Source organism: Camelus ferus, chromosome 4, assembly GCF_009834535.1.
Source record: "Camelus ferus isolate YT-003-E chromosome 4, BCGSAC_Cfer_1.0, whole genome shotgun sequence".
NCBI classification, from domain to species: domain Eukaryota; kingdom Metazoa; phylum Chordata; class Mammalia; order Artiodactyla; family Camelidae; genus Camelus; species Camelus ferus.
The window spans coordinates 37,898,153-37,970,241 of NC_045699.1; positions in this window are offsets into that span (position 1 = coordinate 37,898,153).

Here is a 72,089-nt window from a genome sequence, read left to right on the forward strand (position 1 = left end):
GGAGACTTTTATGGGTCCCTAAACAATCCCAATCTTCTTTTCTAGAAATAACTACTTTCTTGAATTTTGGCTCTATTCACATATATTTTTATTCTTATTATATATATATGGATGTAACCTTAAGCAATAAATGTTTTTTGAGTTTTATCCATGTTGCCACATTGGCTCTACCTTTTTTCATTTTCACTGCTGAATAATGTTACACTATATTACTATACCTTAACATATTGATCCATTATCCTGTTTTTGGACACTTAGATAATTTCTCATTTTTGCTTTTACAAATAATGTTTCAATAAACATTCACGTATAACTGATTGAGCAAATGTGCAAGAGCATCTCAGGATATATACCTAATAACTTACTGCTGAATCACAGGCATACACCTATTCAGCTTTACTAGGGATATCCCTTGGGATCCTAGCAAGAATCAAACAGCACATTCAAACTGAAAATTTAAGGAGAATTGAATAAAAACTATTTAATATACATTGTCAAGATTTAGAAATATAAGAAATAGTGCAGTACTCTGGGATCGGCTACAGCAGAAAGACATTACCACTCTTAAGGCTCAAATTATAGGAGGAGGAAGTCGTTACAAGAATCTAGAAAATGTGACTCCACAGAGAGCTCTCTGACAGGATCTGTGGTTTAAGGGATAGAGTACAATAAATACATGTGAAAGGGACAAGAAAATAAATACCATGAACTCACTTCTCTCTCATCCTCCAATCTCCAGTTGAACTCAACTGGAAGCCAAAGGACCAGGGAGACTTTTGATGTAAGGTCAACCTCTTAGGGCAAAAAGCTGAGCAAAGAAAGATAAAGAGTGAATCTGGAGAGATGACCAGAAAGTATTTATCATACTATGTCCAGCAAAATTGGTTTACAAGGTAACTGCATTATTTTGTATTCCCATCAGTAGTATATGAGATTCCACATCCTTATCAATGCTTTTACTTTTACTTTTAGACATTTTACTTTGCTAATCTGATAGCGAAATGATACACCATTTAAATATGCATTGCCCGTATGTCTTTGGAGGTGAATCTCTTTTCTTATGTTTATTAGCTATTAGTATTTCCTCTTCTGTAAGTTTCTTCCTCAAATCTTTACCCCTTTTTTCTTAAATTAACTGTCCTTTTTAAAAACATGCCTCCAATGACTTCTTCCAGGTTTTTCTTTACTTCAGTTTGAATTAACAGTAGTCCATTTCTTGCTCTCTCAAATGCACTTGGTTCAACCTCTGGCATTCCCCAGTGTTAACTGCATAACTTCCACATACTATCCATTCTTTCCTGGTCCTCATGGCAGAATCCAAGCACTATTGTTAATTAGCTAAAGTGATACCATTGACATTAGTGATGCGTTCCATCTGTGTCCCAATTTAATTCTACAAAAATGAGAACTAATATGTTTCTTATCATATGTATATTCTCCCCAAAAAAGCATCTTTCCATTAAGGAAATAAGAATCTATTTGAAGGGAGAAGGAAGAGGAGGGGGCATTAAAGGAGGGAAGAAGGAGGAGGAAGAGGGGAAGGAGGAGGAACACAGGAGCAGAAAGAGGAGGAAAAATTGAGAACTTTGAACACTTCCACTGAGATGGAAGTGCATACTTTTTACCACAGTGCTCTATTGGCACTCGCTGAATAGAGATTGGTTATCTTTCTTGAGATATTTATATTTAAATAATCAAATAGATAAGCTCTAAACATTGAGTGAGGCTTAATACCCTGGTTGAGGAGTTCTCAAATAGCAGTATGAGAAGTGACTTTAGCTTCATTAAACATATTCCTGTTTGTTCTACAGTTGAGCAGTGATTCTCAGGGTGTTAAATAATAACTGAAATAATTGAAGAAAGTTTGAAAAAAAAACTGCCTATGTTCCAGTTTGAAGCATTTGAAGTAAATATATATTGTTCTTAAAAAACTGATCATAGGAGAAACTAATCGAAAATTTGAATAACATTAAAAGATGACAAGTTCTAAAATTAATCTTGACTTTGTCCCCTTTGAATGTTGGATCCTGTGTTAATGGAGAGCTGCCAGCTCACTAGGAAAAATTATAATAATTCATAAAGTTTACTTGTAACTTAGTGACTTATTATTTTCCGATATATGGTTTTCTTTTTAACATGATCATTTTCTCACAATGAACCTTCTTTAGCAGAAAAACATGTTAAGTGTTTCAGACTATTTTCTTTTATTTTAAGATTTTTTAACATTTTTTATCAGTTTATAGTCATTTCGCAATGTTGTGTCAAATTTCAGTGTAGAGCACAATTTTTCAGTTATACATGAACATATGTATAATTCATTGTCACATTTTTTTCTCTGTGAGCTACCATAAGATCTTGTATATATTTCCCTGTGCTATACAGTATAATCTTGTTTATCTATTCTACATTTTGAAATCCCAGTCTGTCCCTTCCCACTCCCTGCCCCCTTAGCAACCACAAGTTTGTATTCTATGTCTATGAGTCTATTTCTGTTTTGTATTTCTGTTTTGTTTTGTTTTGTTTTTTAGATTCCACATATGAGTGATCTCATATAGTATTTTTCTTTCTCTTTCTGGCTTACTTCACTTAGAATGACATACTCCAGCAACATCCATGTTGCTGCAAATGGCATTATGTTGTCGGTTTTTAGGACTGAATAGTATTCCATTATATAAATATACCGCTTCTTCTTTATCCAGTCATCTGTTGATGGACTTTTAGGCTGTTTCCATGTCTTGGCTATTGTAAATAGTGCTGCTATGAACGTTGGGGTGCAGGTGTCTTGTTGAAGTAGGGTTCCTTCTGGATATATGCCCAGGAGCGGGATTCCTGGGTCCTATGGTAAGTCTATTCCTAGTCTTTTGAGGAATCTCCATACTGTTTTCCCCAGTGGCTGCACCAAACTGCATTCCCACCAGCAGTGTAGGAGGGTTCCCTTTTCCCCACAGCCTCTCCAGCATTTGTCATTTGTGGATTTTTGAATGATGGCCATTCTGACTGGTGTGAGGTGATACCTCATTGTAGTCTTGATTTGCATTTCTCTGATAATTAGTGATATTGAGCATTTTTTCATGTGCCTATTGATCATTTGTATGTCTTCCTTGGAGAATTGCTTGTTTAGGTCTTCTGCCCATTTTTGGATTGGGTAGTTTGTTTTTTTCTTATTAAGTCATATAAGCTGCTTATATATTCTGGAGATCAAGCCTTCATTGGTTTCATTTGCAAAAATTTTCTCCCATTCCGTAGGTTGTCTTTTTGTTTTACTTATGGTTTCCTTTGCTGTGCAGAAGCTTGTAAGTTTAATTAGGTCCCATTTGTTTATTCTTGCTTTTATTTCTATTGCTTGGGTAATCTGCCCTAGGAGAATATTTTTGAGATGTATGTGAGATAATGTCTTGCCTATATTTTCTTCTAGGAGGTTTATTGTATCTTGTCTTATGTTTAAGTCTTTGATCAATTTAGAGTTTATTTTTGTGTATGGTGTAAGGGAGTGTTCTAGCTTCATTGATTTACATGCTGCTGTCCAGTTTTCCCAACACCATTTGCTGAAGAGACTGTCTTTATTCCATTGTATATTCTTGCCTCCTTTGTTGAAGATTAGTTGACCAAAAGTTTTTGGGTTCATTTCTGGGCTCTCTATTCTGTTCCATTGGTCTATATGTCTGTTTTTGTACCAATACCATGCTGTCTCGATGACTGTAGCTCTATAGTATTGTCTGAAGTCTGGGAGAGTTATTCCTCCAGCCTCTTTCTTTTTCTTACTCAGTAATGCTTTGGCAATTCTAGGTCTTTTGTGGTTGCATGTAAATTTCATTATGATTTGTTCTAGTTCTGTGAAATATGTCCTGGGTAATTTGATGGGGATTGCATTAAATCTGTAGATTGCCTTGGGCAGTGTGACCATTTTAACAATATTGATTCTTCCAATCCAAGAGCATGGGCTATCTTTCCATTTTTTAAAGTCTTCTTAATTTCCTTCATCAGTGGTTTATAGTTTTCTGTATACAATTCTTTCACCTCCTTGGTTAGATTTATTCCTAGATATTTTATTACTTTTGCTATTTTAAAGGGGATTGTTTCTCTACTTTCTTTTTCTATTGATTCATCATTAGTGTAAAGAAATGCAACTGATTTTTGAACGTTAATCTTGTAACCTACTACCTTGCTGAATTCTTCGATCATTTCTAGTAGTTTTTGTGTGGACTTTTTAGGGTCTTCTATATATAATAACATGTCGTCAGCATATAGTGACACTTTTACCTCTTCTTTTCCAATTTGGATCCCTTTTATTTCTCTCTCTTGCCTGATTGCTGTGGCCAGGACTTCCAAGACTATGTTGAATAGGAGTGGTGATAGTGGGCATCCTTGTCTTGTCCCAGATTTTAGTGGGAAGCTTTTGTGTTTTTCACCGTTGAGTTCTATGCTTGCTGTAGGTTTGTCATATATAGCTTTTATGATGTTGAGATATGTTCCCTCTATACCACTTTGGTGAGAGTTTTTATCATAAATGGGTGTTGATTTTATCAAATGCTTTTTCTGCATCTATTGAGATGATCATGTGGTTTTTGTCCTTTCTCTTGTTGATGTGATGTATTACATTGATTGATTTGCGTATGTTGAACTACCCTTGTGTCCCTGGGATGAACCCCACTTGGTCATGATGTATAATCTTTTTTATGTGCTGTTAGATTCTATTTGCTAATATTTTGGTAAGGATTTTTGCATCTATGTTCATCAGTGATATTGACCTATAATTCTCTTTTTTGGTGGTGTCTTTGCCTGGTTTTGGTATCAGGGTGATGGTGGCTTCATAGAATGAGTTTGGGAGTATTCAATCTCCTTTTCAATCTTCTGGAAGAGTTTGAGAAGGACTGGTATGAGTTCTTCTTGTATGTTTGGTAGAATTCCCTGGTGAAGCCATCCTGTCCTGGACTTTTATTTGTAGGGAGGTTTTTTATTGCTAATTCGATTTCATTTCTAGTGATCGGTTTGTTCAAGTGGTCAGTTTCTTCTTGGTTAAGTGTTGGTAGACTGTATGTTTCCAGAAATTTGTCCATCTCCTCTAGGTTATCTGTTTTGGTTCCATATAGTTTTTCATAATATTGTCATATGATATTCTGTATTTCTATTTTATTTGTTGCAATTAGACTATTTTAAAAGAGCTATTTGTCTGTGGCCTTGAGAGCATCACTATGTTATGTATTTTAAATATCAATATCAATAATTAAAGCCAGAGTGAAATATTTTATCAAGAAATCCAGTGATATAGCTGTGATAAAAACAAAGGCTGTGAAAATAATACAGCTAATGCAGCTAAAACATCCTTAGAGGGAAACTTACATCTTTCATTGCTTATAGAAGAAAAGAATGATACAAAGTCTATGTTTATATGTATGTTTATATCTTAAGAATAAAAACAAAGGATTAAATCCAAAACAAATAGAATAAAACTGGAGAAAATAAGAACAAATCAGTGAAATAGTAAATGGATAATATAGAAGATCTATATGCTCAATAGTTGGTTCCTTGAAGGGATGAATAAAATTGATAAAATCATCAAGAAAAAGAGAAACAGCCAGATTTCTAGTATGAACATTGAATAGAAGGTTATAACTACAGATTCTACAGACCTTTAAAAGACTATAAAAGGATATTGTGAACCTTTATGCTGATAAATTCATCAATTTAAATGAAAAAGATAAATACCTTGAAAAATGAAATTTACCAAAACTGACACAGTAAGAACTAGATTATCAGAATAGATCTATATGGATCAGATAAACTGAATTTGTAACTTAAAAACTTCACACAAGCTCAGGTGGCTTTTTTGGTGAATTCTGTCAAATATTTGGAGAAGAAATAATGCGAATCTTACACAGTTTTCTTTCAGAAAGTAGAAGAGGAGAAAACACCAACTCATTTTATAAGGGCCACATAATTTCTGATACAAAAGACAAAGATATTATCAGAAAAGAAAATTACAGACCACTATCCCTTCATAAATATAGGCCCCAAAATTCTTCATTAAATATTGACAAATCAAATCCAGAAATATATTAAAAAGGATAATACATAATGGCAAAGCAGAGTTTATCCTAGAAATGCAGGATTGGTTTAACATTTGAAAATCAATAAATGTAATTAATTATAATCACAGATAAAAGGTGAAAAATCATATAAATATAGATGCTGAAAAAGCATTTGATAAAATTCAACACCTATTTATGATTTTTAAGAAAGCTCTAAGCAAACTAGAGATAGAAGAAAACTTAAAGTTGATAGAAGATAGCTATATAGAACCAATAGCCAGTGTCATATTAATGGTTAAATATTGAAAGATTTCTCTTTATGATCTAGAATAATACAGGAATGCTTTCTTTTACAACTTCTCAACATTGTACTGGAGGTCCAAGCAGTTACAATAAGAAAGTACAATAAGTACATAGTGTTAAAATTAAAAACAAAGAAGTAAAAGTTTTAATTTAAAAATAGATAAACAAGATTACACTGTATAGCACAGGGAAATATACACAAAATGTTACGATAACTCACAGAGAAAAAAATGTGACAATGAGTGTATATATGTCCATGAATGACTGAAAAATTGTGCTGAACACTGGAATTTGACACAACATTGTAAAATGATTATAAATCAATAAAAAATGTTAAATGTATATATATATATACTTTAACTATAGCTTTAAATATTTTAGAACTTGCTCTCCAATAAATTATCTTACTACATTTTTGTTAAGCAATATTTGTTCATCAGTATATACTAAGAACAGTTTAAATGAATAAATGTATAAATTAAAAAAAAAAGATAGCATGATCATCTATGTAGAAAATTATGAAAATTATAAAAAACTACTACAACTAATAGTTTTAGTAAAGTCACAGGATACAAAGTTAGTAGGAAAATTAAGTTGCATTTGTATATGCTTACAATGAACAGTTGGAAAATGAAATTAAAATTATAATATTTATAATAATACAATTACACCAAAATGTAAAATATGTAAGGATAAATTTTATAAAGATATGAAATATCTCTGCAAAATAAAATATTACTGAGAGAAATTTTGAAAGCTGGGGAGTGTTAAAATATATCATATTTACGGACCTGCAAGAATCAATGTGTCAGGATGTCAGTTGTCACCAAATTCATCTATAGGTTCAGTGTACTCTGGAGCAAAATCCCATCATGAATTATTTTTTGTAGAAATTGACAAGCTTATTCTGAAGGTTATTTGGAAATGCAAAAGACCTAGAATAGCCAAATCTATCTTGGAAAAGAATGATTGATATTAGAGGGATACTTCAAGATTTACTCTAAAGCTAGGATAAATTAAGGTTTACCCTGGGAATATGATTTTGGCAAAAGAGTAGAAAAACACATAAATAGAAAATAATCGAATCCAGTAATAAAGCCACATGTTGGTCAAATGACATTCACCAAGGGAGCGAAAGAAATTCAGTGGGGAAATGAAAGTCTTCCAAGAAATAATTTTGGAAAACCTAGATATTCAAATCCACATATTTTGATCTCACACTGAATACAAAAGATATTTCAAGATGTATCTTGAATATAAATGTAAAACTGAATCTATAGAGCTTTGAGAGAAAAATACTGACTTCCTGTGTGATGTTGACATTAGAGTAGCCAAAGCTTTCTTAGAGAAAGAACAGAAAATGCTAATCATAAAGAAAAAAAATGATGAAGGTGAATTCATCAAAATTAAAAATTTCTACTCATCAAAAGGAAATATTGAGAAAATATACAAACTATGCAATGGGAGAAAATATGTATGTTCCATATATCTCATTTGAACCTAGAACATGCAAAGAACTCCTACAACTCATTAATTAAAAGAAAAGCAGCCCCTTCCCACACATACACAAAAAAATGGAAAAATGGCTTAAATAGACACCTTATAAAATAAGATATGTGAGTAGACAGTACACATATGAAAAGTGGTCAACATCCTTTGTCACTATGGAAATTCAAATTAATGATAGGACACTCTAGTACCACTAGAAAGCTAAAAAGAAAAGACAACACTAAATGTTGTTAAAGTTGTGGAACAACAAAACTCACATATTTTTGGTGAGATGGTAAAACAGTAAACTTGCTTTGGATATCTAGCACTTTCTTAGAAAGTTATACATCTACCTTATGAACCAGTAATTCCACTCTAGATATTTATCTAGACAAATGAAAACATATATTTACAAAAAGCCTTGCACAAAAATATTCACAGTAACTTCTTTTTGTTATAATAACCAAAAGCTGGAACCAGCCTGGTTCCCATCAATAGAATTGACAATTAGTGCATATTCATACAACAGAAAACTGCTAAGCAATAAAAACGCCCATGCTATTTATATATGTAACTACATAGATAAGTAGCATAAAACATTTTTCTTAATGAAAAAAACCTCATATAAAGCGGTACATACATTACGGTTCCGTCCATATGAAGAGCTGAACAGGCAAAACTAAACTATGATTGTAAGAGTTGTCAAAAACAAGACAACAGGCCCAAAATGGAGTTGACTATGCTAAGGCCTACATCACTAAACCAAGACCTAGCTTACCTAGACTTTTGGCTCTCAACTTAGAGTTTTGACTCTCCAAGAAATAGAATCTTAAACCAGTCAATCAGTAATTGCCTGATCAGCACAAGTTAGGCTATCTGTTGGAGAGACCTTGCCAGCTCCTAAAGGAAGGTGACCTTGCAGTAATCAACCTGCTTTTCTGTATGGTATAACTTCCTTGTTTCACTTATTTTTGCCGTCAGAAGTCTTTTTTTGTATAGCTTCCCTGAGCTCCTTTCTATCTGTTAGATTGGATGCTGTCAAATTCATGAGCCATTGAATAAAGCCAATAATATCTTTAAAATTTACTCAGTTGAATTTTGTTTTTTAACAGTTTGGTGGCAGTGATGGGACCCAATGGAGACATCTGATGGCTTCAAAGACAATGAGAAATACAAGCATTGGTACATGCGAAACCTGAGTTCCCTTTCTGATCATTTCCGAAGGCCATGGGTAAGTTCCTCTCACATTGGAGCTCTGCTCTCTTTGCATTGAGCTCCCAGTATAATTGGCTTGTTCCAGTTTAGGGTTATTGGGTCAGTCTAGACTGACACGAGACTATAACAGTATGCCAGTCCCTGGTTACTCCACAGTCCCGCCTAGGACTTAGAAGGTCAGCTTGAGCTGGCAGACAATTCCGCCTAGAACTTGAATCCATAGCTCTTGGTTCAGTCTACAGTCCCCATTTGTTGGTGTTTCCAGTTAAGTCTGTTTACTTTTTGAACTGCTGGTAGTGTACACCTAAGACTTTCTCTTGGCCACTACAGAGTACTGTCTCTCTAATTGCTCCTCATGTCCACAGTTCTGTTTCCTTGCTTATTGTTGGTTTCTGTTATTGTGTACCTGAAGTAAAGGAATAATAGATCTATTGTTCATGAGAACCTTAGAAGCCAAAGCCACAAAGTTGGTGGGCAGGAGTCAAACACTTAAAAGCTGTTATAGTACTTGTCATCTAACTCTTAAGACCTGTGTGTGTACTAGGATAACTTAATCAAGAAAGAGTTAGAATGACACTAGTCACCCACTCGGCTCAAGAAAATTTCTGTGCAATATGGTGCACTATCAAAAAACCACAAAAATCCCCAATCTAGTAGTCTATCCCTCTTATATACTAATTTGGTTCCAAGAGACCTAAGGCTTAGCTAAAGAAATGGGATCCTCAGGTTTCAAAGAATTGAGCATGCCACCTTCCAGTGAAACTGCTTATTTTATATCTAGGAACTATGGTCCCAGAAGCTGTAGATATCCACAAGAATGGAAAAATCTTACCAAGACAACCTAGAATTACACTGGCCATTAGAGATAACATTTCAATTAGAAGAGATTGTTTATTTAAGAAGTGCACTTGAATGCAAGGGCTCACAAATCAAACAAACAAAATGGAATACCTGTTTTAATTAACATGCAGAAGCCTCCAAAAGACTTCAAGTTACCAAGTCTTCCATTGAAAGATTCATTGCAAAAGGCTAATGAAAATGGAACACAAAAGACATACTGAAAGACTAAGACTGACGTGGCTTTTACTACTCCCCTCTGTCCTCCTTTACCTGAGTATTCAGCATCTACTAATCCTCTATCTGAAATGCCTTTCCACCCCGAAGCAACTACAAAGCCATAAATAAAACTCTGCCCAATTAGTGACCTTAGAGGTGCCCCCATATTTACCCTCAAAGGGGCACCTCCATGTGGATCCCTTTCAGGGTATTCTCCAGTAAACTACTACCAATTATTCTCTTAAAGAGAAAAAGAAAAATACCATATGATGTAACTCATATGTGGAATCTAAAAAAAAAAAGGAAAAGAAAAAAGAGGGCACTAATGAACTCATCTACAAAACAGAAACAGACTCACAGGCATAGTAAACAATCTTATGGTTACTGGAGGGGGAAGGGATATTTGGGAGTTTGAGATTTGCAAATGTTAACCACTATATATAAAAACAGACAAAAAACAAATTTATTCTGTATAGCACAGGGAGCTATGGTCAATATCTTGTAATAACCTTTAATGAAAAAGAATGTGAAAATGAACATATGTATGTATATGTATGCATGACTAGGACATTATGCTGTATACCAGAAATTGACACAGTATAATTGCTATTCTTCAATAAAAATCAAAACAAAACAAAAGATAGGTACACTTTGAATGGCTTCCAAAGCTACATTTCCGTTTTTATAAAGATTCAATTTATAAGACTAGAATAGTATTTTTAATTCCTCAGAGACTAGATTATAACCTAAATGACATCATAGGCTGACCCATCTATCCAACTACATTACCTTCAATTTGCTTCTTTATATCAGGGAGAAGGTCTTCAACTAAGATGGAAATCAAAAGATTCCTATGTTCTAGATTTAGAGTTATTTGTCTTTGGAATAGTTTTCTTTCCTTCTAGATACACAGTTTTATTTAGCTGAGGAGAGAAGGGCTTAAAAAAGTTCCTCTCGGGCTCTGTCAGCTTCCAATTTGGCCAACTTCTGGCCATAGAGTTACTTAAGAAAATTCTTTTCAGATATCTTGTCAGGTTCAGCTGGGGCACACAGTAACTATTCCTGGCAGTACTGAACACCCCCTTGGACTCAAGAGGCACTCCCAAAGAGAGTGCAAAGGATTCTACCCACCCAAGACCTGAGCCACTCCCAAAGATAGCCCAAAGAAAGAAAAACTTAGACAATTCTCTTAAAAACTGGCAACAGTTGGTAGTACCCTAGTAAGAAGTGGAGTACAACCTACATTTCTGTGGATACGTATCCAGCCACCCGTGTGGTTCAACCCACATTCTGTCTGTCCATACTTTCGGTGCCCCTGACCGGATTGCCAAGCCAAGTGCTCAGGGCATCAAATAAGACTAACAAGAAGGCCAAGGCTGTCCCTGGGAGAGAAAAGATCAGTAACAAATGGGTCTGGATTTGGAAAGAAAAGAACAACATGAAATTTTACCTTCCGCTTGCAAGTGGGCACTACAGACAGAAATCTGGGAGAACTGACTCTGATAAGAATTCCCAGGGTCCTATCTGCAGGCTCTGGAGTGAATGCAGTTTAGAGAGTGTAGCTCGATATCTACCAGAATTTGGGAAGTTTTTCCATTAATTTTAATTTTGGTTTCTTTCCAGCTTACTTCACTTAGAATAACGATCTCTAGGTCCATCCATGTTATTGCAAATGGCATTATTTTATTATTTTTTTTATCTCTGAGTAGTAGTCCGTTGTATAATATACCACAGCTTCAACGTGTACCTGTCCTTTTGGCCAATCCCAAAACCTCCCCTATTCATCTCAAAAGGCTTGTTGGTATTGTAAAATTCTGGCCTTAGGAAACAAAAGTCCTTCTTGGAGAATCTTGCATTCTATTCCTTTAATTTAAGGTGTAAATGTTCTACCTGGTCTTCTCCAGGAACCCTTATCTAGACTATCTCTTTGAAATGTAAACTTTAGGGAGGTAATTTTTTCAGAAGGAAAAAAGGGGGGAAAGGCTATTTGGAAACTAGGCATATGAAAAATCTTGATTATCTTCTCCATAAATATTAATAAAAAGCTTTAGCCATCTAACAAGTAACTTTAACTTATTCCAACTGCCAGAAACACAATTTAGATTTAACTATTATTTTAAAACTTGTGGGTTTTGTATCACTGTACCTGACAGCTAAAATTTTAAAACAAAAGCTGTAAGATCTGTTTGTTTCTGTCTGAAAGGAAACAACTGTGTATGAAAAATCGGCAAAGAAAGTAAAATGACTGGTTATTCCAGAATGAGCAACAACAACCATAACAACAATAACAATAAAAATAAGATAAAATCTGAATGGATATAAATAAGTTTACATAAGGCTTATAAAAGCAATCGTGGGAAAGAAATTTTATGTGTAGTCAAGCTGACTAAGAATGGAATAGATTTATTTATTTATTTTTAATGAGTTTTGATATCAAAAATACACTGGTGCAAAATTAGAATTTGTTTCTCTCTCTGCTAAAAGAACAAAGTTTTATTGGACTTTTGGCCTGCTTTTAATAAGTGATTGTGAAAGTTTCTTTACCTTTTAAGTAATCTGCCTGGACACCAAAGATTTTGTGTCTTATCAAAATAATTTACTATATTTCACATTGTCTTCATCACGTCTTGATTACTTAAGAAAATCTAGTCTTCTCAATATAAAAAGAGCCAAGTTTTACTCACAACTATATAACCTTCTGTATTTGTCTTTAGTATCTTCTATTGTCATTTTGTTAAATGATAAGTATTATTTCATAATGATCTGTGATCCTATTTAGTCAGATATTCAAACCTTTAGATGTTTTGACAACTTCACCAAATCAAATGCTAAAATGGGGTATTTTTTACCTTAGAATAACTTTGTGATTTCCCAGAGAGCCCCTGGAAAATCTCAAAAGATTTGTGTCTCACCTGGTAAAATGTTAAACTAATGAGGTTTATTCGATATGTCAAATTATCCAGTATCAAATAAGAAGTGATGCTAAACCTTCTTAGGTTATCTTTGTGTGGAAACATGTTATTAATATGTGTTATGAAATGACTAGCACTCTGATATGTCCTGATATAGTGTTACCAGTCATAATTCCAGTTATTATCAAAATGTTGTATATCACAGACATAACCAAATTTTCTTGTCAATTTCATTGTAATGAACTGTCATCAGAGCTTTAACAATGGGAATTTTTAAGTCTTTCGTCATTTACAGATAGTTATTGTTTTACTCTTATGCTTTTGCAAAAGTGAGAGTCATGGAAAGGACCCTGTCAGGTACTCTTGACCACTGACACTACTGCCAAATTACAAGATATATTTCACAACTGAAGAAAGCTCCACTTGACATCTGGTTCTAGGCAAAAGCTTGGGACTTCAAAATCAAATTGATTAGGAAGAGAAGTAGCCAACATCAAGGTAGACTGCCTCCTCCAAAGATATCAGCTCAAGAACATTTCTTTCCATTCTTCTTTCCTCTCTGATCCTCCTTTTTCAAATTTTTACACTAATAAGGTCTTTATCATTCTTTTATCCACCATTTGCCTTGCTCTGTCCTAGAAAGATAACGCCACATATCTCAGGCCATTGCAGGGATAATCTGACCTCCAAGTAACTGTTGGATTTGCCATGATGCTGGCAATCCTATAGTTCTTCCCACCTCACACTTCTCCTTGATTTCCAATGCCTCAGTTTCTCTGAAACAGCCCTCTCTCTATTGTGTAAAACTCCCTAACCCAGTGGCACCATTTTCCTGCCTCTGGTTAACTCCAAACTCAGGGAAACTTGCATCCAGGCTCTGTGTTAAAAAAATAAATAAGTAAATAAAATAAAATAAAGTACCCAAGGTAAGAGTAACCAGAATAAAATCATCTGTGCGGTATACTGACCCTTACATTTTACTAGCCTCCATGGCTGTCACCTTTCCAGTCCTGAGCCACAGACTTGAATAGGAGATTTCCAGGAGACATTCATGATTCAAAATTTGCTTTCATTGGTAGATCCCTACTCCCCTGGCTAGAGGTTAATGCAGATGAGGCTGTGGTCAGGAATCTCTCCTTGGCTCTTGAAGATACTGCAGAATCTATCTGCTAGATTGGATGCTGCCTGATCCATGAATTGTTGAATAAAGCCAATAAAGATCTTTAGAATTTACTCAGTTGAATTTTATTTTTAACACAATTTTAAAAGTGATTGTTTCTAGGGGCTGGAGCGTTCTGGGATGGTGGAAATATTTTGTTTCTTGATAGTAATATGAGTTAAATGTATAATATATGTATTTATCAATATACGTGAAACTATACTTTTGGTCAGTGCATTTCACAACATGTAAATCGAATTTCAACTTAAAAATTCATTTGTCTAGAATGGTGATCAGTTGGCATTGAAAAAAAAGATCATGAGTTGAAATGATTATAAAGGTATACAGTAGCTTAAAACCTTATATTTGCTTGAGGAAAATCAGGCTTCTTAATGGAGTTTTTTGTTGTTTTGTTTGTTGGTTTGTTTGTTTTGCGTTTGAACACCTAATTTCATTCGAAATCATTTGAATTGACCCTTTGGAATACATTATACTTTAAGATAATTCTCAGAATCTGGTTCAAAAATAATTCTCAGAATCAAGTTCAAAAAGATCAAAATAAATGATTCTGAATGTTGAAGCTAAAATGCAGATACTCCAGCCACAAAGATCTGTATAATTATTAAATTTGAGATATAAATTTGGTTTTGAAATTCTTGGTCACCCAAGTGAAAAGTAAGACACAATAAACCTTCAGTATCTAGCTTTAGCTTTTAAAAAGTCCAGTTCCACATGGGATGCAAAGCTTTCTCTAGCATTTAACCTCGTTAGACGAAGGAAAAAGAACAAGAGAGCCAAAGGAAAAAAGCTCTGTGTCTCATGAAGAACATAGCATAAGCTAAATGTAGCCTTGCTCTAAAATTATAAGACAAGCAAACAACTAATTTTCCAGCAGGGAAAGATGCAAAGCAAATGAAGTCTGACTGGGAAAAAAAGGAGATGAAAAGAGTTCCAGGAGTGCACAGGGAATGCCCAGCATCACTACCTTTCCTAGATCCTGTTTGCCCAGAAACACACAAGCAGATGTGTCTTGTCTACCAAGAGAGAACATTTAGGAGAGAGACATCTTAAAAATCCTCTTGGTCTAAATCCTATATTTATATGGACAGTTCTTTTTCCTGAGTCCATTGGAATATATATATTTAAAAATTTAAACAATGCAGAATAGAATTGGGGATAAAAGGAGTATTGGGTATAAAAGGAGTATTGGGTCAAAGATCCAGGCTATACAGTTTGTAAAGGCAAGCACTGAATGATTTCCATGTGCACCTCTAGTAAATACCTAGTGAACTCTATGAGTGGTTTGCAGATTTTGGTATACCTTGGATCCCTCTGGGGAACTTGGTCACATGCAGATTTTTCCACCCTGATGACAAAGGTTCAACTTCAGTAAAGGCCTAGAAATTTGAGGTCCTCAAATCTACAAACTTAGTGAAAACCCCAGGTGATTCTAATATAAATGGTACTAAGGCCACACTTAGAACAAGAATAACTTGGTTTAGGAGGTCACAAATCCCTGTGCTACAGAGGCAGGCTGATCATGCCAGTGAGTAAAGCAGGTCTGACAAGATAGTTGAGAGTTGGGAATGGGCAGTAGAGGAATAGTGAGCTAAAGAACATAGGTCTTATCTAAAGACTCTAGGCTCCATAGTTGAATGCAAGGAATGTAGGTCCAATGTTGCTAGAGCTTCTGATTTTTGAAGATACACTTACATCTGGACCTTTATATCCTATTTTGGGGGGTCTTGTTTTTAATGTAGGCAACTAATACTTTAAAACAAGGCAAAACCAAGCGTGTGGGTGTGGTCAAAGTCAAATAAAGCCTATCTACAGGCCATCAGTTTGCAAACTTGATCTTGATATTGATCATGATCCATAGATTCTGTCTTTCAGATATTAATTAACCTAAGTGTCCAGAAATTGCTAAATCACAGTCAACAAGATTTTCCTTTCTGGTGATATGAGAATCACTCTTGAATTGTAGTTAATAGAGAAGATCAACAGCCTGGTAATTTAGTGCTGCGTCTGGCATTTTCTATACAAATTGGGATCCTCACTATCAGCCAGAAAGATCACTAACCTCGGCACAGGGATGAGTAACATAGATGCCAAAAGGCAGGGCCAATTTGTTTCAAATGGGAAAGAAAGAAAGGAAATCTGCTTAAATATGTAAACAAAGATTTGGTGGGGACCCAAAACTTCTATCGTGCTGGATTTGAAAGAGAGGATTTGACTGAGACAAATTTCAGGGCACTGATGGTGTTTGTATTCAGCCCTTGAAATTCTTGCAGGAAGGTCAGTGTGAATCTATGGAATGCCTGACTTTGGGTAAACTGTCTCCTGCTGAGCCTATTTGCATAATTAGTGGCAAAAATATAATCTTGCCACCCTCTTCAATTTTGACAATAATATTTTTGATGCAAACTTCCAAAAAGCACTAATTGCTTAGGATTAGTCTACAAATGATTGAAGAAATGTGACAAAAATTATATGGCTCCTAATTTTTCAATAAAATAAAACAACATATGTAATTACCACAATGAATTGGTTATATGTAAAATCAACTTTCTGTAAACAAGTTATAAGTCCTATCAACAGTAGCTAAAACCAAGTATAAAGACCACCATGGGTAGTGTCACCATCAAAAATTGATCTCAAAAAAATTTAAAAAAGAAAATTTTAAAATGGGAAATAAAAATTCTGAAGCTTTTTATTATTATGTTTTTCTTACTATGAAGTAGTCATTCCTTTAAGAATTTTGCAAATATTGATTCATTAAAATTGTACTACAAGCAGATCATGTGATTTGGAGAAATATGGACAAGTAATTGATCAATTTGAGGTTTTTTTCCTTTTATCAAGTGTCAATAATCCATTAATTACATCAATTTTTTTTTTCTATCCAGTATCCATTATTACTGTTTCCTGTATGTGGAGACAGGAGTAGAAATTACACTCCTGACTGGTGATATCATTTAATATGAAAGCACAGGAATATACAATGTTTATGTAGTGGTCAATATAAATTTGAGAACTTCAAATGAAAGTCACTATGGAAAGATTTTAGACATTCAGAGAGAATGTAATGGAAGTTTCAAGCTGGAGATCTATTCTGTAAGACAGCTGTCTCTTACCAGGTTAAAAAAAATTAGTTTTGTTCTTCTCTAGTGTCAAACAGTTTCCACAAGGGTATTATTTATCCTCTCAAGAAAAATAACCTCACTTTTATATATATGTAAATATCCACTCTCATTATAACATATTCATATTAACAAATTTACCATTTTACAAAGGACTTCCAAACTGAAGTCTTTCTTCCATTCGTCTTTGGAAAATAATTATATAAGCCTGGACAATCTGATACAACTTGTCCATCTTAGAATTCTATAAACAGGAGATCCCCCACAAGACCAAGACAATAACATAGTTTTGTTGTTTTGATCTATAAAATACTCTTATGGGAATTATTTTGATTGATACACATACTCCACTTTATAAAATTTATGAAGGATAGGGCAAGAGAAATTGAAAGAAGATCTGCAACCTACTACTGATTTCTGTTTTTCCTAATTTTTTTTCTTCATCTCCTCATGGGCTTAAAACCAAATGGCACTTTTATTACCTGACTGGGAGTCCTCTAATGTCCAAAATGTGGCAAAATATCATTATAATATTAGCATTAAAGAATATTTCAGCATTCTAGAATTTTGACAATATAGGGTCCTCCTCACTCTACATCAAATAATAAAAAGAGAAAAGAGTTTAAGCAGGTCATAAACTCATTCTCAGGAGACAATTAAAAGGCAGCTTTATAATTTACACGTCAAGAAATCTTGAGATCTTAATATATTCTGGGAAAGATTATTAAAGCTCACCAGATATTCCATGTGCTCCCCTATGTTTCCCAGTCTCCCTTGCAGTTAAGTTGGGACCAGAACGTGTGCCACTTTGGGGCTAAGACAGTTAACAGCCAGCTTGTTACATCATCCCTCTCTTCCCCAACCATGGAGACCTTGGAGACCACCCACTCCTGATTGCAGGGCTGAAAAAGGAAGGAGGGTCTTTATTGTGTTAAGGCATTGAAATCTTAGTCTTGACTAATACATGTATAAAATAACTCAAGGAAGATATGGAGAATAAAAAAAGTATGTAAGACTAGAAGCAGAAATGAAGAGATGAGTATAGAAGTTACGGTCTATGGAGGAACTAGAGAAAAAATCAGAGAAGTCAAAATCTATCACCAAGTCCATGATGTAAGAATGATGTTTCATGTCACGTCACATTTAGGAGATCAGGACCTAACTGGTGAAAAATAAAACAAACAAACAAACAAACAAACAAAAAACAAAACAACAACAAAAAAGAGTGATAAAAGATTCAGAGGAATTTTCTGGAAATTGCCTGCAATAATGGCATTTTTTGTTGATACCGGCTTTAGGATTATAAGAATGGGTTGGCTTCCTTTCAAGACACATGGTTAAAAAGAGTTCATTCATGAGCTGCAGAAGAGGATCTAGGAGATTATTCCATTATGGAAGTCAAAAAGCATGCCCATAATATAGGAAATGGATCCTTGGGAATATTCTGTTATAGAAATAAAAAAGAAGCATGCCCATAGTATAGGAAATGCATCCTTGGGAGGACAGAGTCACTGAGCCATAGAGCATCAACAAGGCCGTATAGTTGGGTAAATATAAGCATGAACTGTAGTGCCACATTATCTAAGTTTGAATCCTCATTCTGCTATTAACTCTCTGGACAAGTTCTTCTACCTCTCTGAGCCTTGTGTTCCTCACTTATAAAGTGAGATTTCTAATATGACTACATTATAAGGCTGTTGTGAAGACTAAATGAATTAATTACACAGAGCACTAACAAGTGCCGAGCATACATCGTGCCATGTAGATATTCCCAATTATTTCACCTGAAATCTTGATAACAAAAATTGCTTTTAATAAGCCACAACATTCAGCAGAATAAAAGTACTGAACTTCAAACTTGATGACACCCGATATTGTATAAAATTAAAATTTAAGACAATCCATGATCATGGTTTAATTTTTCAAGTTGAGTGAAATACTTTCATAGGCACCAAAGCCCCAGAACATATCATGTTTTTTATTCAGTTTTCAAATGACTGACTACTTACAAAAGTGTTTATTTTTTAAGTGAGAGAGAAAGAGAAGTGTCTAATTCATTCTGATTTCATGGCTTAAATATTCAAAGATCAAAATTTAAATTATTGCACTATAGTGACAATTATTTGGAATGAAATATTATTCAGCTTTGAAAGCAATTATTCAACTTTAACTCGGTAAAGTTAGATGTTTTCACTCCAAATATGGAAAATATAAGACAGTGACAGATGATTATCTGATCTGATTTCCATCCCAAATTCGCAAAAATAATTTGACAACAATGATTTCAACAAGAATAAAGCATATATCAAAATAAGGAAGTCTGCAATATGTATTCCATTTTTCATGCACATCAAATTATCCTTGAAATAAGAAATTTGAGTTTGTTATATTTTTCCTTCTACCATGGTGATTATTCTATCTTGGCATTGTTTGTCTTAAAAATAATAACTACTAGATATTTCAGGAAGCTAAGGGAGGAGGGGAGCACATAAACATGCCCTCACTTATTATGGATTTTATAGCTCTTTCCATTAATTAACAACGAGGGTGTTTAGGCTTCCAGTTAGCAATCACTAGAAACCGCAGTACCTTATTTAGAAGATGCATCATTCAAATTACAAATTGATGTAATGAATTCTAATGAATCCTTTCCTTCTACATTGAAGCTTAATCCCTATTCAAAGTGGATTAGTTAGTATTTAAATTTATCATAGGATCAAGAGTGATTAGTGGCCTATCATAAAAAAGAATCCCATGAAATTCATGGTTCTTTATCACATGCAGGACTGAGAGTGCGCTATTTGAAAAGTTCCGAAGATGGTGCATTGTGCTGAAAATCTTGCCAGTGTTGCCTGTTCCTGAGGTGTTCTGCAATAAAATGCAGCCCAGAAAGAATGAGGTCCACTTGTACGAAAAATTATTCTCTAAGGAATGAAGCAGCTGCATGCTAATGGTTTGCTAAGTTCTTATTATCTGCATTCTCATTGACTGCTCAGCTTTGGAATGTGTGACTCTAAGTCTCCTTTGCCTGAAAGATTTTCTAAGGAGCTTTTGAAAACATTAAAGCTCCTGAAAGACTTAGCTAAGTTTGAGATTTGACTGAAATGAATATACCAGAGCTATGATTTAGTAACTGAAGTTGCCATTTTCCTGTGGTTGTGTTTCCGTCCTCTCAGAATAGGTATAGGAGTGAATTAGATATGAGGGTACACATTGCAAACTCAGAGATACCAGAATAATCAGAGTGATAATGGTATCCTAAAGCCATACTTGCTTAGAACTACATTCTGCTTCTGGGAATGTAACTGATAAAAATACTGAGTAGATCAGAGTTGCTTTTCAGTGTATCATAATAAAAAGTCAAAAGTCCCCTCCAAAACGTTGCAGGCTTCCTTTAATAAACTATGGAAATGTCTTCCCCTGAACTCACATCAACCCATCAACATGGTACCTTTAAGTTTAATGAATTCACTAGTTTTTTTTAAACTAGATCCATTTTTTTTTCTAAAAAGAAAAAAGAGAGGAAGAAGAAGAGATAGAAAATGTTAATAGGGGTTATTTTTAGGAAGTATGATTGGTAGGATGGCATGGCAGAGGTTATCTTTTTCATATACCTTCTTCATTGCGTTTGCTTTGGATGCCTGTTCAGTTGCCTCTGGAACTAGGCAGGCCCTGCTCTTCAGGTTACCAATCTATCCACTTTTTTCTCTTTGTAATTGAATCTCCTGATTTGAGCAGAGAATTCTTCATCTCTCCAGACAAATATATCTTATATTTTCTTTTAATGTACTTACTAATCTTTTTATTTTTACTTATAATTTTATACATGTTTTTAATATGAGGATCTAAGTCCATGCCTTCTTTTTTCGCTGATGCTTTTACTATTATTGTACTAGTAATTGTGGGGAAAATGAGGCACCTGGATGGTTTGTTGTGTACATATAAGTAATTTAATTAAAATTACAGGTATAATGTAAAACCCACTCAGTATATATGTTTTGTCAACGTACTTATTTGAGATGTAATGGATCCATTCTTCTTTAAGACACTCATGATTTTAGACTAAGTTTAATATCCCCTTTTTCTGCATGATTTTATAAACACTGTGTATATCTTCTCTAAGCCTTTATTTTGCCTGGGTCACCCATGTATAATACAGGGTTTCTTAACAGTGGCACTGCTGACATCTTAAACCAGATAATGCTATGTTGAAAAGGGCTATCCTGTGCCTTGTAAGATATCTAATAACAACCCTGGCCTCCACCCACTAGATGCCAGTAGCACTTGCCAAGTTGTGATGATCAAAAATATCTTCAGACATTGCCAAATGTCACTTATGAGGCAAAATTGCCCCCAGTTGATAGCCAACGGTATAGCAGTTTATATAACTACAAAGTGGTTTTATATTTATTATCAGGTATAATCCAAATATCATGCTTTTAAAACAAGCAGTGCAAAGATTAATATTCCATTTTGAAGGTGGGAATACCACGGTTCAAGAGTTACTTCTGAATTAATTAATTTTTTTTTATCCCCTGAAAAAACACAAGCAAATTTTATGATCACAGCTCAAATAACAGAGCTGGGAATATTTTATGAGAAAAAAATTTTTGAACAATAATGGATGGTTTCCACTTTCGATAATAGATAGAACTAGACAAAAGAGCAACAAGGAAAAAGAAGACCTGAACACTGTAAACCAACTAAAGTTAACAGACATCAATAGAACACTCCACCCAATAAAACAGTGTGCACTTTTCTCAAGAGCACATGGAACATTCTCTGAGATATGCTAGATTATAAAACAAACCTTAATGAATTGAAAAAGATAGAAAAATACAAAATATATTCTCTAATGCAATGGAATGAAATTAGAAACCAAAAGCAGGGGAGAAAATTGGAGAAATAACAAATATGTGGAAATTAAACAACACACATAAACAATCAATGGGTCAAAAAATTCAAATAGTAAATCATAAAATACTTTGAAGGAATGAAAATAAAAACACAACATACCAAAGATTATGAGATGCAGCGAAAATAGTGGTTAGAGGAAATTTATGGCTATAGATGTCTGTATTAAGAAAGAAGAAATGTTTCAAATCAATAACCTGAACTAACATGGAAAAAAGAACAGTGAACTAAAGCAAGAGAAGGAAGGGCATAATAAAGATTAAAGTGGAAATTAAAGAAGTAGAGAAAAGATTTGGTTGGATTGACAGAATGGGGGAGAGAGAGAGGATGTGAGGACAGGAGTGGGGGGAGGTAAAAAGGGAGAGGGAGAGAGGAACACACCTAAATTGCTAGAATCAGAAATAAAAATGGTTACATTACTACCGATCTTAACAAAAACGACAACAAAAAAAAAGGATTATAAGTGAATACTATGAACAGTTGTCTGCCAACTAATTGAATATCTTAGATGAAGTAGACAAATTCTTATAAAGACAGAAACTACTAAAACTAACTCAAGAAGAAATAGACACTGTGAATGGAGCTAAACAAGAGAAGAGCCAGAATTAGTAATCAAAAAAACAACCCACAAAGAAAATCCCAGGCCCAGATGGCTTCAGTGGCGAATTCCAAAGAAAAATCTAAAGAAGAATTAGTGCTAATTCTTTACAAACACTTCCAAAAAACAGAAAAGGAGGGAACACTTCCCAACTTTTCCCAAAGTTTATCTGGCCATAAGAACAAAAGCATTCCTTTCCTAGGATAAATCAAAAGAATAGAGGAACATAAAACCCATAGCCCTTGTGTTTTCTAAAAATAGGAATTCTGGAAAAAATAGTTAACACAGATTGAATCTGTGAGCAAAAATGAATTGCAGGTATCTCTCAAACCAATTTCCCTCCACTAAAATAAAGCAACAATGTAGTGCTAGTCACAGTAGTAGATACTTTTAGAAAAGAACGAATCTAAAAAAAAAAAAAAAATTGTGTTGGTTAATCAGATTAACAAACTCATCTCATTCTACATGTTATTAAGTTTGTTCCAACATGCATTGAAAGAAACTTTAAGCGCAAAGTCTAGAAAGCTCTTGCAGGAGACGCTCCAGGTGCCACACCCATATCCACACCCATGTCGCCGCTTCAGGAGATGCCAGCCTAACTTCCTAACTCCAGTACCTACACGTATTTTCCAGAAGAACTTTATCTGACCTCTGACGGCCTCTTTGCTACCCACTTGATTGTCCAGAAGCACTCCCTGTCCACCTCCAGCAGCCCTCAAAAAATGAGTGATGTGGATTGTGTTCTAGACATCCCAGCTTTCTCATCTTTTACGCAGGAGACCTCTGAAACATGTGTTCTCCAAAGGCCCCCAGAGTTTCCCTGCAGGTTTGCTTGCTTGACCACAGACTCTTCACTTTTTTTCTCCCCTGTATCACTTCATCTCTCTTCTACCACTATCCGCTGCACTTTCCAACTAACCTACTTGTACCTGGTCTGGTGGTCTGCTTTCAGAGGAACCCAAACTGAGACAGTTACATTTTACAAGACAACTTAAAAAGACACCTTTAGCTAAAAATAAGACAAAGCAAACAAAAACAGTCTTCTGGGGTTAATAAACTGCATTAAATCGTTGAATCTTCTTTGGGATTTTTGCCAATTGTATTCTAGGAAGCACATTTACAGTCCTATTAAGTCCTGCTAAAGAAGCAACACAGGAATGATCTAGATCGCCACCTGAGGTCCCTGCTGCATTGCAGAGCAGAATAAACTACAAGGAGCAAATGAGAAACCAGAAAACACAAGCTGTGCTATTGTTTCTTCCTGAGACCTGTTTCTCTTCAATGAAATAAAGCAGCCAAAATATCTCTAACACGGTGACTCTTAGTTAGGATTCTACAGTTTGGCTTCAGAGATTGCACATACCCCTGGAATTGTATGCAGAAATTGTGTACTGATGAATGTGTACATTTTTATGGGAATAGCATTCATAATTTCTATGAGATATCCATATTGTCCTGTGAAATTAAAAAAAAAAAATGTGAATCCCTGTTCTCATAAACCAGTAGTTGAAGGAGACACTTTTACCATGGATGCAAATAGCATAAGCGTCTAATGTGTCCTTCTTTTTTTGCTAGACTTGCAGAAATAAAGTACTATTCTGTGTTTATGGCAGTCAGAGCTATGGCCAACAGCAAGAAGTGCACAGGAGAATAGACACACAGATGCTGTAAATATGAATAATGGGCTAAATGTTAATGTACATCATTAAGTCACCTGCAGAATGAAGGCTTCTGCAGCCTCTCAGATGACCCCCTCTCAAATCACAGAATCATAAATTATGAGAGTTGGAAGGGCCCTTGGAAACCATCTACTCCCCAGCCTCACCCCTATCAACAACACAGAGACTCTTCCCGGCATCTAGGCAGAGAGAGGCTCATACTCACTCTCCCTCTCACCCCTCCAATCTCCCCTCATCCCCAAACACTTCAAACAATTAAGACGTTATTGCTTTCTGTTTTTGTTTTGTTTATTTGTTTAAAGATCTAATTAATGGAATTCTCTTTCATATATTAAACTAAAACATGCATTTCTTAACTTTTGCTCAGTGATTCTGATTCTGTTATGTCCTGTACCCAAGACAAATGGAGTTAAGCAATGAATAATTTTAACTATATCATGAGTTGATGTGATTTTCAATACCATGTTTGTTTGTATTTTGGAATGCAATAGAGACCTCTTAATGCAGTTCAGATCATCATCCTCATTTAAATTTCTGCAATGGCTCCTTCAGAATTGAAGCCCACTTACTCAAGACAGTTATTCTGATTCTTAAATGTTACTATCATGTTCCAAGATAAACACTCAATTCCCTCAACCATTGTACCTATCATGCTCTGTCATGTCCTCCTCCTCTATATGCTTTCATTTGTCATTTTCATGCAAGTTTGGACAGATAATCCTGGAGTATAATAGGACATTTATCATCATTGGTTTGGTCACTGTGCATCTAAATAATGAAGATTATTATACAATTACAAAGTGTGTTGCAAATTCCTCCCAATTATAGAGGTTCTATCACCTAAACCAGGTTAGTTATAAATCCAATGTAATCAACTAATATGTATATTAACCTAAATAAAATTTTGGAAACTTAGAGAGACACATAAAATATTTTTAAGGAAGTAAATTTGATTCATCAAGGAAGGTGAGGAGTCTGTTGTCTCATAAGTAAACAAACTGACTCATATATTATCTGTCAACTGAGTGCAACATGGAGACAGGTCACTTCAGGGTGCTGGACTTTGGTTTATTGCTATATCCTAGTTATTAGGAGCCATTGCAGAAATTTAAATGGAGATGATGACCTGAACTACATTAGGAGCTCCCTATTGCATTCCAAAATATAAGCAAACATGGTATTGTAAATTGCATCAACCCATGATATAGTTAAAATTATTCACTGCTTAACTCTGTCTGCCAAAAAAGAAAATCATAGCAAAAGGCAAAGTCCTGTGTCAAATTTTCATTAAGCGTCCAGCTCCCCTAATTAGTATAAGAAACTGCTTCTCTTCTCATTTTTTCCAATTCCTCTGTTGGGTTAGAGGTTGGCCATTCATGGGAGGTAGAGCAATGGTAAGTGACCCAGAGACAGACTAAATGCCAGCATGCAGAGAAATCAAAGGAAAACTGAGATCATGAAGGAAAGAGATCTGTTTTTAACAAAGAAATCATTATAGAGTACCAAATGTGAGGGACAGTGGTCATATATTAAGTGAAGAAAGAGCAAAAGAGTCCAAATCATATAGACTCAGGACAAGTCAGAATACAGAGTGGGAATCAGGACTGTAAAGGCAGAGGAAACATTAGTGAGATGCTTCTCTGTATCTCTGGCTGTGAAATCGTGGGGTGGATGTAATAGCTGAAAAAACCTTCAGCTTTATCTCTCTATATGCCTGATTTTCACTATACCTCAATAACTCACAAAAATGGATTACACTTGCAGAAGTTCTTAATGTAAGATAGCATTTATGGAGTCCAGATATTTAAATAGAGAAAAATTACATCCTGTTTTCACTAACCTGTAAAGTTTATCATTTCTTTCAGTTAAGCCTGTGAGAAACAAAATCACAGCAGTAATGGGGGATTGTTGGGATTCACCAAGCTGCCACAGTAGTCTCTGACACCCCAAAGATTAAACATACCGAGTATAGTAAATTTTAGTGGGAAACTATGACCCTGGACCTTAGATTGGATGCAGGTTTTAGAATAAATGTGCTATAGCATAGCTTTAATAAGAGGAATTACAGAAACACTGATACCAGTCAGGGTTCAGCAGTTATTTCGTCTGACTTTTTTACTGTGTTCTATTCATATTCAAATTCTATTTAAAAAATTTTAATGTGCAAATATGTATGTAGCACTGGGAACTTGCTCTAACTGATCTCTAGCTACTCCACCCACTATAATCCAACCTTAAGCCTTAATCCTTACGCGTCTCTTTACTTAATACCTCAGTCACAGTTCCTTTAGTAACAACAGAAAACATCATTTGTCCAACTTTCCAAGATGGAAGCTGTATCTTTGGTTCCTTGGGGAGTGTGAAGCCTGGGCCACCTCACCTATATGCCATCTATTCTAGAGACCCATGAAGCCAGTCATGGGCATCTCCAAGCAATTTTCAACATTCAGATCTCGTGTGTCCTTCTGCTTCTCCTACGAAGTTCAGAAAAATTAACCAAAGTGACAAGATCTTTTGTTTCTGGCTGGAATTACATCAGCTCAGTGTGTTGATATCCTGTATCAGATAATCCACTTAGGAATTATATTTTGTCTGAGTTTTTTTTTTTTAATGATAAAAATGCATTAGTTAACACTTAATACATACAGCTTTTTCTAAGGATCATTAAAGATTTTGGTGCTAAACAGCAGTAGCCTATATGGCTTTTCAGGAGTTTTAAATAACACTAATATGATTTCATCTTCATCTTACCTGAAAGTTTAGCCATGGTAAAAAAAAAAAAAAGTTGTAGAAGGGGTAATACATTAAAAAAAGAAAAAGAAAAAGAAAAGTCTGAATCGAAAATTTGAGAGAGCAGCTAGTGGGATAAGGGGCAGGGTAGAGCAGGGTTCTGGAGAAATCCTAGGATCCTGTAGTGCCAAAAGAGGTAGGAAATAGAGAAGACTCATAGCAGCAGTGCAAAAGCCAACTCTGATGGTGGGACAGTTCTGCAAGGGGCCAATCATGCAGGAGAGGTTTAAAGTAATCATCTCTCTCCTGGACCAGAGCAAGCAAGCAGGTTTCCTTTAGAGATGCATCATGTAAGTTTGCATAAATGTCTTCAGCCTGGTTACATAATAACACATTGGCTCCACAGCTGGCTTTGCTTCTGCTAGAACATGTTATGGATTATCCTGTCTTTTGACCAGGTAGTAATAGAGCTCTCCTCAGCAACCTACAAGTGATTAATGAGATGAGAAGAAATACTCCACTTGCTGCAGCAGCCTTGAAAGTAGAATTAATGAGAGGCACAGAGAGAGGAGAGAGAGAGAGAGAGAGAGAGAGAGAGAGAACTCCTGAAGCAGCCTCCGTACTATACTATACAAGGCAGATCAGCCGCCTCTTTTCTTTGGCTTGGCTTCTAAATGATCCCGTTTGGAATGAGTCAGTGCCTTCTGAATCAGTATAGCAGGAGGAGCCAATTTAAGAGAAATTATGTATTCCTAAAATAGTTACCGTGTCCACTAACAAATTTTTACCTGACTGTAATCTTAGGGGGATGAAAACCTTATCCTCATTACTCCATATTAAAACGTAATCATAATAAATTGACTATAAAAACTAAGAAGAAAAATCCCAGTTATAAGAGTGCATTAAAAGGAGATCCTCTTGATACAGAGCATAGACAAGCTATCTTGAGCTGTGGGCACTCATATTTTGGTTTGTTATATTTCCAGAGAATGAAGCCAATGAAGACTACTAGACTGTAGTTGCTAGTTCTATGTCTATGGAGGAGTGCAGCCCAAATAGGAGGAATTCTTTTGTTACACGGTTAAGAAGTCTTTGCATGAGAATGGCAATGCATGGGGTTCTGTGCAGCAGGAAAAGGTTGGGGTACGGGGTAGTTTGCCACCCTCACATGACCTATACCTAGAGTGTCTCTCACTCTCCAATACACCAACCAGTCCTATCCCAAAGAGTTGAAAATTTGATTGGTCCAATTTTTGACACCGTAGGGCCTGTTTAATGATCACTGCCATAAAACTTCTCTGCTTTTCCTCTCTCCTGTGCTGTGGGTAGGGTGCATTCATCACTGTGAACACAGTGTCCAGATGAGGATACAATGAAAGTAAGGATCAAAAAAGAGCCTAAGCCACATGTCCAAGCTAGTTCTAACACAGAGATCTGCTTTGGAATACATTTTTAGAAAGAATCTAGATTGTTGGTTTTTTTAAGTCAATCTAACATGTTCTATGTTTTATCAATTTGCTTACTAAAATGTAAGCTCTGTAACAAGGCATTCCTGTCCCTTTTGTTCACTGCAATATCCTTAGCACCTAGGGCAGTGCCTAACGTGAAGTAGATAGTCGATGAAAAGTTCTGAATGAATGACACCCTGATTTCTACTCACATCATGACTTATATGTACAACTACCTTAATAATCTCACAGAATAGAGGATTTAGATATATCTGGAATATCTGACCATACTCTTACTTTGAGATGACCAAAATCTAAGCTGTACCATTAACATTCATTTTTACTGAAATCAAATAAGATGGAAAATCAGTGCTATGTTATGATGTTCAGTGGTAAGGAGAAACCTTTAATATGGGCTAAATGTAAAAAGTTTATGTTTGGCTCAATTATATTTTAATCCAGTGAATAAGGCCTTAATGATACCTATAATGGTATGTCCCAATCCAAGTTAAAAGAGAGATAAATACCTGCAGGAAGCTCAGCATCTTTTAGCAGACGTTCTTTAGTCAGTTCTTTAGTCAGTTCCTACAAATATTATAATATGCACAGTCCATTGTCATGATTTTTAAGGGGTATGTGAGATTTTTAGAGACTAGAATACATTTCCACTATAAAAGAGAAAATGGATGGATCTCCAGCTACATTTCAGTCCTAAAGGGAATTCTGTTCTTTACCAAAAATATATAGGAGGGAAAAAATTCTTTTCTTTTATGAAAATACTACTTGTTTAAGTCATAAATCAAATTCCTTCAATTATAATCTAAAAATAAAATATTCAGCTTATCATCAATTGCCAATTCTTCGTGGCTGTGTGTGTATGTGTGTATGGCTATATGTTGTGTTTTGAAATGCACTACCATTGAAGCCAGAAAATGATCCTTCTAGCGATGTTTCCATTTTTTTCTTAACTAAGACAATTATAAACTAATTTTACAATAAAAATACTTTTATTTTGTTAGTTTCTCAAACGAGGAGTCAATATTGCTCCAATTTCACCAATAAAAAAGGCTAAAAATGTTGTCCAAGTTACCATTTTACCATCTTCTAGTGGAACAGAAGAGGGTTACTTTTTCTTTCTGGCATTATATCACAGTGTTTCTAAGATAAGATGTACTTCCCTAGGTATTGTATATTTTTATAACTAGATCAACCCAAAGTACTTCTTGGACCACATTCTTTGGCCCTCCATATGTTTATCAATACTCAGTCTTACTTTAGCCTAATGTGGCCAAAATGTATTGAACGATAGTATAAAATTCAGTGTAGAGGACTCCTTGCCTGATATACTGTACAAAACGTGTTTCAGAAATATTTCTTTTACACCAGTGTCTACTTTTTGTAAAGGACCTTAGGAGACACTGCTCTGGGTTCCCAGTATGACAAAAAGCCCTCTACTTCTTCTGAGCAGTTGGCATTCTTTGCTGTTTAGAACTCTTTGTCTTTTGATACCAATAACACCATTATTCTGAATGCTAATAAACTCAGAGCCAAATTTTGGCTGCATTAGTACCGGCACTTGTGGCCTGCATTTAGTGTTCTGACCCAAACTCTGTATTCCACACAGTACTGTAGGAAAAGAAGGGATTCAAAATTAGTCATTGAAATGAAAAAAGCTATGTTTGAGATAGTCTCCAAACATTCCTGGCTGGTTATAATTTAGTAATTATAAAAGTCTCAGACATGTGGGAAAATGCAGTGATCTTCAACCTCAGGTGTCAGTGATGAACCTCAAATAGGGAAACGGATATAAATGAGAAAAAAACTATGAGATGGATAAATTGTACTGTAATAATTTGAAAACCAGGTCCCATTTCCTCTGAATAGGTACCTTCGAGAGTTTTCAGACTTACCTTTTACAAAGACTTTCAAGAGAAAATATAAATGCTATGATGTAAAGAATACGTGCAATAAATAATAGAGAGCCAATGGGCTTCATTGTGTTTCTACCTCCAGGGTCATTTCTCAACCCATTTCTGCTCATTCTCTTCCTGAAAGACCACTGAGTTCTCCAAAATTTGGCCTCTTTTCCTTTTTATCATTTAAACCACTGCTCATTCTATCTCTTGGTGAGATATGGGGGTGATGGTAGGAGTGGTTCTCATCACTCTTAAAACTGACTGCAAAATGTGAGTAAGTCTCCCAAATTCTTCACCCTTCTCTCACAGTCCCCAAAAGCAAGAACCCAATCAAGTCCATTGGGTTTTAATGGAATATAGAGTAGATACACAGACCCCAACAGATGTAATCAAACTACAGTCATGGGAAGGTCTTGTATAAATTTTGTTTATCTTTTATTTACTATTTCTCTCTGTATTTTTAAAATGATACACAGAAAACTACACCATTTTAAAAATGGGCAAAATACTAAAAGTTAAATCTTCTTTAAATTGGTAGTTGACACTTTCTACAAGCCCTTGACTGCAAGCAGCCAAAGCGTGCCAGGAAGAACTCACTCTCTCACTGGCCTTTCAGCTCTTATTTCCATGGAAACTGAAGGAGTTTTGATAGAATAAAGCGAAGGGAAAGTTTTCATACAGTCCTTTCTCTTCTTATGTTAACAGAAGAACAGTACCCAACCTCTGCCCAGCCCCAAGAATTGTCAGGCCAAAGAGAATAATATATTTTGTTACCTCCAAGCATCCTTTTTTTTTTTTTTCCCCTATTCAATCTCCACTTCATGAGAAAAGAGAAACAGACAATTCAAAACAGAATTTATCTCGATTTCTCCCCAATGCTTTCAGTAACATCAAACATTCTAGTTCTCGGGTACAAGACAAAGTACTGCATAACTAGAATTCTGTGCATATAAATAAAGTACATGCAGAAGCCAAGGCATTTTAAAAGAAACTAATAATCCTAATAGATACTTGCCAACAGTTTCACGGTGGTGTATCTCTAGAGCCTTGGCCTGCAATTAACTTTAGAGCTTCTTCATCACTGGGCTGACAAACAGCTCCTTCTTCTATGAAAACAGGCTTGATATTGGTCACAGATGGTTAATGTCCAAATTTTAGTGGAAAAATCTTACTTCCCTTAATCCTCCAAACCAAACAATTCTCTACCTGGGCTTCTTGTTAGATCTCAACAGATGAAATTCAAGCAATGACACTCCTTTACCAAGATCCTGCTACGATTCCATTTAGGTATAAATCTTCATGTTTTCATTCTTTCAGCAAATAATTTTGAGTACCTACTATGTGCCAGGTACTGGACTTACTATTACTAGATAGAATTGACAAAAGCTTCTGCTTTGTGGAACTTACAACCTAGAAAGGGATCCAAAAATCAATAAAGCCAAAGTTAGATAATTACAAATTAAAATAGGCACTAAAATTAACGTGCAATAAATACTGTAAGAGGGTACTGGTAGGAGCTAAGTAAAGCAATTGAGAAACATCACCAACCATTATGAGGACAAGAAAATGCCACCACCTGAAGTACTGGAGGAAGGGAGCTCCAGGAATAGAAGACAAAATTACAAAAGATCCTAAAGCAGAGAAGAGACTGATGTATTTGAGGAACCAAAAGGAGTGCCTTGGTGTTGGAGGGCAGTAAATAAGGAGAACAGTAAGGCTGGAGATGAAGTCAGAGAGATCAAGGCTAGAATAGATCATGTTCTGCCTTGTAGAGCATAGTAAGAAGGTGGAGTTTAGTCTAATTGAGAGATGGTAGTGCCTTGGACAAGTTGAGTAACAGTGAAGATGGCGAGAAATACATCCCTGTGGAATTCATAGGTCATACTGGTAAAATGAATGAGCAAGATAAAAGAAAGAATAACAAGAATAATGAAGAATGGTTCCCAAATATCTGGTTTTACACATGGATAGGGTCGTTTTCTGTGATGGGAAAGGCTATGAAAGGAACAGATTTAGAAGAGAAAGCAATGGATTCAATTTTAGAGATTTTTAGTTTGAGGTTCCTGAGTCATTTAAATGGAGTTTTGGAGAATTTAGTTATGTATACAAGATTGGAGCTCAGAGGCATGTTCTTGGCTGGAGATGGGATTTTAGATTCATCAAGAGCCTTGGTAATTAATGAAATCTTTTAGAAAGAGTATAAAGAAAGAGAACATCCTCCTAAGTTATGGGTCTAAGGCTCATCAACACACAGAAGTACTTTCCCAGAGAGGAGCTATATTGAGAAACAGTCAACAAAATGAGAGTATATTTCAAGATGGAGAAAGTAGCCAACTGTACCAAGTAAGATAAGCATGAAAGTATCCATCCACTGAATTTCCTTAAATGGAGTTCTCTGGTTATTTGACATGAGCAGTCTGAGTAGAATGTTGATAACAGAAGCCAAACCTGGGTACAAAGAAGAGTAACTGGAAAATGAGGAAGAAGAGGCAGTGCAATTAGACAACTTCTGAAATGTAGCAGAGAAATAATAAAGCAAAATAAGAGGTAAGACAATAGAGGGTTGTTTGGCTCTGTTTTGCGGTTTAAAATTCTAGATCTAGATCAGGTTTATCTGGTGATGGGAATAATACAGAGGCAGATATTGAGATAATGGTGTGAATATTTTGTTTCTTAAAAAAGCAAAGATCTTGAGAAAGTGAGAGATGATGCTGGGTTCCAGAAGGCATTGCCCTTCAAGAGGATGAGGGATATTTTCGTTTTAGTGGCAAAGGGAAGAAAGGTCAATGAGAAAAAGATACAGATTCATGTAAGGTTTTCTCTTGGGAAGATGACAGAGCTCACAGCTATTAGTCTCTTTTTGCAGATACCATGGACTGAGTATGGGGAAGAAAGCAGAGATTTTGAGATAATCATTGCACAGAATAGAGGACAAGCTTAGTTGAGAAGCCCTGGGCAACTGAGGCCGGCGATTCTAACTTACTGTGATATAAGACAGCTAGTTTACATGGTTTTCTTCAGTACAGCTCACCTGCAAAGGGAGCAGATATAGGGAAAAAATAGCTAATTAGGGTTCATCTAGGATGAAATTTGTCAAGGAGAATAGAGAAAGGCTGGGAAGCAGAGAAATTTTGGGAGGAAATGATTACAATGATGAACCTTAAAATGTGTGCTATATGAAGAGCCAAATGAAGGCCCATGTAGCACAGAATTTTATGAAGTCAAAGAATTTTACCAATGTTTCAATTTAGGGTCACTTGGTAAAAGTGATAGTACATCTTGTTAAGTAGAGGTTCTTGTATGAAAGCTTAAGTATGACTAGAGAGGCATTTATGGATGTCAACAGCCCGAAGAAGTGGACTGTGCTCAAGAGTGTCTGCTGCTTTCATCTCCACACTTGCCTCTCTATAGTCTCTTCCATCCCACCAGGATCGAAAGCCTGCATGCCACATTTCTAAACCCCCTTGCCAGTTGAGTTCCTGATAGGCCTGTCAATGGAAGGCCATAGTAGGACATTTGAAATTAGGGAGAAAGAAGATGCCATTTTTTCCCTTCTTCTAGCCAGCTCTCCATCCAGTAGCAGCAGTAGCATCCATGAGCAACTGAGAGTAACTCTAGGTGACTGTGGGCTCTAACTCTCTTGATGGCAGTAGCAGGGGGAATCTGGGCTCCTGGATAAGTGACATCAGTGTGGTTCCAATTACAGGCAGCACCTCCAGCAACTCAGTATGAAGTACAGGGTGGCTCCAGCCTAAGATTATTTAGCAACTTCAGATCTTACATTAAAAAAAAACAAAAAAACCCTGTTTCATTTTCTCCAGTTCCCCTCTACTTCTCCTGTTTTCTTTCCAAGGTTCTCCAGAACCTTTTAACCAGTTCCCTGAATTAAATCCTTTCTGCTTGAAATATCTTGTGACATTTCTGATTTCCTAATGGGATACTGCCTTAAAGAGTAGGAAAGTATGGGGACCAAAGAGATGAATGGAAACAATTAGTACTGTGTCCCAAAAGCCAGACATCAGATCAAATCCAGAAAAATTAGAAAGACATGTATGCCAGAATTCAGGACAAGCTGAGATCTCACAAATGTGTCATATCTACATAAACCTATGAATTCATAAAGGCACAATCAGACAGGAGTATGCCCTTCAGTTATAATGTAATAATATAGCAATTTCCTAAAGTTTCATAAAGAGCCAAAACTTACTGAAAATGCCCATGAAAAGTGTATTTGAGAAATACTAGATATTATACATGTAATTTCTGTTTCTTACTTATTTTCGAAGTATATTGGTGAATTAAAAGTTCTGAAAAATCTTAACGTAATAAATCTATTTAATTTCATTTAAGCCAAATACTTCACTTATGTATGAAATAAGAACGTATATTTTTATATTCATATAAAACAGATATGAATATATGTGAATATATAAATCTCTCTCAATTTCTCTCTCTCTCTCTGTTCCTTTTCTCATAACACCTAGTAACATCCCATTTAACACCCCATGAAACGAGTATTCTGCTGAATGCACTTTGGGAAACTCTGCTGTGAGGGAAGCTGCCCATCTGGTCCGTCTATTCTGGACTCTCAAATCTCAACTACAGTTGGCAGTGCAGCACACTTTGACCAGATATCTATATATAAAAATGTTCTAGAAACTTTGAAGGCAACAAAAAGATTAGTGGGAATGATTAAACTAACACTGCGAAATGAATAATTTCCACTTTAATAGTTAATTTCATTCTAAATATATATGTGTGGATTTACACGCACATGTACGTACACAAACAGCAAACTCTGTGTAGTAAGCAGTGATGTTATCGACCTGTTCCACAAAGTAATTAGTGAAACTGTTGTCTAATGAATGACTGAATGAATAAGTGACCTAAAAATCGAGGCAGTTCTTGATCTAACTAGATAAGATATTTATTACATCATCCTTTATTGCACTTTCATTCATCGTTTTTCCCCATTAAACGTCTACTTGTGTCCTTTCTATATACGAAGTCCAGCTAGATGATGGGAAAATAAAGATAAATAAGAAAGAGCTGCTGTCCTCAAGAAGTTCAGGTTAGAAAGACAAACGTGTAAAGAGGTGGGTATGAAAGTAATGTGCCTAGGAGGTGCATTTTGTACAGTGCCAGGCAACAATGGTAACAGTAACACCAGATGCCTTGCACAGCTTTGCAGGTGTGTGTGCACGCACAGGTGTGAAAGGGAAGGGGAGCAGGCGGGTAAGGATGTAGGAGTAAAGGAAAGCTTTCCTCCCATGCTGTTTGCAGTGGCAAAAGTCAAAACAGATAGGAGCAAGAAAGGGCCATCTCAGGAAGCTGCTACATTAGCAAACCAGGCTGGGACAGAAATCAGGAAGTCACAGTAAGAAAAGAGCCTGAGTGTTATACAAAGGTGATTTGGAGTTATGAAAGGGGATGCACTTCTTGTGCAGTTCCACCTTTAACAGGGGATACAGCTCAATTCAAACAAATAAATGCTTTATGAAAGAACTTGAGCTCTGAGCAGTAGGCAGTCCCCTACCTGCCTTCACCCTGCCCAAGACATACCAGGTAAACCTTAACTTACCTCTTGGGCTTCCTACTGAACATGGCTGTTATATTCAGGGTTCCAAGAGTAAGAACAGAATAGTAAAGGAATGAAGAGCTTGTGAAGAGGAAGGAAGAGCATCGCATAAATTATTCTTTGAAAGTTACAGCCTTGTTCTTTTCTCTCATGTGACGCATTCTCCCTCCCGTATCCCCTACACCCCCAACCAGCTAGTTCAAATATTTCTAATGTTATCTGACATTTCCCTCTTACCTCTTGCTCATGGAGCAGAAGGCATTTTCTATTCTACTTAAGGAATAAAAAGGAAATATAGAAGTTAAAACTCATTTTCAAAGGCAATTTAATGTTAATATTAAATCTTGCAACAAGTAAACCCCAAATTTCCCATCATTGAATAATGATTCCTGAGTTCCCAAAATTCTGGTCAGATTCCTAAAATTGTGTCTCCAGGAACTAACTTGTATCCAGAGGGACAGAGCAGGTGGCCAGAAGCTTCACTTGTATCTCGAGTACCAGTGTAATGTCCAAGATATTAAACCTAGAAGGGACAGAGATAGTCTAAAGACATAGAGATGAACAAATTAGTAGATGTAATAAAAGTCACTCAACAATATCTTTGTGTAACAACATGTTGACCTTCATTAATGGCAGTTTGGAAAAGGCCCATAAAACTGAGTCTTGACAAGTGAAGAGTTTCTTTTTAAAAGGAGCAATTTTCCATAATATGGCCCCTATAAAGATGGTGATGATTAACCATGAGGAACCACAAGTACAGTTTATGATTTGTACTGTGTAAGTTCTGGACAGGGCTTCAAAAATTACCTCATTCAACTTTTTATATTTGACGTACGAGCTACTGAGGCCCAGAGAAGTGAGTCCCCCACTGAGGACTGTTAGCAGTATACAAATTAGAACTCATGTTTCAGTCCTTTTATGGGCAATAATGGGCTGCTTCAAATATTCTTCAGAAGTATCGTCCTGTTGATGCGACATATCACTTCTGAGCACAAAGCAACAATCAGATCCCCTAATCCCACTTCTTTTTTACACAGATATTACCATTTCAATGTGTGGTTTCTCAGTTTGCTGAGAGGTTTTTCTTCCCCACCCACCCCTCCCCAAGTCAGGCAAAGAGACAAGTAACTGACTTCAGTTTTCAAAAATGTAACCCGCAAGTGCATAATTCTTCCTGTCAGATTTCCTTTTCTGTAAGTTGGTGAGTTTATTGTGGTAGCACTCAAAAGGCTGAGCCTGAAAAGTTCTATAACATATGGCATACATTTAACATGGCTTGTGAATTAAAAATAACAGCCTGCCATCTGCCTCTGCAAGTTGATTTTATCAAAGTCTAAATGAGAAGCTCAAAGATGTGAATGTTGTCAATTAAAATAAGAAATACTCAGGTTCAATACAGAGTGACCAATCCATGCTTGGCCCTTCCCCCGCACTGGATTAAAGCTACCCATTCTCTCCACTCCTGCAAATTAAAAGAGCTGCCCAGGTTTCAATCTACAGAGCTATTTTGTAACTATTACAGATTATTTCTTTCCTATCTTCTCCCCTGCTAAAAAAACACTTTATCATAAATTTAGCTTCTAAAGTTACCTTCCTCTAGGAATAAGTTATGTGGATTTCCTTTCTGAGGTTAGTACCCTTCTAAACAATTATAGTTTATAAAATCTTTTCTCCGCATAATGTTTAATTTTTTTTTCCCCCAAACTTGAGAGTCTGTTAAGTAATAGATGTTGGAGGGGGGAATTTGATGATTTTCATCATCATGCGTTTTTACATCCTGTAGGAATTTCTGGAAATGATCTAAAGCACTAAACTCTGTCAGAAGCCCCCACATCAGTTTAGTTGGATTAGCACTTATCGAGCAACTACATCAGGAACATCTCTGGGGAGGCAATGGTCAGGTAAAGGGTTTAAGGCCATTGCTCCTTTCAGAAAATTTATGTCATAGTTGAGATAAGATTCATGCCCAAGAAAGAATTTGAGATGAAATCTGTCTTTGTGTAGCCAAGTGCTCACCTGAGTATACTGACAATAAGAATTCTGAGAAGAGAGTTCTCTTTCTGAGTCCCTGTCATTCTTTATTTAAGGGCAAGAGGGTTAACTTGTACGTGTTTCCATTTTATTATTTTGCATCCTGGCTTTGTGTGCAGAACAATCAGAAACACAATCATGTGAAGTGCTAAACTAAAGGGAACTTAGAAAACATTTTGCACAGCAAAGGAAACTATAAACAAAACAAAAGAACAACTTACAGAATGAGAGAATATATTTACAAATGATGCAACTGACAAGGGCTTAATTTCCAGAATATACAGACAGCTTATACATTTCAATATCATAAAAGCAAATAGCCCAATAAAAAAAAATGGGCAGAAGACCTAAACAAACATTTCTCCAGTGAAGACATACAAATGGCCAATACACATATGAAAAAATCTTCAATATCACTAATTATCAGAGAAGTACAAATCAAAACTACAATGAGGTATCAACTCACACCAATCAGAATGGCCATCGTTAAAAAGTCCAGAAATGATAAATGCTGGAGAGGGTGTGGAGAGAAGAGAACCCTCTTACACTGTTGATGGGAATGTAGTTTGGTGCAGCCATTATGGAAAACAGTATAGGGATTCCTTTAAAAACTAAAAATAGAGTTACCATATAACCCAGCAATCCCACTCCTGGGCATATATCTGGAGGAAACTGTAATTCAAAAAGATACATGCACCCCAGTGTTCATAGCAGCACTACTTACAATAACCAAGACATGGAAGCAACCTAAATGTCCATGGATAGATGACTGTATAAAGAAGTTGCGGCGTATATATATACACAATAGCGTTCTACTCAGTCATAAAAAAAAAAAAAAATGAATAAATAATGCTATTTGCAGCAGCATGGATGGACCTGGAGATTGTCATACTAAGTGAAGTAGGCCAGAAAGAGAAAGAAAAATACCATATGATATCATTTATATGTGGAATCTAAAAAAATGAGAAATGAACTTATTTGCAAAACAGAAACAGACTCACAGACGTAGAGAACAAACTTACGGATACCGGGCTGGGGGAGAGAAGGGGTGAGGAGGGATAAATTGAGAGTTTGGGATTTACAGATACTACTATATATAAAATAGATAAACAACAAGGTCCTACTGTATAGCACAGTGAACTATATTCAATATCTTGTAATAACCTATAATGAAATAGAATATATGAAGGATTATATATATATAATATATATATATAATCCATCAAAAATGATATATATATATCTGAGTCACTATGCTGTACACCAGAAATTAACACATTATAAATCGACAATCTTCAATTAAAATAAATAAATAAAGTAAACTGTTAAGTAATCTAAGTAAAATGCTCAGGTCTTAAGGCGAATTTGGTTGAAATTTAACTAGGAGGGCTTTATAGAGACTTGTAATTTCTTGACTAAGATTTAAAAATAAACAAATCTAAGTATAACAGAGAGAGTCCATGAATATAGGGTCATGAATGCCAACGTTTGATTGTGAACCACTGTGGACATTTTCTAAGCACGAAGATCAAGGTTATCTGGCCAAGCCGCGCAGGTGGGACGTGGCGCAGATCTAGGGGAGCTATTCACACAGACTACAATACAGATATTGTATTCATTTCCTAGGCTGCTGCAACAAATCACCACAAATTGGGGTGACTTAAAACAACAGAAATAGAGTCTCTCACTGTTCCGGAAGTCAGAAGTCAAAACTCAAGGTGTCGGCAGGGCCACACTTACTCTAAAGGCCCTATGGGAGAATTTTTCCTTACATCTTGCAGCTTCCAGTGGCTCCTGGCACTCTAGTTTCTCACTCCAGGCATCCTGGCACATGGCAACGTGACTCGGTCTCTGCCTCCATCTTCAATTCACATGGCCTTCTTCCCAGTGTGTCAGCTCTCCCTCTCATAAGAATACCAATCATTGGATTTTCGGGCCTTCTTAAATCTGAAATGATCACATCTTTACATACTTGACTTAGTTACATCTGCAGGGAACCTATTTTCAAATAAAGTCACATTCACAGATACTTGGGTTAGAACATGGATACACCTTTTATGGGGACACAATACAACTCACTATAAGTATTTGTTTATTTGCTTCCAAATTACAGTTTACTAGATTACAAATCTAATTTACAGTTCCAATATAGTAGATTTCAAATCTAGTAAGATTTTAAAAATGGAATTTCCTTGTAAGCAGGAATTGATTTCGTTCAATGACCTCATTTATGATAGCTCAAAAAGAGTTTCAGAGTGTAATCCGGGGCCTAGGAAGGACCAGGATGGTTCTACTCTTTTCAATGTTAAACCTTGAACATCTCTCTGGTTTTAAATCTGCTTTCAACCTAGAGGGCAGATGTCTAAATAAACTGGCAACCACAGATATCAAGCAAAAAATTATCTAAATGTTAAGAAAAATAATTTTCATTGTGTCCCCTCTGCCACTCCAGCCCAGAAAAGAATTCAGTGACTCATATCTTATTCCTTCAAAGGCAATAAATTTTTCCCTAGTCAAGGATAGCCCTCTGGAAGAATACATGCTCAAAATTTCATTAATGGCAATGCAAGAGAAGAGCCCAAATGATGAACTGTGTACATTTTAAAGTGAAAACTCACACCACAGGAATGCCCACATATAAAATAAATCAATGTAAGCAATCAATCATCTTAATAAAAGCCTATGGTTAGCAGGTATAAATGCCACTGTGATCTCTTACAATTACAAGAAAAAACTCTGATTCTCTCAACATGAAGAATTCACTGTGGTTACATACAAATCAAACTCAATAACGTGAACTAAATGGAGACATAATTGGAGTTAAACATCGACAGTCCCCTTATTTATCTTTTGGAAATAGAGGGGAGCTAGAGGGATTTTTGCATTAGTAATTAGAAACTTTTTTTCCCCTAAAAACCTAGTAATAGCTGTTTCAAACAAAACACTGCCTTCCATTAAAATCACAGCATTTGAGTGAGAAAAGAAAACAGACTATAAGGGAAACAAGATGCTTCTTTAGATAGAAAGATGCCCAAGTGTAAGTCCAAGTGGTAAGTTCTCATCTGATAGAAATAAGAATTCATCAATGGTCAAGAGGAAATTGTTAATCATGTGGGCTATATGGTTTCAATCAACTGTGATAGGCCAGACCCTGCTACTTTTTATTTATGTCAACTCTGGCTGTGGCTCGGGCTACACTGGACTGACCAGTGAGGTTTTTGAGTACCAATACTGCCTCATGAATCCCCACACGAAGAAGCATGAGAAGATAGCACAGTAACCTCCTACACGTATCGAGTGCATCAGGTGGAAGACTGACAAGAATTGACAACAACATTTTAACTGCACGTTATAATTTATCAACAGTCAGCTTAGCCACTTGTGGGGGAATCCATCAAAACTGGCAGCTTGACTTTATGCTGATGAAACAATTTGTTGACAAACTGAATTGTATTTTTTTTTTCAATTACCTCAAATGTTACCTCATTCACCTAATGAGAACGCCAACCTTGAAAATGAATTTCTTCTCTTCAGTTTTAGGTTTCTGCTTCTCTGTCCATTCATGTATTTTTATGTCATTCGAGGAACTTAAGGGTGCTGCCATCTATTTAAGTGTGACACTGACACCTTAAAAGTATATTCTTTAAATCTGTCCTCTGCAGTTCCAAGGCTGTTCTGTTGCCTATTCAGTCTCAGCCTGTGGACTTTCTATTTATTCCAAGAGTAATGAAATTGTCTACAGTTAATCTTCTGTTAATAGCTTCTGCAGTTACTTACACAGAGAACCAAAATAAGTACCAGTTACTGCAAAACATAAGACAGATCAAAACCCCAAAGAACAATTCAAATCATAGAGCCAGCACTTTAAAAATTTCTCTTAAAATTAGGAGAGGAGGGTGGGATGGGGAGGGGAATAGAGAGTGCTACCACTAAGGGAGGTCCATAAAAATGAAGGGGTGTGTAATGTGGGAGAGGGGATGCCAGCAAGGAAAGAATAAGGGTTTGAAAAGCTGTCCTCATTGAAAACTCTAAGCTGACAAATACATAGATTATGGCTGGCTGTTTTGAGCCCTCTGTTTCTCCTGGGAATACTCCACTTGGCCTGATATTCCCTAAGGGATGGCTTTTGAGAAGTAAAATCCCTCATGGCAAGTCTCCAGACATGAAAATGATTATTTTCCCCTATTGAGCCTCCTGACTCCAAAATTGGCAACAGTCCAAAATTCAGGGTTTTGTTTTTGTTTTTATTTTTCAGTTACAATCTCAGCCAGATAAATTGTGTCCAGGATAGGAAAAGATGCAACAACAAAAGTCATAAGAATTTTGCACAGGAGATAGGAGACTTTGTCAGTTGCAAATGGAAAATTAATTTTGTAGGGTCAGTCCAAGGAACAGTAATAATTCAAGATTATAACCACAGAATTGAAATTCTCAGACTGGAGCCAGCAAGGATAAATGGTTTTTAAAATAGCCACAAAAGAAGGAAATGGTTTAATTTGGGGAGATATTTTGGAATTTTCCATTAACCAAAATTATGTGGTCTGGAAGAGAAGATCTGATGGCCCGAAACAATACTAAAAGTAGAAATGTATGCAAGATGAACTATTGGACATCTCAATAAATACAGAAAATTCATGTGATAAAATTCAACAACCATTCATAATTTAAAATTTAGCAAATTTAAAATAAAAGAGAATTTCCTTAATCTGATTTTTTAATGTTAAGCCTACTATAAACATCATATATAGTTATGGAATATTAAAACATTTCCCAAGATTGCAAATGGGGCAAAGATGACTTCAGTGACTATTTTTATTCAGTTACTTCAGTAAATCCTCCCTGAACAAGTTAATACATACTATACTACTCAACCGTCACTCTACTACCTGGGATTCAGATGAAATGACCAGAGCTCTGGAAGCTCTTTTAGACAAAGGCCACACTGTAGTAATAGGAAAGCAGAAGCATTGAAGGATCCTGTGTGTAAGTCATAGTATCACCACACAGGTCTGACTTGTGTTAACTCTGGACTTGTTTCATATGAAAAGAAATTAAATGTCTGTCTTGTTTAAGCCATTGTTATTCAGTGTTCACTAGAATTTGTGGCAAACATAATCTTAACTGATACACCAGCCACTTGTGAAAGTGTGGTTCAAGATTTCTATGACTAAGCTTTAGAAAAACACTTTCTAACCAAGGTTGGTGGGCAGCACCAGTTGCTTACTACATTGTTTTTTTTATAGCGCTAAACCCCAGAGAAGAGACATAGGAAAAATTTCCCATAGATTTTCCCCCCACATATTATACCACTAGGTTAAGATTAAGAATGAACTGAAATTATTGGATTTAAACGATTAAATCTATTTTTAAAAGTTTTCCCTTGTGGAAGCAAACTCTTCTTTTTCAGAAGCTCCAGATGGGACCTTTTCCTGGCAATTCATGTGCCACAAATGATTACCTCTGCCAAAGGGTATGTGGAATAAATAAAGGTTAAAAGATCATAAAAATGAGACCATATGTCCAAACATACTGCGTGCACTTTGGCAGGGAGAATATAAGTGTTAAGACAGATATCATATTCTGCTTGCCAGATATATGATAAAAAACAGAAATAAAATAGCTCTTATCATTTGAGTTGGGCAGCTTGACAGCAGTTTCCCTGAACCTTGAAGAGTATATGTGGCCAATACACCAAAGTATCTTCCTATCTCTACTCTTACTTTTTTTCCCCCACAATGTCCAGAAAGAGGAAAGTCCTAAATCCTTAAAAACAAACTAATTCTTGTCTACAATCATGGAATTCTAAAATCCCTCACAAATATAATTCATAAAATTCCTTTCTTTCTACACTGATGAGCCATTTTTCTAAAATAACCCCTGGATCATGCAGCATGATCCAGGGGATTCTATCAGATCTAAAAATATCCTTTCATTGCTCTGACTTTTGGGTTCATCATCAGACAAAGCTATTGCTTCTCATAGCCCTGAGAGCACTCTGTGGTGTGTCCCAATCTGACAGATCCACTGGGCCAAAATAGAACTTAACCAACCAGTTCCTGATAGAAGGTGAATTTATAGGCTTTCAAAACCAAGGCATTGGCGGTAGAGCTATAAGTGAGAAAATAAAGATTTACCAAGGATTTTCAGTAAGAGAAAGAGGAGTCAGAAAATTACTAAGTCAGGAATTTAGTTTTGTGAGAGGTAGAAAGTCACTTCGGAGTCCTACCTCTGAACAAGTGAAGAGCCAGAAAAGATTACTTTTGAAAATGGATGGATGTGCAGTTCAGTAAATGTTTCAATAGGATAATGGTGTCCCTAAAGTAATCCACTCTCACTAATAACTTAGAGAGGCTCAAACAAGAGGAAATTGGCATACTATCAAGAGAATTATCAAGATAGCCTTGACGTTTCAACAACTCACCTTGATATAACCCTAATCCCAAGGATGGCATTTGGTTGACAGATAAAAGATGTTCATGAATCGGCATTGACATTCCCTAATTAAGACTTTCTTGAGAGATGTAAGGCTATAATTTGAAAGGAGATCAGCCTCTTTACTGAAGATTTTATCTTCTAAGAAAGGCAAATATTCCAAGAACACTTAACAAATTAAAAATGACCCTGTTTAAATAAAAAAAGTTCTTGTAGAATACACCTAGTCTAGCCAGCTTCTTCTGAAATTGATGCTAGGACTTTGGTTATTAATTTTGCAGAGCTATTTTTCTTGTAAACTGTTTAAGGTCCATCAACTCCTGATTCCTCAGAATGTTCATTTTGGGGACTTAATCTAGAGAGTCCAACATAAGCCCCTGGGTCATCTGCCTTTGCCTTGTGGCATATAGTTGGCATAATTTATCCAAAGTCCAGTTGTATACTCCAAGAGACTTAACTTTTAAAATTATTTTTATGGTGAAAGTAATACATATGAGGATATGAGATAGAAATTAAAATGTTTTCCCCAATCTATACTCCATTCTCTAGTGAAATTACCATTAACAAGTTCTATTTCTAGATATTCTGACAGTTTCCAATATAACTTGAGTGATATATATGTGCCCTTATATCTTCATTTGTCCACTTGTATACCATCTATTGACAGTACTTTAATAGAGAAAACATTTTGTACATTCACACTATTTCTCTACCTCCCAATTTTTGTTTATAATTGATGTTTAAACTTAAACAATAAGTTTGAATTTGTATTACTTGATTCAGTAAACTTAGACAGTATCTACTAACTCCTCACTTGGAGAGATGAAGAGTTTATCACCCTTAAACTTTCCTCCACCAGTCTTCCCTCTTCCCTTTCTTCAAAGGTGTGACTTATAATACTATTTTTAAATTGTCATGATTCATAATGTTTATGTCTGTTCTGTAGCAATAATTGTCTTCCATGCTTTGTAAATATAAATCTGAAAATTAAAAACTAACATCATTTACAGCATTATGATTATATAAATATTCCATATGTATGTGTACACTCAAATATATATATAATAAAGCTGTGCAATGATTTTTTTAAAAAGCTAAAATATTTGAAATACATGGTAGTGCTATAGAATCCAAGATATAGATCAAAGAAGACAAAATCAAGACATGTATCAGATATGCTTAATACATCTTAAGCATATTAGATATGTATGTCTAAATATAGTAGAATACAAAATGGCATAATTCCACTTCTATTTTTCCAAAGAAAAAAAAACATTAATTTGAAAATTTATATCTAATTCTATGTTCATGCAGCATTATCCACAATACCCAAAATGTTGAAGCAACCTAAGTCCCCATTAATAGCTAAGTGGATAAAGAAGATATGGTATATATACAATGGGAATTTAGCCATAAAAGGGAATGAAATCTTGCTATTTGCAACAATAAGGATGGACCTAGAGGGTATTACGTGGGCGAAATAAGTCAGACAGAAAAAGACAAATAAATATGGTATGATTTCACTTATATGTGGAATCTAAAAAATGAAAGAAATAAATATAACAAAACAGAAATGGAATCATAGATACAGAGAACGAACAAGTGGTTGCCAGAGTGGAGGGAATGTGGGGGGATGAGAAAAATGAGGTAGATTAAGAGGTATGGACTTCTGGTTACAAAATAAATGAGTCAGTTATAAAATGTACAGAGTGAAGAATATAGATCAATAACAATGTAGTATCTCTGTGCAGTGACAGATGATAACTGGACTTCCCATGGTGATCATTTTGTAATGTACAGAATTTCTGAATCACCATGTTGTGCACCAGAAACTAACATAGTATTTTAGGTCTATTGTACCTCAAAAAATACCAAGCAAACAAACAGACAAACTCATAGAAAAAGAGATCAGATTTGTGGTCAGGGAGTCAGGGTGGAAAAGGAAATGGATGAAGATAGTCAAAAGGTACAAATTTCCAATTATAAGATAAATTAAGTACCAGGGTTGTAATGTACAATATGATTAATACAATTAACACTACTGCATGTTATATATGAAAGTTAAGGGTTCTTATCACAAGGAAACATATGGTTTTTCTTCTTTTAAAATTTTGTATCTATGTGAGGTAATGGATGTTCACTAACTTATTGTGGTTATCATTTCATGACGTATGTAAGTCAAATCATTATGCTGTACATCTTAACCAGTGCTGTATGTCAATTATAACTCAATAAAACTGGAGGAAAATTCAAACAGCAATAATAAAAAGCATAATTTCAAATATGTGGGGAAAAACATTATACATATGGTTTTGAAACCAGCTAACCACCAAAAAAAAAAAAAAGTGAATTACAAGCCCACATAATTTACAATAAAATAAAATCCAGATAAGTTAAAAACATAGATGTGAAAAATGAAAACAAAAAATTATTCTAACATGTAAAAACACAGATAAATTTCAACTATATAAGTTGATTAAGAAAATCAAGTTGTATAATAATGCGTACAGTGTGCTGTTTATGTAAAATTAAAAATTCAAGCAATATATATTTTTATAAATGTAAAAATGTAAACTATAACTTTACTACATGAGCAAGAAAAATAAACACCTATTTCAGGAAAGTGTTTATATGTAAGTTGGGGAAAGACTGGAATCAAGGAGTACAAAGAGGAATCCAGTTGCTCTAAAGGAAGAACATCTGAAACAAATTTGTCAGACTGTTAAATGGAGATCTGACAAAATTGGGTAGTGTCCACACAGGCGTTCATTATAATCTCTGTACGTCTATTAATAATGTGTAACAGTTCAAATAATAAATACTCTGTGAAAATATGGTAATAAAACTAGCTAGTGTCGGGGGAGGGTATAGCTCAAGTGGTAGGGCACATGCTTAGCACACATGAGGTCCTCAGTTCAATCCCTGGTACTTCCTCCAAACATAAATAAATGAATAAACCTAATTACCTCCCCCTCATTAAAAAAACAAGTAAAGAATAGTTAGTATTAATTAAGCCTTTTAATGTATCCTTTAATATTCTATTTTACCTACATTTGCCACCATCTGCCACTTAAGGTAGAAACTATAATTATCTACAGATTTTTAAAATGAAATTAAAAAACAGAGATTAATTTGCCCAAGTGTAAACAGTCTCTTGATGGCTATCTGATGTCAGAATCTACATTATAAAACATTCTGTCAAATGGCCTCTCTATGAAATATTATTCAAGGAAAGCTTTTCTAGACATGACACAAAATTCAAAAACTGTGAAGAGGAAGATTGATATATTTTGACTATGTAAAAATTTAAAGTTCTGTATGCCAAAATCATCACAAACAAATGACTAGAGGAAAAGATTATTGTTTTTTTTAAAAAATAAGTCAGCTGTATTAAGGTATATACTACATGCTCCAATTTGAAATGGATAGGCTGATGGGTTTTATCAGCTATAAATCTTATAACCACCATTATATTCAAGATCTGTTTCCTTTGTTCTGGAAAGTTTTCTTGTGCCTATTCTCAGTTAATTATTCCCCCATGCTGACATCAGCCCTTCACTCTGGCCCCAAGCCACTACTGTTTTCTGTTACTGTAAGTCAGATTAATCTTTTCTAGATGTACATGTAAATAGAATCATATAGTATATACTCTTTTGTGTCTGGCTTTTTAACTTAATGTTGAGATTCAGCCATGTTTTTGTACGTATCAGTAGTTCATTTCTTTTCATTGCAGATAGTATTTCACTATTATATCATGATTTGTTACTCTATCTTGATGATGAACAGTTGGGTTTTTGAAATTTTTAGCTGTTATAAAGAAATCTATTGGAAAGATTCCTATGCAAGTCTTCATGTGGACATATATTTTCAGTTATTTTAGGTAAACTTCTGGGGAGTGAAAAGTCTAAGTAATATGTTAGGAGTATGTTCCACTTTATAAAAAATTGTCTAAACTGTTTAACAAAGTTATTGCACCACTGGACATTTCCACCAGCAAAGTCTGAAAGTTTCATTTATTATGCATACATGCCAACACTTGGTATTATCACTGTTTATAATTTTGGTTGTTCCCATGGGTGTTTAGTGATACCTCATTGTGGTTTTATTTTGCATTTTTCTGATAACTAATAATGTTGAACAATTATATGACATTCAATAGGATAATCTAGAATTGGATAAGTTTTTAGAAACATACACCTACCAAGACTCAATCATTAAGAGATAAACAATATAAACAGACCTGTCATTAGTAAGGAGACTGAATCAATAATCAAAAATATTTCATGTACTTATCAGCCATTCACATATCTTTTTGTGAAGTGCTTATTCAAATATTTTGCCAAATATTTTATTGGGTGATTTGTCTTTTTGAGTTGCAACTTCTCAACTTACAATAAGGTTCCATCCCAATAAACCCATTGTAAGATGAAAATATTATAAGTCAGGATAAATTGGGAGTTTGAGATTTGCAAATATTAATTACTATATATAAAATAGATTAAAAAACAGATTTCTTCTGTATATCACAGGGAACTATATTCAATATCTTATAGTAACCTATAATGAAAAAGAATATGAAAACAAATATATGTATGTATATGTGTGACTGAAACATTGTGCTGTACACCAGAAATTGACACATTGTTGCTGACTGTACTTCAATTTTTTTAAAATGCACTGAATACACCTAATCTACCGAACTTCATAGCTTAGCATAGCCTACCTTAAACATATGCTAAAAGAACACTTACATTAGCCTACAGTTGGGCAAAATCATCTAACACAAAGGCTATTTTATAATAAGGTGTTGAATAGCTCAAGTAATTTATTGAATACTGTACTGAAAATTGCAAACAAGTAGAATGGTTGTGTGGATACAGAATGGTTTAAGTGCTCACTGTTGCTGCCCAGCATCATGAGAGAGTACTGTACTGCATATTGCTACCCTGGGAAAAGATCAAAATTCAAAGTACACTGTCTAATGAAGCCCATTGCTTTTGCACCATCAGAAAGTCAAAAAATCCTTAAGTGGAACCACTGTAAGTTGAACTGTCTGTGTATTCTGAATAAAACTTCTGTGTCAGTATATACATAATATTTTCTCCCAGTCTGAGGATTGTCTTCTCATTTTCTTAATACCAAAACCACTACGGTAGTTTTTTAGTGAGTCTTGAAATCCAAATTTGTTCTTTTCAAAATTAGTTGGGCTCTCTTGAATCCTTTGGCTTTTTAACATGAATTTTAGAATCAGATTTTCATAAGTTTTTCTAAAAGCTTGCTGAGATTTTCATTGAGATTTTGATTGTATTAAATCTACAAATCAGTTTTGTCAGATTGACATTTTAACTATATTGAGTTTTCTGATCCATTAATATCTCTCCATTTATTTAGAACTTCTTAAATTAAAATTTTCTCAGCAATGTTTTATACTTTTTGATATAGAGATGTAGCACATACTTTGTTAAATTTTTTCTTTAGAATTTTGGTTTTGCCTTGTAAGTGATATTTTTAAAATTTATTTTCCAATTAAATAATAATTGTTTGTTGCTAGTATGCAATTAATTTTTATATATTGAGCTTGTGTCTGCAAGCTTGCACAACTCACTTACTAATTTCAATAGGTTTTTGTAGATTTCTTAGGATAATATTCAGTACAAGATTATAAAGAAGGGTGGGCATTCTTGCCTTGTTCTCAATCTTAGGGGAAAAGTGTTTAGTATCTCATCCTTAAGTGTGATGTTAGCTGTACCTTTTTAGATGTCCCTTACAGAGATGAGAAAGTTCTCCTTTGATTCTGGATGACTGAGAGGTTTTATTTGTCAGATACTTTTACTTCATCTATTTGAATAAGCATATGATTTTTATCCTTTTTTTCTGTTAGTATGGTGAATTACATTAATTTATTTTATGAATGTTAAAACAATCAGGATATAATAAGCAGTCAAGGATCTGAAAAATATTTTAAAATTAGAAAACATAATTTTATGTATTTTATGTTTCTACTTTTATTTCTGTGTAGAATGTTCTTTGATTCTTTTATATAGATCTAATTTCAACCTAGCATAATTTAACATTTACTCTACCTACAGACGCTAGCAGTAAATTTGCTTAGCTTTTGTTTTTCTAAAAATAGTCTTTTTATAGTGATAAAAAAACACACACAACATAAAATTTACCATCTTACCCATTTTTAAGTATACAGTGTAGTAGTGTTAACTGTATTGGACATTGTTGTGCAACAGATCTCTAGAACTTTTTCATCTTGAAAAACTGAAATTCTATATCCATTGTACAACAACTCTCTTCTTCCTCTCCCACCAGACTCTGGCAACTACCATTATTCTTTCTGTTTCTAAGTAATTGTAACTACTTTAGATCCCTTATGTAACTGCAATCCTGCAGTCTTAGAGTGACTGGCTTATTTCACTTAGCGTAATGGTCTCAGAGTTTATCCGTATTTTAGCGTATAAGAAGTTTCCTTCTTTTTTTAAGACTGAATAATATTCTACTATATATATATATATATATATATATATATATATATATATATATATATATATATATACAACATTTTCTTTATCTATTCTTCTGACAGATGATATCTAGGTTGTTTCTACCTCTTGGCTAGTGTGAATAATGCTTCAATGAATATGTTTGAGCAAATAACTCTTCCAAATTTTGTTTTCAATTCTTTTGATATATACCCAGAAGTAAAATTGCTGGATCACACAGTAATTCTATTTTTAATGTTTTGAAGAACTTCCATAGCTGCACCATTTTACACTCTCACTGACAGTGCATAAGGATTCTAATTTCTCTATATTGTGGCAAACACTTTTTTTTTCTTTTCTTTTCTCTTCACTTTCATTTTCTTTTCTCTTCATTTTCATTTTTCTTTTCATAGTGGCCATCCTGATGGGTTTGAATTGATATATCATTGTGAGTTTGATTTACATTTCCCTGATGTTTAGTGATGTTGAATATCTTTAATGTGCTTATTTGTCATTGTATATCTTCCTTGTAGAAATATACATTCAAACCCCTTGTCCATTTTAAAGTCAAGTTATTTATTTTTGTTGTTATTGAGTTGTAGAAGTTTTTTATATATTCTGGGTATTAATCCCTTATCAGCTATATGGCTTGCAAATATTTTTCCCTCATTCCATAGGTTGCCTTCTCACACTGTTGATTGTTTGCTGCACAGAAGTTTGTAAGTTTGATGTTGTCCACATTGTCTATTTATTTTTCTTGTATGTGTTTTTCATGTCATAGTCAAGATATCATTGCCAGACCCAATGTTGTGAATATTTACCTCTGTGTTTTCTTCTAGAATTTTTATAGTTTCAGGTCTCACTTTTGGGTCTTTAATTCATTCTGAGTTAATTTCTCTGCATAGTTTAAGGCAACGGCCCAAACTTCATTTTTTTGCACGTATATCCTGTTTTCCCAGAACCATATATTAAAGACACTATCCTTTTTCCATTGTAGTCTTGGCACCCTTGTCAAAGATTATTTGACCATATATGGGAGGGTTTATTTCTGTGTTTTGTATTCTGTTCTGTTGGTCTGTATGTCTGTCTTTATGACAGTATGATACTGTTTAGGTTAATGTAGCTGTGTAGGATGTTTTGAAATCAAGAAGTGTGAGGGTTCCAGCTTTGTTTTTCTTTCTTAAGATTGTTTTGACAATTTGAGATCCTCTGAAATCCCATTTGAATTCTAGAATGCTTTTTCTATTGCTGCAAAAAATGCTGTGGGGATTTTGATAGGCACTGCTTTGAATCTACAGATCACTTTGTATGTAATATGGCCATGTTAGCAATATTAAGTCTTCAAATCTGTGAAAAATGGAATGTCTGTCCATTTCTTTATGTCTTCTCCAATTTCTTCCAGCAATGTTTTGCATATTTTAGTTGAATTGTTTTCTTAGTTTCCTTTTCAGGTTGTCTAATTTTAGTGTATAGAAATACAACTGGTTTTTGTATGTTAATTTTGTTTCCTGACACTGATGAGTTTGTTTCTTGATTCTACCAGTTTTGTGTGTGTGTGTGTGTGGAAAGATCTCACATCAACAACTTAACTTTACATTTTAAGAAACTAGGAAAAGATCAAACTAAACTCAAAATAATCAAAAGGAGGGAAATAATAAAGATTAGAGCAGAAATAAATGAAATAGATAATAGAAAAAAATCAACAAAACTGAGTTGGTTTTTTAAAAACTTCAGCAAAATTGGCAAATCCTTAGTTAGACTAACTACGAAATAAAAACGAGATTCAAGTTAATAAAATCAGAAATATAAGGGGAGACATTAAAACCGATGCCACAGAATAAAAAGGATTTTAAGAGACTGCTATGAACAATATGGCAATAAATAGGATAACCTAGAAGAATTGGATAAGGTTTTAAAAACATAAAACCTACCAAGACTGAATCAGGAAGAAATAAAAAATATGAACTGACCTATCACTAGTAAAGTGATTAAATCAGTAATCAAAAATCTCCAAATAAAGAAAAGCCCAGGAGAGTTAGTCTCACTGGAGAATTCTATCAGACATTTAAATAAAAATTAACACAAATCCTTCTCAGATTCTCCCAAAAAATTGAAGATGAGGGAGCACTTCCAAGCTAATTCCATGTGGTCATCATTACTCTGATACCAGTTGAGATAAAGATAAAGAAAACAACAGACCAATATCCCTGATGAATACTAATGTAAAAATCTTCCACTAAATACTAGCAAACTACACATTAAAATTGAACAGCACATAAAAAGGATTATTTACTATAACCAAGTGGAATTTATTCTGAGAATTCAAGGATAGTTCAACATATGAAAATCAATCAATGTAATGCACTACATTAATAGAGTAAAGGACTGTAACCACATTATCATGTCAATTGATGCAGAAAAAACACTTGACAAAATACAACACTCTTTCATAATGGAAACACTTAACAAACCAGGAATAGAAGGAAATTACCTCAGCATAATAAAGATCACATAAGGAAAGCCCACTACTAATGTTACATACAATGGTAAAAATTTGAAAGCTTTTCTTCTGAGATCAGGAACAAGACAGGAATGCACTTTTGCCACTTCTAATAAACATAGTACTGGAAGCCCTAGCCAGAGAAATTTAGCAAGAAAAATAATAAAAATCTTGAAGAAAAATAATAGAAAGTAGATCAAAAAAGAAGAGGTAAAATCATCTTTGTTTACAGATGAAACAATCTTATATGCAGAAAACCCTAAAGAACCCTATAATTGTTCACACAATGTACAAAACCAAAAGTGAATGGTAATGTAATTTTTATGGCCTTTAGGTAATTGTTATGTGTCGATATAAATTCATCAGTTAAAAAAACCTCAGTATTAGAAGTCTTCTTAGCAGCAATCAGGAAACATTTTTGTTCTTTTGGAAGTCATATTTTTATTAGCTGCAATTCTCTCAAGTTCCCATTCTCTATTATTTGCAAAGATTAAAAGCTTGACTCTACTGAAAATACAATGATATTAAATATTTATGCTGCTGCATATTTGTAGCAGTCTATTTATTTTAACTCAGGATTCCTGTCACTACTGGAAATTAGTGAATATGCAGACTAGAGTGGCCATGCTGATGGTGGTTTTGCTCTTATCTGTGAAAACCATGAGTCCAGACACAGCTAATGACTGGAGAAGAGAGGAAGCATGGCTCCTTCACCATTTAGCCCTTGAAAGATGTTTTATGTTCTACTGAATCCCAGCAAAAACCAGCTATTGAGTATTATTTCATTCCTTTTCCTCTACCCTTCCAACAAATATGTTGAAATCTCCTACACCACTGGAACATAATTTACCATAGTCACTCCATCTGACTCACTCTCTTCAACTAGTCTGTCAAGGAAAGTCACCATGCTGGGAGTGGGGATGGGATTGTAAAGCAATATAAATCCTAACACAGTTGTTTCAGTTTGGGGCTTTGAGACTAAATAGGCGTCTTTGTTCTCCTTATTAAGCCCTCCATTTGTTCCCCGCATCATTTGTGTACATTTTTTCTCCCCTATTAGCCTCTAACTTGCTTTATGTTCAGGGACAGAATCTTAGGAGTTTCCACACTCCCAAGGTGTATGACCTCCTCTCATGTCAATACCATTTACCAAAGTTCATAAAATTTACCGAGAAGTCAAGATTATCTGTAGTCCATAAATTACACACATCAGAATATCTAGGTGCCAGTTTATCTGTACAGTGACTAAGTCACAGTGACCAAGATTTGCAAAGCTAAACAATTAACAAACTCTTTCAGCTTAAAAAAAATGTAAATTCCCAATTATAAAAGGTAAGAAAGAGTAGAAATTACACAAAAGTCATGTATTCACAGATATAAAATTTATCTGTGTCAGTTTTATTTACTACATCTCATTTTATAAGCATTAAAGTTAATCAAGTTTTAGGTTTAATATAGTTTATGAGGAAAACATTTGCAAATAGCAATAATTCAATTCTCCTTTAAGTCTTAATAGTGTCATTTCATTGGGTAATAAATAGTAAGTGCTTTGGAACCAGGAATAGTTGCTAAAATGATGAATCAGTCTAAATACTATATTCCAAGTTCCAGATCAGTTATAACCAAAGTGTGAATTTTTGCTTAAAACCAACACTCTACAGATTTGAGGTGATTATGAAAGATCGTTGTATGAGGAATACAGGTTGTTTCTGTTTCTTTAACTTTTCTCATCCCCATAGGTGTTCCAATGATATTCAGAATCTGAGTTAGGTGAAATCCACCAAAAGTAATTTCCGTCATACCAAAGCATTATTCAGTTGCTTACTAGGCCAATGATTCCATCTTGTCTTTTTAGGATGCTAAAAACTGGGAATCGCCAACAGCCCTTTATTTCTATAGGAAAGAGCCTTGAGTAGATCAACCCAAGTCTTTTTCTGAATGTTTCAAATGAAACCAGACTGTACATTAATCAGCCAGACAAGTTTAGTTACCTACATTGCACTAATATCTTGTTAAACCTGTTGATATCCTTTTGCAGTTGAGACGTACTCCCCAAGACAATGAACAATCACAGGTCTCAAAGAACAGAGTTTATGTCTATATAATATACCCATAAAAGCTTTATGGCTTTACAAGTCCCACAATGTATGGGATCAAGATATTCTTATAAAGAAAGTGAGTCATGGGGTAAGGAGGGTCCATAAAACAGAAAAAACTAATTTCTTGCAAATTCTTAGAAAGAAATTTTCTAAGTTTCTGCTAAGACTCTGCTGTATCTTTATAAAGATAGTTATGATCCCAACTCTAAAGAATTTAAAGGAGAAACATTTCCAAAAAATGAGAGGAATTACAAGATCAGATTGAAAACAACCCATGCAAATATAGATCAGAATGGACAATAAGTGCAAAAGTAGAAGGAGCAAATAAACACAGATTTGGGAAAAGATCCTAAGACAACAGCTATGTTGGAAGCAGAAGATAAGGCCACAACAATGTGATATTAATGAATAATAGAATTATTTACCCAATTCTTGTTTTCATTATGCCTTCTCCACCAAGGAGAATTGTCTCACACTGAAAATTGTAGAGCACACTTTCATTTCCTAATCAATGTCCCTGCTGAAAATGACTTAATGTTGGATAAGACATAGAAAACATATATTTATGACTGTACCAGTGACCTGGGGGAAAAAATCTACACAGAGATCAAAAACTAAAAGCAAACAGGAACCCAGAGAGATGAGCAAATCCCACAGAAGGCCACTTGCTGGCTGAAGTAGAGGCATTTGCTGAGCTTCAGTGAACTTGTTCACAGTCCTCAAGGCATGGGAATAAAGTAGGTAAAGGCAGGGTACCAAGGTGGGAAGTCAAATAAGACATACACATACACACTTAAATTTGAATTCCTAAAGAAAACACCATGAGTGAGAGCCTGTAGAAAAAAACAATCACATATCTCCAAAAAAGAAGCAAGGAGGAGTTAGTACTTTTCTTTTGATGGAGAGGGAGAGCACCCAAAAGATTTCACAGTAAATGGAAATGTTCTAATTATTAAACTCATGAATGATTGTACAGAAGTATTTTTATATCCTTTTCTCCATAAATGACATATATTTTATAAATGTTCTTTTTTTATCTAGTTAGTATTGAATTTTAAAAAATCTTAACAACGGCAGAGCATGCATCAATGAAAGGAAAGTGGAATCAAGGATTAGTTTGTAACAGAGAACAGAGCACAAACAAATTTAAATAGGCCCAAGTTAGGCCCAGTGCAATTATATGCCAAGTTATTAAGCATTTGCACATATGATCTCCTAAACACTGTAATGTTCTGAGAATTCATGAATAGGTGAGGTCTAAGGAAAAGACCTGACTTTCAAATTTTTTTTTAAAATAATCCCGAAGATTTATAAATTTTTTATCAACTTCTGGCAAAATTCTACAGTAAGTTACTAAACAGATTTGTGAACTCATAGAAAAGAAAGAGGAGATCTCTAAGTAATATTAAGGAATATAAGAATAAATCATTTCACAATAACCTCATCCTTTTCAAATAAAGGTATCAGATCTTAGACAATGTCTCACTTCCAGTAGGGCATCTGTGATAGGCCTTCACAGAGTGTTTGTAGAGAAAAAGGAAAGCCATAACATGGATAAGTATGCAGCTGAGCATTAACATACATGGTTGAACAACGGTTCCCAAATGCCTCGATTAATAGATTGTCAGTCTAGAACTAGGTTCCAGTTTCATGGCACATGTTTTTTTTGTTTTTGTTTTTGCTTGTTTGCCTCCGTCCTGTTGAATATTTCTAACAATAATCTGAACAAGGACATAGAAAACATTCTGACAATTAACAGTTGCACAAGTCACAGATGGTATACTGATTGGATGAAACGATTCAAAAATATCTTGAGCTTGCACATGGTTAAACCTCAAAAGATAAAACATAAGGGAAAACATAATTGTATAGGACCTGATTTAACTACCATGTAAATAATATAAAACAAACAACCAAATAATATGGTTGTTAATAAAGCAAATGAGAAAGATCCCGAGGTCTGGGCTGATCAGAAAAAATATCTGAAATATTATGTCTAGTTAATAAAAAGCTCAGTTTAGGAAAAAATAAGTGAAAAGAGAATTACTTTGGGAAATGAGTGAAACGAGGAGACCCATTTGTGTGACACTGGACCCACCTAACTTCTTTGGGACTTGTTTCTTTTTTTTTTTTTTTTGAATTTGGATATTCCTTTCAATTATGAAATCGTTTGATTCTATCAGTTCTGTTCTGTTCTATTCTCCATGTAACACACTTTAAAGTAAACCTAGATACCCTAGGCTGTGTCCATGGAGAAAAGGCCAGGATAGAGAGGGGTCTGGAAACATAGGACACCTAGGACATCATCACACAAGGAATTAACCTCTTTATAGTCCTGAAAAGATGACTAGAGTGTGGGAAGAATGCAGTAGTTAAGTTTTCTCTTGCTGTGTTTTGTTTTTCTGAAGGGATGCTCCAAAGAAGAGTGATTCAATTTTTTTCTTTCACTGTAGAAACTGCCTAGAGGCAGATTTTGGCTTTTCCCTACCATCACTTTTGAAAAGCTTATACACAATAAGTAGAAATATACAAGCAAGAATAATGATTTTCTGCCAGGAATATTGTGAAAGGATGACTTTGGACTAGATGACCTCTAAGGTCCCTTCAAAGTCTTTGATTGTGCTCTAGAATTAGATAACATAAAATAACCTAAAATACTGGACCAGGAGATGCAGTTCCCAAGTTAGCTATGAGGATCAACAGAAAGATGTTTTTACTTTACTGCTTTACCTTCAATGACAACAGACTGAAAACAAAGTGAACTGCTATGAATCACACAAATAGAATATCCACAAAATCCCCAACTATATGACATATAAGTCATATTTTATTGCATAAGTGGCCCGAGACAGAGATTTAAAGGTAAGAACCTTTAACCTGTTAAGCATCATGGTTCCCTGCCCCCATATCCTTCCTCTCCACACAGACATTTTGGTTAGAAAGCTGGCATCCAACATCCTATAATCATAACAAACAGCAGGTACGTCACAGTAAAGATGGACTTAACTGAAAAAAAAAAAGAGAGAGAGATGATTCCCTCCAATTGACAAATCTAAGTTGAAATAAAGGCAACGCCAGAGTGTTACTCTTCCAGAGCAGATGCCAAACAAATCAGATCGCCTTCATCTCACCCAATTGATCTGTTATTCTTCCCTGTTCTATGTGTTCCCTTTACCTTGTCTTAGCAAATTGCATTTAAAACAGAAAGGCAAAATATTATTTTGGCATTCAGTCTGCATGATGTTGTTGAGACGGACTTCTCAAGGAAAAGTCGTGTTGTTCCAGCAGCCTGCAGTCATTTTGATGTGAGTAGCTCATGATTAAGAGGTCATTTCTTACCAACAGCAGCAGATGTTGTTGGTGTTATCTGGGTAGACTGTTCACTGTCAGCAAACAAAGTTCCCATTAAGAGAAAATTTCTAAGTGTATCTTTCCTGGAGGATTACACTCATTTAAATTTTTCTCCTGGCTTCTTTCCATGAGATTTGGGGTTGTTACAAAGATGTGCCGTAGAAATTTTCTCCTCCCAGCAGATGCCATCATTAAGTTGGATAAGAATTTCAAGATTTAAGGAGAGATTGGATCATGGTACACAATCGAGTCTTGTTACTTGACTCTGTAAGCAATCAGCCTTCTTTATTATTTAACCGTCACAAGGAGCTTTTTCCTTTCGTGTAAGTGAACATGAACCCTAGACTAAAACATTTCACCTCTAATGAGACTGAAAATGTCACAGTTTTGTCCTTTGCAAAATGTAACTGAAATAAACCTTAACAGAACCTCTTCAGCCTAAGCAGCAGGAACCAGAAAATTAAAATATTGAGGTTCTGTAACACATGGGCCTTAATGAAAGTGTGTACTGCATGCTTGATTACTTACTAGTTCTGTCCCCTGATTATGCTCTCTGACCTCTTCTGGAAATAAATGTCTCCCTCTGCTCCTTCAGTTTTCCATATAACATGAAAGCCAAGACAGCTCGAAAAATTAAAAACAATTAATGTGATGTGAGGGAAAATAAAAAAATCTTATTAAATATATCATATATTGAGAAAAACTCTTTTTCTTCCTTGTCTCTCTCTCCTCTCTCTCTCTCTTTCCTAAGTATAAAATAAAGATAAATTGTTAGTCCTAAACTTTATGACATATCTCTGAAGATTTCTTGGCAGTGTTTACTCTTACCATATCTAGACCCAATAAATAGCAACAGAACCATTGTAATGGGTGAATTTAGGAAACAATTGACAACAGCAGACTAGCCTAGGGTCAGACGGATTGAAGAAGAACATTCTTATAGTTGTCATCTGAAAATATGAGGGTGGAGAAAGGATACAGTACTCAGTAAGTGCTTCTGTGACAATTTTTCCCACCTTTCCCCCGACAAGAAATAATGAAAATGAAATCATATTTTACAGAAAAACTGGAGGATTCTTTTCTTTCCCAAGCTTGGTGTTAAATTCAAATTTTCAAATCGTCTGAACCAGCACTTGTTTTATATGAGAAAACTGAGGCCCACTGAAATTAAGTGATTTTCTTGAATCACGCAATTGATAGAATCAGTACTCTGGAGCAGATAATTTAAGTTACATAAAGTTTAGACTACTTAGTAAGTGGACATATCCTTAATGATCAAAACACATTTATTCACAATTAAGTATGGCATTGACTCACACAAATTAAACTGAATTTCATCTTCCCCATTATTTTTCATCTAGAACAGAAAATACTCTGATTTTTTTTTAAATGAAAATGAAACAGTAAAATACCTATTATTTAATTTGGATAGGCGGTATCTTTTTTAACCTGAGACTCTACTGTTCTGAAAGTTTATGCTGCCACACTGATACTATCCACCATATGTTTGGGGACAAATGAATATATTGTTCGTAAAAGTCCTTGTAAAAGATCTGAATCACATAGGATAGACTTATTTTTAAGCATTTATATTATCCAGTGTCTACCACACTCTCTGTGAAAAATCATTAATAATATTTTTCACTATCTTTGCATAGGATACAAATTAGGGTGTTGATTTCTTATTTAAAATTTCTTGCTATTAAGAGCCCAAGTCTGATGGTGAAGAGGCTCCAATCTGATACTAATTAGCTGTGTGACTTTAAGCAAATTATTTAATGGCCCTGTGCCTTGATTTCCTCATCTATAAAATGAACCAGGGTAGTACCCACCTACTTATCTGTGAGAATCAAAGACATCTTCAATATGAAACTGCTTTGCAGAATTAATAGCACTTTTTGATTGTAAAATGGTGACGTTGGTGATGGTGATCAGCATGGGTATGTGGGCTCCATGATCAGATACTCAGCAAGAGCTACCAGATCTCTGAATCATGCCATTTCTCTAGTGAGGTAACAGAGTAACCAGCCCTTATCATGACTTGAGTCACGTTTGACGCACAGCTAGGATTTATGTGTTTCTTCCTGGTTGTTAAGGGCTAGAATCTTTCTTAACTACTAGATTTATGTTGTGACTGACAATGGGTAGTAGTTCCTCACCCCAACTACTCCCCCTCCACACACACACAAAAAAATGTGAACCCCTGTCACCTGCTGTAGCCTAAGCAAAACCTAAGCGTGGCAGTCTAGAAGATTACCATGGATACAGTTAGACATATTATACTAATCCATTCACATTTCTCTGTTGGGCAAAGAATTACATGGGTTTGACTGGGACATGTGTTAACCTCCTTCTCTTCCTGAGCTCCTCCACAAAGGGTGCTGAGGTAAGAGATGACATAAAGACAGGATTGTGTTCCAGGGGACTCTCAAACATTCTTTGTTAAGAAGCTGAGTCACCTATTTATATTTGCTAAAGTGACTAAAATTACAAACAAAAGGATCAACCACTTACAAGTTAGTAATGTTTGCAGGGGTAAAAGCTCCAGGAGGCAGGGGCTGTCAGTAACGTGGAACACCTCAAGAGCAAAGAGAATTTTGGATCTTAAATGTCCTCAGATCAAATGCAAAGAAAATTCATCAAGCGTTGACCCTGAAAAGATACATGTTTTCCATTTTCTTCACCCATATAATGTGGCAATAACCATTCATTCAAATCTTTAATACCATCATTAAGTATAAAACAGATTTGCTGGAGGGTCAGATGCCTTTAGAATGAAGATGTAGGCTTCTTCCCTCAAATCACTGATGAATTCATGGCTGACTTTGGCTAAATAATTAACCTTGTCTCCTTTCACAAACAAGTTCTCCACTTCAAAAGTCTTAAAGTGATTGGGTGAAGTGGTCTTTTCTCCAAGGATCCACAGATTAAGAACATCAGCTGAGAATGTGCTGGGAGTGCTGTCCAGCACAGTTGCCAGAATCAGTGTATCTCCGCTTGATTTCTTTTCCACTTTGCTCTGTACATTTCCATCATTGTGGAAGGTCAGAGTGCTCTTCTAAGACGTCTGCCATGCTACTCAAGGCTTTGAAACTGAGAAGCCACATTTTTGTAGATTTCGGGTTGACACAGAGCAGGAAGCTTAGCAGCTCTTCCTGGAGCCTCTCTTGCCCCTCCAGGTAATTTCTAAAGATTTCTAAGATCCATAGGCCCCTGAGCAATTTGTAATTGCTGTCACAATAACTCAGCCACTACGGATTATAGTAATACCTCTGAGGCAAGACAAGTTTTTCAGTTTCTTACCTTGCTCCTACACACTGAAAAGATATCTTTATCATATATTTCCTCCAAAGTTCACTGAATCTGGCTTAAATTTTCACGATTTCCTAAATGCATTTAACCAAAGCAAAATATCTTCTATTTCAAGTGAGTTCCTCACTTTATTATTTTTAAGTTCTATACTGAATGTTTCCCTCTTTGGGCTTGCTTCTCCCGAACCCACCCAGAGTTGCCAGCCTCTCTAGGAGAGAAAATTTCTCTCATCTCCTCTGCTTCCCTTCTGTACTTAATACTTCTTGCGACCAAAGATTCCTGAATTGAAATCTCATCAGTGATAGAGCAGAAAAGTAAATCCTACTTGGCAGAGGCCCCTAAGCTGTTTTTCTTCACAAGTACAATGAATTTACAATGCTAGTCACACTGCAATAGAAATATATAGGTAGTAGCTTTCCTTGTAAATAGAGGGTCTTGCTGTATTTGTTCTGAGTTTCTAACAGATAATTAACTGTATCATTGTCTCATTAAGAAAATGTATTGCATTAACTAATACTGTTCACCTCAGGAGTTAAAATGTTTCATGGATATGAACTTAACCATATAAGAAGAGTGTGCAATACTGTTTAAATTAAAATTTTTACTAGGGAGAGAACATTTCTTAAAAGGAATGTGTGAAAAGTGAAGGACTAGAGTATGACTTTGTGGTTAAAAAACAGTTCACAAAATTACTACATATAATAGATCAAATATTTTATATTAGTTACTAAATAGCTCGAGCTTGTGGGCAGAGAAGTAGATGGATAATAGGTTATTTTAAAATCCTTCTTTACATTAACAAAGGGTGAAGTCTATTAATTGTTGCTTATGACTTTTGTGTGTCTAATTGAATATAAATTGTTCACCCTCTTGAGCTACTATTTAATCTCAGATATTATTTGTACTTATTTAAGTGAATTTTGGCCAAATGAGTTACAGTTACAGCAGTCATACTGACTACAATCGTAAACTTTTCCTTTTGCTCTCTTTCAGGAGAACACAGGATTTGGTCTATGGGGCTATCTATACATATATTACCCCTAGTACAGAAACTATGAGAGACACCAGTATCACTGGTCCTCAGATCTGGACTGGCCATATGGGGTTTGTTATAATTTTACCCATTTAGACACTTGAAATTAAAACTTTATCATAGGTGGCCTTTCTCCTTTTTGGTCTCAACCGTAAGTATATCAGGGAGAAGATTTCTTAATGTATTAACGTTCGCTGTCCTCTTGCATCTCTAACCCACACACACAAAAGACAACGTTGCCAACAGAGGGTTCTTCCCGTGTCCTTACTCCTATGTGAATTGTGGTCTTTGATAATGCTATAAATATTCCTGTAACCCTTGCTTGTTTGATGAATTCTTAGGCATCCTTTTTCCTACTCTTGTCTTTTCAGACTGTCTAAATTCTTATGTATTAGATATGTCTTTCTTAAAAAGCATAGAATTTAACTTTAAAAAAAAATCTGGTATGATGTCATTGATCCTTTAACTGGAGCATTTCATTCAATTATAGTTGGTTATATTCTTGACTTACTCAAGTCTAATGCCTAATGATTTGACCCTCTACCTAGGCACTGTAAAGACTTTGGACTCCATTAATCCTTTTTCAGAATGAAATGCCATTGTTTTTGTGTACTTTCAATTCACATATAATTAACATATAATTAATACTACATGTTATTGTAAACTGACTATACCTCAATAAAAAAAATACAATGGGAAAAATTTACATGTTAATTATATGTAGTATTAACTATATAATATGTAGTTATTAATTACAAAATATATACTATATAAGATATAATCAACTTAATAATATTAATGTTATTTATTCAGGCATTATTCATTTGGATTAGCCCATGAATGTACAATTTTTTTGCTCTTCACTTCTACCTACCTCTTTTCACTGCCTTCTGGGATAATTTTTCTTCTGCTTTTAGACACTCTTTAGTATTTCCTTCACTGTAAGACTGCAGGTGACAAATCTACTTCAGTCTACTGCAGCAAATAAAATATTTGAAATGTCTCTATTTCAGCTTCATTGTTGAAGAATATTTTTACTGAATATAGACTTCTATATTGGATATTATTTTCTTTTAATAATGTAAAGGCATCATTCAGTTTTCTTCCAGCTTCTATTTTTTCTGTGGAATCACAGGAAGTCAGCTACTCTGTAAGAATCGCTCCTTTGAAATCAGTCTTTCTCTTTTCTCTGATTACTTTTAAGATTTTTTTTTTCCTTCATCTTTGATTTTCAGCAATTTGCTTATATAGGCCTAATTGTCTTTTTTTTTTAACCCCACTTCAGGTTCATATAGTGTCTTGAATCTTTGCCTTGATATTTGTTATTGGCTTTGGGAAATTTTTGTCTATTACCTCTTCAAAAAATGCATCTCACCCATTCACTTCCTCTCCTCTCCTTCTTGGACTCCAAATAATGCATATAATACCTTCCTTCTATATCACCTTAAATTTCATATCTTTCATCCTTGTGGTCTCATTGACTCAGTCTAGAAATTTTTTTCTGATCTGTCTTTAGATTACTAGTTCTCCTGTTCAGCTGTGCCTAACTTGCTGTTAAATCCACTGAGTTCTTAATTTTGGTCGTTAAATTTTTCTATTCAAGAATTTCCATTTGATTCTCTGCTAAATACTTGAATCTTATCTTCTTTAAGTTAGTAAACATTGTTATTTTAAAGTCTGTGTCTAATAATTCTGTAGGCTATTTCTTTCATCTCTTGTACATTGTGGGTTTTGTTCATGCTATTGTATCTTCCTGAATGCCATTCATCTTTATTTTGTACTGGATATTTTATTTGCAAATTGTTTACAAAAATAGTTTGAGAACTAAGATAATGTTATCTTCCTCTAGAGAGGATTTATCTTTGCTTCTGCCCTGTACTAATGATCATTAACACTCTGGCATCAACTTTAGACAAGTTCAGAAGCAGCTTACTGGTTCACCTTTACTCCTAGGGTGCAGCCAATTGGGCTTCCTACTCTAAGATAAGGAGTTTTCATGCCGTTGGCCCCTGGGCAAGAGTCTGAGGATTGTCAGAGGTGATATGCATCCTCTCAGTCATGCCATCTGGAACTGACAAGTACCCAAGGGGAAAGCACACCTAAATGCCATGGCTACTTCCCTGGACCTTCATCTTCCCATAGATCCTACTTGATAAGTCATCAAAGATTTTATTTTAACACCTTGATTTATTTAAGGATTTTTTAAAAGATTTTGAGCAGCCTTTCAAGTTGTCCTTAAGAGAAAGTCTGGTTCAAATTACCTAGTGCATCATTAGATAAAAGTTGGAGTACCAACCATCTTCTAAGATTTAGTTCAAATTTAACCTCATCTTCAGAGCACTTTCTACCACCCTGCCCACTAGGCATAACTACATCCCATTTCATCTCTATGCTCATGCCTACCATTTTAAACTATAACTCAGGAAACTCCTATGTAGCATTATGGTTATATATGTGTCCCTTTAAGAGAAAGATTGACTTTTTTTTTTTTTTGTATCTTTGTTAGGTGACCAAAGAAATACTTGGATAATGCTTAGTATTTTTTTTTATTATTAGGATACTTTTGCACTGACATTGCACCCTCTCAACATACTTGCCCTGAGAATCCAAATAAAATTATATGAAATGTAAAATTATTGCAAAGCATCATGTGGTGTTCTGAATTGGATGGATATAATTATGCCATTGCAATTTTGCTTCAAGACCATCACTACTCTCTACTAGATTATTGGATGTACAGCTTTCATCAACAAAGTGAAAACTCATTCAATAACTCCTCAAGAATATAAAGGTAAATCTTTCAAGATAAAGAAAAAAGACAGCTTCGCTTCAGATATATGAGACAATCTTATGAGACAGTAAAACTTGAAATAACTGTAGAAACTATTAATTGGGGGAATAAAGAGATCATGCTTTTTTCCTCAGGCTGTCAAATTACCTGTGTTCTCTTCCATCATTTATATATATATATATTTCTTTTCTTTCTTTCTTCCTATTGTGAGTCTGAGATATTGTGCTTTTTAAACGTGAATTCTTTGCAATTCATTCTATCCTGGGGTTCTATTCTTCAATTCTTGTCAGTCTAAGTTCAGGATGTGCCTTCATAAATGTTCTTGGATAGGCATGTTAATAGTCATCATCGACTTTGAACAAAAACAAATCTTATATGGAGAGAGGCAGAGGGAGTCTTTACTCGATGGTCTAGGGTAGATACCTAATGACCTCTGAGAGGCTCGAGGGCAAAAGGTGCTAAGACCAGGCAGTAATTCTAACTGCAGAAAGCACTTTCCCTTCGACCGTATGGCCAATAGAGGGTAAATGTTGAACACAGACAGGTCTGTGTCTCTGAAGTGAGGAATTGATGGAAGACTTGAAAACTTTAGTCCTCCATAGGCATTGCTAGTAGAGCTTTCCATCTTTCTCTCTCACCGACAGTCTTTGACTTCAAAAGACTACACCTCTAGGAGCCATTTCTTGTGCCACTAGTTCCTGCCCAGTTGTGTGTGACTGCTGGTAGGTATAAGAAAGAAAGCAGATGTGTGTGGATGTGTGTGATCAGGTGTACGCACTGTGCATGACTTTGTGTACACGTGTATTGTATCTGTGCTATCTGTGGAATGTGTGTGGGGGGAGAAGGGGTTCTGAAAGTTAGAATAAGACATAAAACTAGAGTTGGAGCCTTAGAAGAAAGAGGTAAGAATTTAAGAATACAGGGGAAAATAAGTAATTAAAAGTGAGTACACTTTAAAAATCCATGAAACAAGGCTTCCAATTTAAAATTGTATCTAATTAGCAGTGCCTGATGAAGTCTTATCCAGCTTTTCACTAGGGCACATATGAAAAAAAGAGAAAGGTAAAAAATAACAACACCACCAGCAACCAAATGCTGGAATGTGAGTGGGATTTTCACATACCATGCAGCACATGGAGCTGAATGGTGAAAAAACCTGTGAAGGCTTCACCTCATGACATTGCTAAGCTTTGTCTCATGAAATAGACAACATGTGAGAAAAAGATAGATGCTTTGTACCTCCCCCATTGTATGCCCTTGAACTCAGAGGTCATGGGTATATGTCAGGCTGAGATTCTGGAGAGTCCTCTCTTCCTTGTTCCCTAATGAGCCTAGTCCACTTTTAGATTTACTAGATTCAAGCCTCCCTGTTACTCCAGATCCATCACTTACAGCTGTATAAGGTGGATAAATCACTGAACTTCTGTAAGTCTCGTAATATTTTGAAGATAGAATCAACTTCTCTGATGTTGAGATTTAAGTAGGTAACTAATAAATGTTAGCTTATTTGACGTTTAAGAAGAAAAAGGCGAAAATTCTGTTGCGTAAAGACAGCATAGTTTTATGCTTTCATACCAGTTGTGGCCTGACTCACCAATCCTATTTGCTGATCATTGCCAAAAAGAAGCACAGAGAAAGCATTCTAAAACTAAAGTAGTTATTTTTGGAAGCCATTCTATTACTTTTAATTGGTATATAAATAACAACCGTACACAATGAATTCGCTCATTTAGTTATTCTGGTGCGCATTTACTAGCAGTCTGTCTTAGAGGTGCACCAGGAAACAGCACTACCGAAAGCTTAGCGTTTTATGGGTACTTTATGGATGTTTTACTTTTGTCCAGGCAAGCATTTGATTTCACCTGCCCTGAAATCCTTCAGGTATAATTATTCCTACAGTGCAATATGGAGTATATCTTGGGTGCCTTTATTGCCCATTTGTGCAGGCACGGAAGCCAATTCAAAGCAATTTTCTGAGCAGAATCCTGGCCCCCCGGTAAGATCACATCCAAGCAGAGATAGCATGCATAGATTCCCATTAGGTAGCTTAGTTTTCCCCCAAAGACGGGTAACCTTACTCCTAACTTATAGCTGGGTCTGTATACAATTGGCAGAATCAAATAGTCATTCTCAAGCACTTGCCATGGAGCATAATCTGGAGCTCAGTGCTATATACATTAGCCTTGAAAATCTAGTTGAGAGGGAAAATTCAGGGACAATTTTTCAAAACAGTCAGTCAGTCCAAGGGGGGAGGGTGTAGCTCAAGTGGTAGAGTGCACGCTTAGCATGCACAAAGCCCTGGGTTCAATCCCCAGTACCTCCTCTAAAAATAAATAAATAAACCTAATTACACACACACAAAAAAAAAGGAAAGTAAAAAAATAAATTAAAGAAAAAAAACCACTCAGTCCAACACTGTATACCATGTTCTAAAATATGCAAGTCAGATCAGTAGCCTCGGCAGCTAGGCTACACCCATTTGTACCTTACCTGCCCCATTGTGAGAAATTATTTGCATTGTGTCGTGTGGTAGTATAATGCTATCAGCATATATGGAAAGCACTTAACATATAGTCATAGAGAACACGTCATGGTTCAAGTATAATGTGTTCCCTAAGATATTATTCATTATGTTACAGTAGTCCTCTTTGTGAGAACCAATAAAAACACTGCTCGTTGCCTCTCTATCAGCTTTTCTCAACTCTTTTCTCTATGTCAGGTTCCCAGGTTCCAAAAAGGCAGATGCTTACATCCCCAGCCTCTCCTATAGGTACTAGGGGCCATGATGACCCAATTCTGGCCAGTGGGACATAATTGGAAGTTTGAGAGGAAGATTTCAGGAACTATCTTCCTTTATCCCAATAAAAACTGAGAGACATGAAAGGAAACTTCTCCCTTGCCTACATTCCCTTCCCTGCTTCCTATCTTTGATTTTGGTGATGAAAAAAAAGACAAGCTAGAAAAACAAAGACAATATACTGAAGATGGGAGAGCAAAGGATGAAAAGAACCTGGGTTCTTAACGATACTGAAAGGCCACAAAATGACATTTAAGATGCTTACCTCCAGACTTCTTATTAAGTGAGATAATCAAATATCTTTTACTTACTTCTGGTAGTATTCCTAACAGATATACGACTCAGAAAGAAAATTCTATTGAACTTCATGTCAAGAATTTAGAATTCTCCTAAGGATTCAAGTTTGTTTTCTTTCTCCCTAGATATCATGAACACAGGAATGAACAATGTTTTCTTTTTCATCTCGGCCTCTATAAAAGTTAAAACCAAACTTTAGTTCTGTTTGTGTAAAGGGTTTTGTTACGCATTTTATTTTGTTTTAGTTTATTTGTTTATCTCATTCCTGACTTAATTGTGTTCCCTTTTGGCATAAACTTCTCACTCTTCCCCCAATCTGCCCCTCTCTCATTTTTCATATTCAAAGTAATTCCTTTCTATCTCAAGTTTCATCATGGAACAGGACTGATCAGCTAGATGTGAATGGATATGTCCTATCCCAGGATCCCTAGAACACGAAAGCTGAAGCAAGGATGAAAGTGAGAATGCTTTGGGGTAGTTATAAACTCAGGGGACCATGGATGAGGATAAACGGAAGTGAAGTATGCAGGATGCCACGTGATGTTTCAGTAGCACACAGCTAGTCATTTCAGAGTTGCATCCATTCAATGCATAGAACTTCTCCAGATGGGCCAAGTAGAAGGCCCAGCTTTCCTAGGTCAAAAGACTGGTCAGGCCTAAGTGCCTAAGTGAGTCCAGTCAGCCCACTGGTGGCCAAAGCAAAGCAAACAGTCAAGGATCACAGAGGGTTCAACACAGAGAATCTGAGAAGGTGCAGAAAATGTGTATCCAACACAGAAAGTGACAGGTGCACCATCTTGTCTCTTCCTTAAAAGGAGACTGCTTACCCTCCACAGGGTTTGCTCTTTCTAGTTTAATCTTCCTAGAGAGTCAAATGTAAACACAGTGGCATTGAACAATGCAAAAAGAGTGACTCTGAGTCAGTGGCTGCCCTCAGGGAACTGAGCTGCTACCTGCCCTCCATCACCATCCTCTCTAGACTGTTATATGAGAGATAAATAAATTTCCATCTCATTTGAGCAATTGTGTAAATGAATCTTTTGGCTTCAATGGCATCAGTTCTTTTCTTCCTCCCACTGTAGTTTGCATATTATCTTGTGGCGTCAGTATATCCTGTAAGAGTGCTTAAATCCTTTTTAAAAGAGTACACATTCCATCATCTGTTTGCGTCTCCAGATCCCTGCCCACACTTCCCCGTCCGCCCTTCTTCCCCGCTTATAGATGACATCAGTGGGCTTCCTCGCTCTCTGGCTTCCAGTTAAAATTAGGCAATGGGAACTCCAGCAATAAATAAGAGGTGAGCAGGGAATAATATGAGGGTATTTGTTCACCTGGATTCCTCACCTCAGGCTGTCTGTTTCTCCACCACAGGTCACTGCTTCTCTCAAGGCAGCCCCTTCTGAAAAGTTCTCTCCTTACGGGTTTTTGTAACCGCTCTCTCCTCTGCCTTTGAGGTCTAGAGGTGGTACCAGCTCCGTGGTTACTAACGTAGGATTGATTCTCTATTCGTAGTTCTTCTATCAAGCCCACCCTTCTGTAATTGGGTCCTGTGTAAATAAACTTTCTTGTAATTTTCTTAATTTATACTTGACATCTGTTTCCTATTGAGACTTTAATTGAATCAAAAAATGATAGTGTGTACATACATAAATTGCCTAGATACCTCTGTCTCTATTCCTCCCCTGACCATCCCTGCTCCCTCCTCTTTATTGGCCTTTGATGGGTGTCAAGCTTTGTGGTTACTAGAAAGAACACTAGTTTACAGAGAAGATGGACTTCTGCTGCTTTCCTGAATTCTCTGATTTCATCTTATTTTTGTCTTCCTCCCACATTTATCTAAAGAGGATCCATATTCAACATACCATAAGATCCACAAAAATAATGTTAGTTGGCTCCCATTATATTTCTTCATAAAAGGTTTTTATTTTGTTTTATTTTGTTTTTTAAATAATGACAGCCTATATAACAGATTTTAGCCTTTATTCTGCCTTAGGTTCTATGTGATCTTTTAAGTCATTTAATCTTCCCAAGCCTTGGTTTACGCATTTGTAAAATAAGGTAATTGAACTAAAATATCTTCAGTGTTCTTTCAACTCAAAATGTCCATAAACTTATTATAATTAAGTTCTAAGAGAACTGAATACATTTTACACACCACTTTTTATACAGCCTTTATAGAAACAAGATGTATAATATGCGTGTGTATCAATATAGTTTTATTTATGAAGTGGTATGTAGGTGTGCAAAACAATCTCTCTCCAATCTTGAAGTCAGTTTTCCAACAAACTAAGCCCTTTAAAATATAGTTTGATATCCAGATAGAAGTATAAAAGCCTCAGTGTAGTTATCACAAAGCCCCTGTATATCATCCCATGGAAAGGGGGATCACTCAAAAACTATTTTCAAGCTTTTAATTTTAACCAAATCATGCTTTTTATGAGTCATCCACGTATTGTCTGGTGTAAAGTCCAGCAATCCCACAGAAAGCACAAAAACTATCACAGTGATTCCATGAATTAGAAAGGAAGCAAAATAGATTCAGAAATGGTTTCCCCATTTTATTATTCACTCATCAGCTGGACGTAGTCAGGAATAAGTGAAAATGGTCAATTTTCAACTTGGTATGGCACCTACTGGGAAATAACTTGAGATTTAATGATTACACATAGTGAAAACTCCTTATTTTGAAGTTATCAAACAATATACTGACAAATTCCTAGTCTCTCTAAACTTGACTGGACACAGTGTTAATATCCATGTTCTGGAGTGTGAGGCTGTTGGTTTATCCTT